The 72,089-nt window shown below is 38.2% G+C and overlaps 1 pseudogene across 1 annotated transcript; it reads right to left on the bottom strand.

The window, feature by feature from the left end:
• Positions 1–29,396: 29,396 nt before the first annotated feature.
• On the bottom strand, positions 29,397–45,820 carry LOC308422030 (small ribosomal subunit protein uS15-like; annotated as a pseudogene). Its single transcript has 3 exons — positions 45,728–45,820; positions 45,063–45,150; positions 29,397–29,899 (listed from the first exon to the last, which is right to left on the bottom strand). The product of its transcript is annotated as a small ribosomal subunit protein uS15-like (transcript).
• Between the last annotated feature and the right edge of the window lie 26,269 nt (positions 45,821–72,089).

Raw genomic sequence — 72,089 nt, forward strand, 5'->3', positions numbered from 1 at the left:
GACTGCACAGGAACATTCACAGAAGCAAATGGATGAGCTTTGGGGCTTTCCTATTTGTTTAATCAGTGGATGATCTACAGGCCTAACACTGACATCATCAGGACTTGTAAATATAAATAAGGCTCCTTGATCTTCCCTTAATAATTATACCTGTGCTTAGTAGTAAGAAAGGCACTATATCAGAGGTGTCATAGACTAAAAATAAAAGTCATACTTATTTCCTATCTGTAATGAACTTGCACATAGTTGTAAGGAGGAAAAAATAACTTTTCTAAATGCATCATCCACCCATTTTTCATTCAGCATTCACTTACTCAGCACAATGTTTATTAGCATATCTCAAACATAGTATCAGGGTTTTGTTATGCCTTCTTTGGTTCTTTTGTATTTTCTCCGACCTTCCAGTTTCCTTTTCTTTTTCTTATTTTAATCTCTTCTTTTTCCTTTTTCACCTTTATCACTCTCACTATCTTAATCAGCCCTGCAAATTAATTAAAATGTGAAATTTCTTTTAGCATGGAAAATAATATTTTACATATATTTATTATTATAAATAAAATAGTAATAAATAAAATGGAAACAAGCACTTGGAAGTCAGGTTCTATCTTTGCGAAGGTCTGAGCTTCATTAGAATAAATTATCCATCATGAAATACAAGTGACTGATAAAGTCACTCCTGTTTTGAATGGCTGTAGGGAGCATGAAAGGAAGAGTAAAATGAAAACATAAAGAAGCCCTTGGGCAAAGAAAGGCTTAGGGAAAACTACTATATAGAGGAAAAGCCCAGAGCTGCAGAAGTCTCCAGCTTTGTCTGGAACTGCAGTGTCTGTACAGTACAGCTGCAGAGCACAGGCATTTGTATGAGGATGATAGCGGGTCTCACATGAATTATGGAGACTTAACAAAATGGCAGCACAAGCTGACTTCCCACAACAAGATCGTGTCCCATGAGTATTCAAGAAGTTTGAAATTCAATGAGTAGAGACAAATTCTCAACAAGAGATGATAAGAAAATGAAACTGAGACTCCCAAAGGCATGCTACGATGTATGCATGCTGATCCTCAGGCTTTTGGAGACCCTAGCAAACTTCAGTCATTCCTGGAATACTTTCACCTGCCCTCTAAAGATCACAGTGCAGTATTTTCAGACAGTTTGCTTGAAATGATTGCCCAGGTCTTGACCTCTTCTCCCTCATTTCTGTCAGTCGAAATACTATACATCCTTCCAGCCTTAATTTAAGTGTCACAGATAATCTCTCCCAATTCAAAAGGTCTATAGAGATGTTTCTGTATCAAATACAGCATTAATATATTTTGCTTTATGTCACTAGTAAACATGTGCTTCTATATTTGTGGGTCTGAAAGAGATGGGTGGTGTGACAGGGCTAGAGAACATGCATTTAAAGACAAACCAATAGGCTTAAGCCAGTGTGGCACAAGGCTGTTTCCAGCTTTTAGAAGGCTGAGGCATGAGAACCTTGAGTTCAAGGCCAGACTAGGGTATGTACTAAGATTCCAACTGAAAATAAAAGTATCCACAATAATAAAAGGAAAAGAACGAAGAAACTTTTGGCTAGGATGATTTTGTATCAGCATATATTGATATGAATATGAAATATACATGTCATATTCAAAGTTCTACAGAAAGTAAGTAAAGAAATCTATCTTACTCTCACCATCTCTGAGTAGAGAACAGAATTGATTTTTGTGTCTAGCCGAAACAATGTTTTCTGTACATTTTTCTCATCCACAGGCAAGCCAGGCTAGTAGGTGAAGAAAGAGTAGGCCAACAGAATCTAACAATGGTACATTAGTTTACACTTATTAGTTTTGGTCTAGGCAGTAGTAGGTATCTAAAACCTAACCAACTCTTTACCATCCATCTCAGCATATAAAATTAGGTGAGAAGGATTTGGGGATATAATGCTAGCATAGAGCTGCTGGTATGTGTCCACTACAGGAAAAAATGTAGTCCAACAGAAAAAGTCAAAAGAGATAGAGAAGAGAGATTTCTTAACTTACCATTCTAATCCCAAACAGTTCCTTTGATGAGAAAAAGTATCCTTCCTTATCTTTTGTGATGAATTTTTAAAATATTGAACAACTTTATTTTAAAAAACAAAGATAAATGTACAGATTTTAAGCATTTTTGCATAAAGGATATGAATACATTTTGTCAGTACTTGATTTTTTTTTAAAGGTTTTATAGTATACATTAAAATCTTACTAGTTGCAATGAGCATAAAGTACATGTAAAACAGGATGTAACCAGGAATTAGTAAAAGTTTTCTTAGTGTGTAAAGATTAAGCATAATGGTTTTTCATTTTCTTTCTTTTTTCTTTTTGCCTTTGTATTTCTTGAACTTCATATAGTCTGTGAGTTGTTTCTGGGGTGTTCAGAGTTTTCTGGGGTTAGTATCCAATTATCAGTGACTGTATATTATGTCTGTTCTTTTGTGACTGGGTTACCTCACTCAGGATGATATTCTCTAGATGCATCCATTTTCTTAAAAATTTCATAAAGTCATTATTTCTGATAGCTGAGTAGTTCTCCATTGTGTAAATATACCACAATGTTTGTATCCATTCATCTTCTGTAGGACATCTGCATTCTTTCCAGCTTCTGGCTATTATAAATAGGGCTGCTATGAACATTGTGGTGCATGTGTCTTTGCTGTATGTTGGAGCTTCACTGAGGTATATGCCCAAGAAGTGGAATAACCGGGTCTTAAGTTAGTACTATGTCCAATTTTCTGAGGAATCACCAGACTGATTTCCAGAGTGGTTGTACCAGTTTACAATCCCAGCAATAGTGGAGAAGTGTACCTCTTTCTCTGCATCCACACCAGTATCTGCTGTCATTTGAATTTTTGATCTTGGCCAATCTGGTTGGTGTGAGGTGGAATCTCAGTGTTGTTTTGATTTGCATTTCCCTGATGGCTAATGATGTCGAGCACTTCCTTAGATGCTTCTCAGCCATTCGATATTCCTCAATTGAAAACTTTGTGTTTAGTCTCTGAACCCCATTTTTAATAGGGTTGTTTGGTTCTCTGGTGTCTAACTTCTTGAGTTCTTTGTATACCTTAGATATTAGGCATCTATCAGCTGTGGAGTTGGTAAAGATCTTTTCCCAATCTGTTTGCTGCCATTTTGTTTTCTTGACAGTGTTTTTAGCCTTATAGAAACTTTACAATCTCATTAAGTCTCATTTGTCAATATTTGACCTTAGAGTATGAGCAATTGGTGCTCTGTTCAGGAATTTTTCTCCTGTGGCTATGTGTTCAAAGGTTTTCACTACTTTCTCTTCTAATAGTTTCAGTGTACCTGATTTAATGTGGAGATCTTTGATCCACATGCTCTTGAGCTTTGTACAAGGAGATAAGAAAGGGTGTATTTTCATTCTTCTGCATGCTGAGTGCCAGTTAGACCAACACAATTTGTTTAAGAGACTGTCCTTTTTCCATTGAATGTTTTCAGCTCCTTTGGCAAAAATGAAGGGCTCATTTCTGGATCTTCTATTCTATTCCATTGATCCACGTGCCTATCTCTGTACCAGTACCATGCAGTTTTTAGCACAATTGCCTTGTAATATAGACTGAGGTCAGGAATGGTGATTCCCGCAGATGTTTTCTTGTTGTTGAGGATGGATTTCACTATTCTAGGTCTTTTGTTATTCCAAATGAAATTGCACATTGCTCTTTACAACTCTATGAAGAATTGGGTTGGAATTTTGATGGGGATTGCATTGAATCTGTAGATTGATTTTGGTAAGATGGCTATTTTTACAATGTTGATCCTTCCATGAGCATGGGAGATCTTTCCATTTTCTGAGATCTTCCTTGATTTCCTTCTTTAGAGATTTGAAGTTCTTGTCATACAGGTCCTTCACTTGCTTAGTTAGAGTCACACCAAGGTATTTCATATTGTTTGTGACTATTGTGAAGGGTATCTTTTCCCTAATTTCTTTGTCTGCATGTTTGGCCTTTGAGTATAGGAAGGCTACTGATTTGTTTAGGTAATTTTATATCCAGCCACTTTGCTGAACTTGTTTATCAACTGTAGAAGTTCTCTGGTGGAATTTTTGGGGTCACTTATATACACTATCATGTCATCTGCAAACAGTGATGTTTTTACTTCTTCCTTTCCAATTTGTATCCCTTTGATTTCCTTTTGCTATCTAATTGCTCTGGCCAGGACTTCCAGTACTATGTTGAATAGGGGAGAGTGGGCAGCCTTGTCGAGTCCCTGATTTTAGTGGGATTGCTTCACGTTTCCCACCATTAAGTTTGATGTTGGCTATTGGTTTGCTGTATATTGCTTTTATTATGTTTAGGTATGAACTTTGGATTCCTGTTGTTTCCAAGACTTTTAACATGAAGGGGTATTGAATTTTGTCAAATGGTTTCTCAGCATCTAGTGAGATGACCATGTGATTTTGTTCTTTGAGTTTGTTTATATGGTGGATTACATTGATGGATTTCCTTATATTAAACCATCCTTGCATCCCAGGGATGAAGCCTACTTGATCATGGTGAATGATCGGTTAGATGTGTTCTTGGATTCGGTTTATAAGGGTTTTGTTGAGTATTTTTTGCTCAATGTTCATAGGTGAGATTGGTCTGAAGTTTTCTTTCCTTGTAGGGTCTTTGTGTAATTTAGGAACAAGGGTTATTGTGGCCTCAAAAAAAATGAGTTAGGTAGTGTTTTGTCTGATTCTATTTTATGGAATAGTTTGGAGAGTATTGGTATTATGTCTTCAATTATTGTCTGATAGAAATCTGCAATGAACCCATTGCGACCTGGCTTTTTTGGTTGCATACAATACCATAACACCTAAAGAAATAGATGACTTCCTGTATTGTTTTGATGGTTTACCTGGTCCTGGTTTAACTTTAGTATCTGGTATATGTCTAGGAATTCATCCATTTCCTCCAGATTTTCCAGCTTTGTTGAGTATAGGCTTTTGTTGTAGGATCTGATAATTTCTTGTTCAGTTGTTATTTTTCCACTTTCCTTTCTGATTTTGTTAATTTGGTTGCTCTTTCTTCGCCCTCTAGTTAGTCTGGCTAAGGTTTTATCAATCTTGTTAATTTTCTCAAAGAACCAGCTCTTGTTTTTGTTGATTCTTTGATTGGTTCTTTTTGTTTCTATTTGGTCAGTTTTAGCTCTGTGCTTGATTATTTCTTGTGGTCTACACCTCTTGGGCGAATCTGCTTCCTTTTGTCCTAGATCTTTCAACTGTGCTGTCAAGTTTCTCCTGTATACTCTCTTCATTTTCTTTTGGATGCACTCAGAGCTATGAGTTTTCCTTTCAGTACTGCTTTCATTGCATCCCATAGGTTTGGGTATATCGTGTTTTCATTTTCATTGAATTCTAGAGAATCCCTAATTTTTTTTCTTTATTTCTTCTTTGACCTTCCTATCCTTTAATAGAGCATTGTTTAGTTTCCATGTATATGTGGGCTTTTTGTTGTCTTTGTTGTTATTAAAGACCAGCTGTAGAACATGGTGATCTGAGAGGATGCATGGGAGTATTTCAATCTTCATATATCTATTGAGTCTTGTTTTGTGACCGATTATATGATCAATTTTGGAGAAGATGCCAAGGGGTGCTGAGAAGAAGGTGTATTCTTTTTTTTTAAGGATGATATGTTCTGTAGCTATGTATTAATTCCAATTGGTTCATAACCTCTGCTAGTTTTACTGTGTCCTGGTTCAGTTTTTGTTTCCATGATCTGTCCATTGATGAGAGTTCAGTGTTCAGGTCTCTCACTATTATTGTGTGGGGTGAATGTATGTTTTGAGCTTTAGTAGGGTTTCTTTTATGAATAAGTGTGCTCTTGTATTTGGAGCTTATATGTTAAGGATTGAGAGTTCCTCCTGACAAATTATCCCTTTAATGAGTAAAAAGTGTCCTTCCTTGTCTTTTTTGATAACTTATGGTTGAAAATCTACTTTACTCGATTTTAGAATGGCCACTCCAGCTTGCTTTTTCAGGGTGTTTGCTTGGAAGGTTTATTCCCAACCTTTTACTCTGAGATAGTGTCTGTCTTTGTCTCTGAGATTAGTTTCCTATAAGCAGCAAAATGCTGGATTCTGTTTATGTATCCAGTCTGATAGCCTAAATCTTTTGATTGGGGAATTGAGTCCAATTATGTTAACTGATATTAAGGAATAGTGGTTGCTGTTTCCTGCTATTTTTGCTTTTAGAGGTAGAATTGTGCCTGAGTGTCATTCTTCTTTTAGTTTTCTTGCTTAGGTATTTTCTTGTTTTTACTAGGATGTAGTTCCCCTCATTATTGAGTTTTCCACCTATAATTCGTTGTAGTACTGAGTTTGTGGTCAGATATTGTGTAAATTTAGTTCTGTCTTATAATATCTTGGTCTGTCCATCTATGATGATTGAGAGTTTTGCTGGGTATAGCATCTTGAGCTAACACTTGTGTTCTCTTGGGGTCCGCATGATGTCTGTTCAGGATCTTCTAGCTTTCATAGTCTCTGTTGAGAAGTTGGGTGTGATTCTGATTGGTCTACCTTTATATGTTACATGACCTTTTCCTTTACTGCTTTTAATATTCTTTCTTCGCTTTGGGCACTTGGTGTTTTGACTATTATGTGTCGGGAGGAATTTCATTTTTGGTCCAATGTATTTGGAGTTCTGTAGGCTTGTTTTATGCTCATAGTCATCTAACTCTTAAGGGTAGGGAAGTTTTTTCTATGATTTTTTTGAAGATATTTACTGTGCCTCTTAGTTGATATTCTTTGCCCTCTTCTATTTCTATTATCCTTAGGTTTGGTCTTCTCATTGTGTCCTGGATCTCCTGGATATTTTGGGTTAGGAGCTTTTTGGCTTTTGCATCTTCTCCGACTGTTTTGTGTATGTTTTCCATTTTGTCTTCATCCCCTTAGATTCTCTCTTCCATCTGTTGTAGTCTGTTGGAGATGCTTGCATCTGTGACTACTGATTTCTTTTTTAGGTTTTCTACCTCAGTGTTGTCTCTTTTAGTGTTTTCTTTATTGTTTCTTTTTTTATTTTAAATTCCATTTTCAATTCCTTTATCTCTTTAGTTCTGCTTTCCTCTACTTCTTTGATTTATTTGAGTATTTTTCTTGTTTCCTCTTTAAAAGCTTCTATTTCTTTATGCTTTTCCTCCCTGTTTTGTTTACGAGTGTCTATTATCATCTTGAGGTATAATTTGGGGCCTGAGTTTTCTGGAGTGTTTGGCATCCTGCTGTTTGCTTTGATGGGAGAGCTGGGTTCTGGTGTTGCCTGGTCCTCTTGGTTTCCATTGGGTAATTTCTTTTGCTTTTTCCTTGCCATCTTGTTGTCTGTGATTATACATGGTCTTGTTGTCAGTGATTGGTTCCTGTCTCTCCCGTGTACCTGGCCTATGTCCCTGGATCTCTGCTGTTCCTGCTGGCAGATGGCCTGAGTGTTTGTTGTGCATGCATGGGCCCTCCACTTGCAAACTGAGTCTGTATGGCAGAGTTCCTGCTACCATAAACCACTGGGTGGGGTGTGCCTTCTGAGCACTTGCCCCAGACCTCTCTGCACCCTTCTACTCGCAGTGCCGTCTCACCAGGCCTGTGTCCCTGGATCTCCCTCTATTTCTGTTTTTAATTCCTTTACCTGTTTGATTGTGCTTTCCTGTAGCTCTTTAAGTGATTTTTGTTTTTGTTTTTGTGTTTGTGTGTGTGTGTGTGTGTGTGTGTGTGTGTGTGTGTGTGTTTCTTCTTTTAGGACTTCAACTTGTTTGTGTGTATTCTCCTGGCTTTCTTATACTTCTTTAAGTGTATTTATGCACTTTTGAGGATCTCCACCATCATCATGAAGTATGATTTTAAGTCTAAATCTCATTTTTCTGGTGAGTTGGGATATCCACTATTTGCTGTCATGGGAGAACTGAGTTCTGATGTTGCCAGGTAGTCTAGGTTTCCACTTCTTAGATTCTTGTGCTTGCCTCTTGACATCTTGCTATTGGTGGTGCTAGGTGATCTTGTCTCTGACTGGAGCTTGTCTCTCCTGTGGGTCTGTGGGCCCGTGGTCCCTGGAGGAAGATTGCTCCTGTGTATTCATCTCTCTGGGTAGGCTGTGAGTTCCTATGGAGGTGCCCAGTACTGATGCAACGGCAGAGCTCTGTCCTTGGGCCCGAAGTGTCTGTTCTCAGGCTGCACTGCTACTTGGGCTCTGAGAGTTCTGGGCAGCATCTCTGGGATAGTCAGTGGAAAGGGAGTGTGGACTCACCCCTGGGCTCAGCAGTGAGAGCCCTCCTGAAGGTCTTCTGGGCTTCCAACAACATGCAGGCAGGCTGCCAGTCCTGGTGAAACTCGAATTCATTGTTTTTAATAGCTCTGTATTACTACATTGTTTAAATGTACCACATTTTCTGTGTCCATTCCTCTGCTGAAGGAGACATCAGTTTTTTTTTTTGTTTTTTTTTTTTTTTTTTTTTTGTTTTTTGTTTTTTGTTTTTCCAGCTTCTGGCCATTATAAATAATGCTGCAATGAACATAGTGGAGCATGTGTTTTTGTTATGTTTCAAAACATCTTTTCAGTATATGCCCAGAAGTGGTATAGCTGGGTCCTCAGGTAGTACTGTGCCCAATTTTCTGAGGAACCACCAAACTGATTTCCAGAGTGGTTGTACCAGCTTGCAGCCCCACTCAAAATGGAGCCTCCTTCTCAATATCCTTGTCAGTGTCTGCTACTACCTGGGCTTTTGGTCTCAGCCATTTCAACCAGTGTGAGGTGGAAACACAAGGTATTTTTTGATTTGCATTTTCCTGATGACTAAGAATGTTGAACATTTCTGTAGGTGCTTCTTGGCCATTTGATATTCTCCAGCTGAGAATTCTCTGTTTATCTCTGTCCTCATTTTAATAAGGTTATTTGGTTCTCTGGAGTTTAACTTCTTGAGTTTTTTGTATATATTGGATATTAGCACTTTATCAAGTGGTCAGCCCTAAAAGTATGATGATATATATGCACATGTATATGTGTATGCACACATGTATGTGTATATATATATATGTATATGTGTGTGTGTGTGTTTGTGTGTGTATTAAGAAGATTGTATTTATATAGGCAGTTGATTTTGTGTTTGTTTGTGTGTGTGTGTAACAGTAATAAGGCAAAAGAGGCCACAAACTTGAGAAACAGTGGTTATAAGGAGGAAAAGGAAGAAATGACATAATTATGTTTTAATTTAAAAAAATAAAAATAATTGCAAATCATGAAAAGTCAAAAAAACTATAAAAAGAAAAAAGAATAAGAAGAAAATTCGAAAGAGTTGGTGTATCTGTCTCCCAACAAGGTAATTGGCGCAGTCATCATCATATCTGCAAACACAGGCAAATCTAGAATTGTTTTTATTATCTCTTTTCTACTAACTTGCAAAATCAAAATTCAAGACAATTTTTAGATAGTAAGCAATACGAAATTAGTGGCTGGTAAATAGGGATCATCGCTTAACCTTGGCTTAGAATCAAATATTGAAATGAATTATAAAAAGATACTTATTGCAGAAAAGAGATATTGACAGACCTACAGAACTACTGTCATAGCATAAGTGAGCAACAGAAGGTGTTGGAGCAGAAATTGACGAAATGGAGCTGAAGAAGATCATTTTATGGGTTAAGGGGACAGTCACCAAGCCTGGCAACCAGGTTGAAGCTGGGATCCACTGGTGACGGGGAGAACTGATTTCCTCTAGGATAAATGTGTGCCCCTACACACATAAAGGCAAGAACACACTCACACAAGGTAAACAATGACAATAATAATTTTAAAAGAATATTTTTAAATGTCCTCCATACACTACATTTAAAAGTACTGGTTGTAAGCTTCTGGAGGTGTTCTAAGAGGGATTTGGGAAATATGATGAGTCTGCTCCCTACACCAACTCCTGCTTCCAGATCAGTCAATCAGAGGGTTGTGTTGTTCCCGGCCTCTGGTGCCATTCCTCAGAAGATGTCCAGGAGCCTGTGGTGCCCAGCCACGGCTGGCCTGAATGACTCCCAGTCCTTCTTCTATCTTGAGAATCTGTTTTTCTTCTGTTTAAACAAGCTTCTCCAAGAGATGGGAGGTATCTGTTTCCTGACTCTGTCTCGCTGAAAATGTGCATGGATGTGAGCCTGCAAAAATTTGCGAATTTCCTCTCTCTGATCCATGAGACAAGGAAGAATAAATTCTCTAAGCAGAGAGAGGTGAGTTGCTTAATGGAGAAGATTTGTGGTAGAAGATACCCAGAAGTTACTAGATACAACTTAAAGTCTGGCTTTAAAAAAAATGCATATTTTTTATTCACATTGCATATGTTATCCCCTTTCCAGTTTCCGGCCCATCCTCCCTATCCCTTCCCACTTGCCCCCCTTCTATGAGGGTGTTTACCCACCCACCCACCCCTGCCTGCCTCCCCGCCCTGACATTCCCCTTGTCTTATTCTCCAGGAACAGCCATCAACCCTGAGGATTTTATTCCCATCCTCAGATGGCATTAATGCTTTGAAAGCCAACACAGGTCAAACACCTTCCTCCCACTCTCTAAGAGAATCCCAGAGCCCCTGAAACACCCACGCATTAGAGCGCTAAGCTTCTTCCTGAAACGGTTGTTCTCCAGCATGGCTAATAAACAGGCACACACAGGCCTCAGAAACCCGTTTAATACGCGTCATCTGTGACTTAGAAACTGGCTGCAAAAACAGTGAGGCGAGTAAAACATGCAGTTGTTTCCAAGAGCCTGCATACCAAATGCTGGGAGTAGATGCCTGGGATCTCTTGGCAAAAGCCATTTCCAGAGTTTGCTGTGGTCTGAGGCCAGCGCTTTAATAAGCATTTAGAAGAGCCATTATTACTAAGGAGAACTACTAGGCAGCTGCCTGACTGGATTTTGCCCCAAGAGGGATGGATCAGGAGGTTGTATGAAAGATACCAGGGTACCTACGTGGGGTCTTTATCAAAGCTGACTACACTTAAATTCTGAAAATCACTCTTGATCAGAGAATCATGATTTGCAGTGCAGATGGCTCACTGGGCCATAAGACCAGGTCCTACAGCAAGCCTTCCTGAGTATAAGGCACATAGGGCTCAGCCCTCTTGATGCTGTGAGCACAGCATCTGCCTTGTGTTTACTTTGTATGTCATGGTGACCCTATGCAGGTACCCTGGTATCTGACTTTCACACACCTGGAAAGTAGAAGGATCACAGGGAAAACTGTCTCCTTCAATGAAAGAAATAAATGAATATGTGGCCCTTGCATGTCTCCATTGGCTGGCTGGGATTGCACTAATCCCTGCACCTGCTGCGTGTCTGTGTCACTGGATAGTCCACAGACAGTGCTAACATATGACTTATACTTCTTTTTGCCTCATTCCTATCGGGGTCTTATGTCAGACCCTAGCCTTTTAGTCTGCTCAGATTAAAAATGACTGGCCTTTCTGTATGATGTCTAGAGACCTAACAATTAAAGCTGTGTAGTGATGTAACTTGAAAATTATATGCAAAAACCATCCTTAGAAATTTAATTGGGAACACATTCTGTGAGTGACTGAGCATTGAGCTGTAAGGACACTTCCATGCTGAAAGGATGCAATGGTCCACAGTTCCAGGAAAGCTCACTGAGCTAAATACAGAGACAAATAGGTCAGGGCATCATTTAAAGGGGAAGGAGAGAACAATCTGGAAATACAAGTCAATTTGAAGGCAGATAGGAAAGAGGAAGAATAGAGGAGAGTTTATATAGAGGCAATATCTGTCCTCTTAAAGGTTTGTTAGCACTGATGGAGGCCTCAGAGATGGCTTGTTGGGAAAAAGCTGGTCCATGAACTCTGTAAACTACAGGCAAAATTTTTAGGTGCATATAGATTTTTAGAATGAGAATTTGTAATGTCTCTTGTTTCTAACAGAAGTTTCCAAAATATTAAAAATTAAGATTTGATTAAAAGTCAGAATTTACTAAAACCTATTGATGATGATGACAGCTCTAGATTGAAAATCGGCTGGAGAAGGGTTCAGGTATGAGTAGATATTTTCAGTAGGAGAATGGGCAGCAGCATAGACAAAAATGAGCTTTTCATGCACCTTTGTTAGTGTCAGGCCATTTCTACAGTTTGCTATAGTAGAAACTTCAGCTGATTCTCTAAAACCCAATACCCTTAGTATGATATCATCTTTTGGCATGCTTTTGTATTTTCTTCTAGAATATCTTTAGCAGTGTATATTTTTTGGATATAATCAGAGAACAATCAGTCTCAGAATTAACTCCTGATGGCCCACGAATAAAGGTGCTCTGCACAACCATCCAGAATCCCTAACACATTTGCCTCAATCCCCAGGGCAGCCAGACAAGTCATATGATTGGCCAGACTATGTAGGAAAGATATGTTGGTGTTTCCTGCTGGGCCAGAGGGAGTCAGTACAGACCATAAAAGTTTCACCATCACCCTTTAAACTTACAAGAGAGCCAGCTTCCAGGAGCATGACGGAGTTGAATATTAATTACTTGCTGGATTTTATGCCTAATAAAACCACATGTGTCTTTCAGCTGTGGTTTGGAAACATTTTCACCCTGGATGTTATCTGTGAAAATTGGCTAGGATTACATCACTAGACTGCTGGTTTATACATGCTCCTCTCTCATGTCAGCAGAGAAGGAGTTCGAGAGATTGCCACAGATAGTTTGACAGACACATTGGAGGCCAAGTGAGCTCTGGCCTCTGTCTATACAACATGGAGAGCTGCACCTGACATCTTGAGAGCTTGGAACTGGCATTATAATAAGCAAAAGTTCAGCACTAGGTTACTCAATACGACTGAGTAGGAGGTTCAAATTAGCCTGGGGATAGAACAAGGTCAGGGGTAGGTCAGAAAAGAAGCATGAAGAAAAGCGAGGGTCTGAAAATGATAAATAAAGGAAGTGGGAATTATTTTTAAAGTGATTGTGTTGAGGAAAGAAAAAAAAAAAAAAAAAAACAATGGGTTGAAGAAAAAAACCAACCCACCAAACAAGCAAAGAAGCCCAGTGTGTTAAGTAATGACTCTCTGGCTATTACACAAGGAGAAATAGTGCAGCTACCTGACAATATACAGCCACGGTGCTGCTGCCTCTCATATCACCACAGGTTAAGGAATAAGTTTTACCACGTGGGTACCTGAAAGATCCAAATGTAGCACCAGTGGTGTTTCCATGAGGTTTGCTGCAAAGAAATCCTTGTGTGTGAAGATGCTATATCAGATAGGAGTAAAGAGAAAGAAAAATGAGAAACCAAGTATATACAGAATTTCAAGTAGACTAATGAAATACACAAAATTATGGAGAAAGTCAAACATAATACAAAATAAGCGTTTTAATTAAAATGTCAATGAGGACTTTGATTCCAAGGGTATTTGAAAATATCCATATGCCTATGGAAACTGTCTAATTTGTAAGCTTCATATTTATACTCACACAAAAGAGCTTCATTGGTGTTACCATACACCGAGTATTATGCTCATTTCAGATGCAACAGTTGCCAAGGTAAACAACAAGACATAAAAAAATAACAGTACCTGATATGAAATATGTCATTTGAATTGGTCATAGATGTCCCCGAGATTTTCAGAACAAGCCAGCCTATGGCTCTTTCCTTTTGATTGCTCATAAGAACTTGATGGTAAACCACTATTGCTGACAGCACCATATATATCAGTTACAGGACATGGAAAAATTGAGTCAATACTGACCAGAAAGTTGATGCTGGATACTCCTCCTAGTACTAGAAAGTACTATGCAGGCTGATGAGATTAGGAGGGGGAAGTAATCAGCAATCTTACCTAAGTTGGAACCTTTTGAACTACAGTAATAAATGGCATAGGAAACCAAATACATCAGAGTAATGGTGGCATAAATATTATAGGGGTAACCAGCTACATTCTGATTGGATTTAAGAACCACTGCACAGGAGGGAACATCTGCCTGTACTGTAAGACTGACCAAGAACCCTTGGCTAGGTAGTCACAGGCTCCAAATTTGAGACTAAATGTTATTCTGCTCAATAAAATAGTATCAAATTGTCCTCTAAACTCATATAGGTTTATCAGTTGGTGAATTCAGCTCCTAGGACTCACCATAAATATTTTTTTTGTGCCATGGATAGAAAATAACACAAACTCAAACTGCTCAGAAGACCAAGTGAATGTGGCATGCTAAACTACAACTGGGCCAGGAACACCAGACCTCTCTCCCTGACTTGGGGACCATAGTAGAATTGGGGACAGAGAGGTTTTAAAAACAAAAGGAGGATCAGAACAAATCAATGCCATCTAGAAAACAAACAAACAAACCCTCTCCCCAAGAAAAAAACAAAAACAGGACCCAAGATTCCAGAGTTCACGAGGTTGCCTGCACAAAAGATACACAAGATTAAGCTATCAATAATCTAGCACCAAGTGGCAAAGGATTCAGGAGCCTCCACTCTGGGGAGTTACTGACAGTTGAGGGATTCTGGAAGAAGGACATTGGGTTCTTTTTCAGGGTGTGGCTTCTGGGAGGTTGAATCCACTCCAGTGGATCGCCCCACACAGAGAAATCTATGAACAGCACAAATTGAAATAAATAGCTCATTAATTTCTTAAAGGACACAAAATTGAGAGGGTAGGGAAATGGGGGTGGATCTGAAGGAGTTGGAAGTAAATAATATCAAAGCATATTGTACAAAATTTTAAGATAAAAAAATATTTTTTAAAAGTTTGTTACTTATTAGGACTTCAGATAAGAATTGGCAGAAAAATTATAGAGAGGATATTTCTTTCAATTTTATAGGTTGCTTAATTCACAAGAGAAGAAGGTAGGTCAAGAGTGAAAGTATACTGCTAAGACAATTTGAGGGTTTTTCTTTTCATGAGAAAGACTTGAACATGTTTATAAACCAAAGAAAATGATGTGGTTGCTCAGGATATAGTGAAAGCAATGAGAAATAGTTATACGTGATTTTTCTGAGTTCATGAAGAAGCAGAGAGAACCACAGATAGATAGTTCAAGAATAACATATTCCAAGTTGAGCATTCCAAAGGCAACTCAGTATTCAAAAATGATGTAGGATGTAAGGTCACCATATGAAGGGAAGAAAATATATATGGAACAGACTCGAGAAAAATGTGAAGATTTTATGTGATTGTTTTGCAGATGGAAAGTGAGGAAATCAAAGACAAATGGAGAAGTGTCAAGAAGTATCATGAGGAGACCAGGAAATTGTAGCCATTCCACGGTCTAGACTTACAGTGCTCCTGTCAGCTTTGCAAGTTTAGCAGCAGACTGGGTGTTTGAAATGCTGCTGCTGACCACCCAAACATAAAATTCACTTCTAAAGAAACAAGGAGCTGAGTCTTCTTTCTGAAAACTAATGAAAATGAAGCATGGTTGGCAGTATCTTTAATAGCATGAGTTTTGAAGCCAAATATTTCCAAGTTTGAGTTTCAGTTCAGCCACCGATTACATGTAAGATCTGAAATGAGGCCTGGCATCTTGTGTCTTATAGAGTCTAATGCTGGCCAGATGCTTTAATAAAGAGTCAGGATGGGTATAACTAAAATATATTCTATGCATGTGTGACAATTTTGAGTAATAAAAGTATGTTTGATGAAAGGTTAAAACCCATTTCCACAGAAGAACAGTGACAGTAACATCTTAAAAAATACAGCTTCAGAGGCAGCTAGAATCATCAAGCCCAAGGTTGGCTTCTGGCAGGTCTCTCCGAACCTGTTTCCCACTGGACAAATAAATCAGTACCCTCAGATACAGTTAACTGTACATGCTAGCATTTCCCAGGCACTGCCTGGCCTTCTCAGAAGCATGGATAGATGTTGGCTTTCTTCCACCAAGAACTCTTTGAGGTTGACTGTTTGCAGTGGTATTCGCTTAGAAATATTTTTCTGCCTGGCAGATTACTTTCATCTTGGAACTCTGGTGCCTCATTTGAAGGCCACAGGATAAGCTAAGTAATCTCCCATCTAGGGAAATTCGCTTGCTTAGAATGGACAGTCTTTTACAGCACAATGTTGATGCAAGCCAACTTGGGTTATGTTAAGTTGATGTAACTTCAAAGGTACATATACTCCCCAGTGCTCTTCTATTATAACTGAGGTCCTGAAGCTATAGACTCGTCTTCTGATCCCCTTTCACATTTCTCCGATGATGATTTTGTCATTTTTATTAGCATTGAAAAACTAAATTATGGAGAAATTTAGTTAGATCATGGGCTGGAAGTGGGAAATGCAGATTGAAATGCTACAAACATGGGACTAAGGCAAATGAACATAAGAGACTGGGGAGGTAAGAGTCACACACCGGAAGCATGTCACTTAGGAGAATCTGGCTGAATACATTTTTCATTTGTGCTGTCTGAGTTTTGAACTTATAAATAAAGTAGGTAAAAATATTTGTCAAAACCCATGTTTCCCATATGCAGCCAGTAAACCCACACACTATTGCTGATGACAAGCAGTGCTTACTGGCAGGAACCAGATATGCATGCCTTCTCAGAGGCTCTGCCAGAGCCATACTGATACAGAGGGGGATGCTTATAGATAATCATCGGATTGAACATGGGGACCCCAATGAAAGAGCTATAGAAAGGACTGAAGGAGCTGAAAGGGTCTGCCACCTCATAGGAAGAACAAAATTATCAACTAACCAAAACCACCACAGCTCCCAGAGATTAAAATACCAACCAATGAGTTTAAATGGAGAGACCCATGGCTCCAGGTGCATATGTAGTAGAGGATAGCACTGTCTGGCATCATTTGGAGGAGAGGCCTTTGGTCCATCGAAGGCTTGTTTTCCCAGTGTATGGGAATGCCAAGGTGCTAATGTGGGAGAGGGGGGTTAGGAGAGGGAGCACCAATTTCATATGGAATAACAAAAGACCTAGAATAGCGAAATCCATCCTCAACAACAAAAAAACATCTGCGGGAATCACTATCCCTGACCTCAAGCTATATTACAAGGCAATTGTGCTGAAAACTGCATGGTACTGGTACAGAAATAGGCAAGTGGATCAATGGAATAGAATAGAAGATCCAGAAATGAGCCCTCATGTATATGGTCACCTGATTTTTGACAAAGGAGCAGTAAACATTCAATGGAAAAAGGACAGCCTATTCAACAAATGGTGCTGGTCCAACTGGCACTCAACATGCAAAAGAATGAAAATAGACCCATTCTTATGTCCTTGTACAAAGCTCAAATGTAAGTGGATTAAAGATCTCCACATTAAACCAGATACACTGGAACTATTAGATGAGAATGTAGGGAAAACCTTAGAACACATAGGCACAGGAGAAAATTTCCTGAACAAAACACCAATTTTTCAAGCTCTAAGGTCAAAGATTAACAAATGGGACTTAATGAGATTGCAAAGTTTCTGTAAGGCTAAGGACATCGTCAAGAAAACAAAACGGCAACCAACAGAATGGGAAAAGATCTTTACCAACACCACATCAGATAGAGGCCTAATATCCAAGGTGTACAAGGAACTCAAAAAGCTAGACACCAGAGAATCAAATAACCCTATTAAAAAAATGGGGTACAGAGCTAAACAAATCATTTTCAGTTGAGGAACACCGAATGGCCGAAAAACATCTGAGGAAGTGCTTGACATCCTTAGCCATCAGGGAAATGCAAATCAAAACAACCCTAAGATTCCACCTCACACCAGTCAGATTGGCCAAGATTCAAAACTCAGATGACAGCAGATGCTGGCGAGGCTGCGGAGAAATAGGAACACTTCTCCACTGTTGGTGGGGTTGCAAGCTAATACAACCACTCTGGAAATCTGTCTGGCGATACCTCAGAAAATTGGATATAGTACTACCTGAAGACCCAGCTATTCCACTTCTGGGCATATACCCCAGAGACACTTTAATACACAACAAAGATATATGCACCACAATGTTCATAGCAGCTCTATTTATAATAGCCAGAAGCTGGAAGGAACCCAGATGTCCTTCAGAAGATGAATGGATACAAAAATTGTGGTACATATACACAATGGAATACTACTCAGCCACCAGAAACAATGACTTAACCAAATTCTTAAGAAAATGGCTGCATCTAGAGAAGATCATCCTGAGTGAAATAACCCAGTCACAAAAGAACAGACATAATATGCAGTCACTGATATTGGGATGCTAACCCCAGAGGCTTGCACTCCCCCAGAAACAACTCACAGACTGTATGAAGTCTAAGAAATAAAGAAAACAAAAAATATACATATATTCACAAAACAAGAAGACTTTGACTATTTCCATGTTGCATTTTGTTTTGCATGTACTTTACGCTTATTGCAACTAGTACGTTTTCAATGCATACTGTCAAGCCCTTGAAAAAAATCAAGTACTGACTAAAAAACATATTCACATGGTTTTATGTAAAATTTATTTTAATGTCTGAAAAAACAGTACTGACAAAAATGTATAATTTTAAGCAAAAAATGTTTAAAATCTTTACATTTATCTTTGTTTTGCAAAATAAAGTCATTTAAAAAAAAAAAAAGGAGAGGGAGCACCTTCAGGGAGGCAATGGGAAGAGGAGGGGGGATGGGATTGGGAGAAAGGGAATAACATCTGAAATAAGTATAGAGAATATCCAATTTAAAAAACAAAACAAAACAAAACAAAAAAACAGGTTTATTGTTCCTGGGTCTCACTTAGCGGTAAAAGTAGAAATCAGAAGTATTTGAGAAGTGACTTTATTTGCAACTTCTCTGGGAATATTTAATCTCCAAGATATTTTTACTGTTAGGGTTTTTATAACTTTAATGGGCATGTACAGAACAATAAAACTCCTTAACTATTAGATCTGAACTCTCCAAGTCTTATTTTCATTTGGTTTATTATGAAACATGGTCTATGCACAGGAACACAAAATATATTTACACTTTTGTTAAACCTGGGAATGATCAAACTATTTTTTGTATGTAAAACCGTGTTAATTTCATAAATAAAATATTGAGACAGTAATCAGAACAAAACAGTATGAGATAAACTCATAGCTTTCTGTTTCTATAAAATAAAAAAGTAAAGTTACACATCTCAAACACACAATGACTCAGACACAGTATTTCTATTCCAAAAGGAATGATAAGAATTTTATTAAGAATTTTTACATCTATGTTCATCAGTGATAATATTTTGTAATTTCTTTTTATGGTGTCTTTATCTGTTTTTTATATTAAGGTAGCACTGACTTTGTAAAAGTAGCTTTGACACCTTCCCTTTCTATATCATGAAATTATTTGAATAGTTCTTTCTATGGATACAACTTGTTTTGTGGCTTGTTTTTCTTTAGTTGGGAGACTTTTATTTTTATCATGAATTGAATCTCATTTCTGGTTATAGGTCTTCTAAACCTACTTTTGTCATCTATTTCTCTAAAGTTTCATGACCTTAAAATAGAGTACATGTTCTTGAGACATGTCCATATATTGACTATATTTCAAATGTTTATAATTTCATCTCTAATTTTAAAAATTTTTTCTTATTTACTCTCCTTTCCCCGGCTAATTTGGCTGAGGGATTGTTTAGTTTGCTTGTCTTTTCCAATAACCAGCTTGTCAGATTTCATTGATGTGAGGAAATATCATGACCAAGTTTCAGAGGTTCAGTCCCTTATCACCATGGCAGGAAGCATGTTAATATGCAGGGAGACATGGTGTTGGAAGAGCCAAGAGTTCTACATTTTTATATGAAGGGAGACAGAACCAGAATGTCTTCTGCAGGCAGCCAGGAGAAGGGTCTCTTTTTACATTGAGTGGAGCTTTATTTAGCATAGAGACTGCAGTGCCCACCCCTACTCTGATACCCTTCCTCCAACAAGGCTATAACCCCTAATAATGCCACTTCCTATGGACCAAGTTTATTCAAATCACCACACGTAATTTTTTTTGATTCATCATTTAAATTGTTTTATTTATTTCTATTTCATCATTTTCTGCCCTGAGTATGATTAGTTTTTCCCAACTATTCTTTTAGGGATGGTATGCTATTATTTTTCCAAGGTCATGAGGTATATGACTGATTAGTTTCTTTGCCATCTCTCAAATTGGTTGATACAGGTTCTTAGGGATGTAAACTTTCCTTAGAACTAACTTCTTTTTGCCCCGTAGATTTTTAATACGATGTATCATTTTCATTAAATTATATGATTGTTTTTCATTTCTTTTTTATTTTATCACTGATCCATATAGTTCAATAGTTTGTTGTTAAACCTCTATGAGATTTGTGTACTCTCAGTAGGTTTTCTTGCACTCCATATCTATCTTTATTCCAATGTCATTAGATAGAATACAGATTATTTCAATTTGTTAAACCTTACTTTGTATACTAAAATGCCATCAATTTTAGGGAAAGCTTTATGAACTCCTGAGAGAGCATGTATTCCTTAGTGTTCAACTTGGCAGTGCAATAGATTCCCATTATGTCTAATTTTATTTATTTTTGTCATATGTCCAGTGTTTCTCTGTTTAAAGTTTTTGTTCAAATGACTTGTCTATTGATGAGAATGGGATGTTGAAATCACTTTCTATCACTATGTTGGGAACAACTGGTAGCTGTACAATGAAAATAAGTGGGCCTGTTTTCAACATTTGTGTGTTTACAATTGTAATGTCACCTGATGGAATGTCCAAAAAAATGAGGATGACATTTCTCATCTCTTCTTTCTTTTTTGTTTTGAAGTCTGCTTTGTCAGATATTTTAATAGCTAAGCTTCCTTGCTTGCTTCTTAGTTATATTTGCCTAGAATGCTTCTTCACACCTTTTCTCCTGTGCTTGTGTTTATCTTTGGTGGTAAAATGTACTTCATAGAGGCAGCAAAACGGTAGATTCTGTTTTCTTTTTTTCTTACATTTTTTTTTAAAAGAGAGATACATGTACAGATTTTTAAGAGCATTTTGGAATAAAACTATATGAATAGTAAATCCCCAGAGTAAAGGATTGCCTTTTTCTGGTGCCTTAGTCCTGCTCATATTACATCCATTTAAATATTTTTTATTAACCTTTACTAAATGATCCAAGTTCTTTACTTTGTCTCTGAACTTTAAGACTCTACTTTCTTCATTATCTGTTTCACTGGGAAAGCTTTTCACTTTGATCTTAAGTTGTCTTGTTGGGTTTTTTATTTCAGTATCATTTCAGTATGTTCTTCAAAAAGTCCATCTTATTATTAAATTCTACTTTCAGATTTTCATTCAGTTACCTAAGTCATTCAGCACTTGGGTTTTTTCTCCCTAATTGTGTTTCTGTCTTATTTGAGTTGTTTGAACATTGCTGTAATCATTCTTTTAAATTATTTGTCTGGAATCTTTTCCAGATAAATCTCACTCTGAGGCATGACTATGGAATTATTTTCTGCAAAAGACATACCCTTTTTTTCCCTCATGTTTTACTTCTGCATTTGGACTTGTATGTGTGGAGTTGGTTTGTTGATTTAAAATTTTTATTTCTCCTTTTCATTGTTTTAAATTTTTTATTTCCTTTCTTCTCTTAGTGTGTATGTTTACAACATACAGGAGAGAACTGAGTCATAGTAGGGTTAAGGTTTTGTTTTCCTCTTCGAGGCTGATATTTGGTGCCTGAGACTCTATCTGTAATTTTTCTATAGGGCTCAAGTACTGTTCTATGTTGGTTAAAGCACTGCCTGGGTTTTCAGTTTATGCTGAGAATAATAGAATACCATGTATTCCTGTGGGCATCACCTGGGTCAGATATGGTTCACACCTAGAGTCAAAAACTTCTGCTGATGCTACCACAAGATGGGAAATACTCCATGTATGTGTAGGTCTTTACCCTGCATCAGATCTCATTCTGCATCTTGGTCTAAACCTTTGTTTGCCTGGTCTGCAAATTGTGGTACTGTTTGTATGCTGTATGCCCAACTTTGGTGTGCTAGCTTGGATAGTAATGACTTCCATAGACTCGTGTTTAAATCTTGGCCTATGGGAAATTGCCCTATTAGGAGATGTGGCCTTGTTGGAGTAGGTGTGGCCCCATTGGAGGAAGTACGTACCTGTGAGGATGGGCTTTGATGTCACAAAAGCTCAAATCTGTTCTTTCCCTGCTGCTTCCAAATCCAAATGTAAAACTCTTAGTCCCTTCTTCTGTACCATGTCTGCCTGCATGTTGCCACGTTTCTTGCCATAATGATAGTGAACTAGAACTCTGAATTGTAAACGAGTCTCGATTAAATATTTTCCTTTCTAACATTTGCCATGATCATGACATCTCATTGTAGCAATAGAAACTCTAATTAAAATACTTGGGTCAGCAGACACTATTGTTGATGCCAAGAAGTGCTTGCTGATAGGAACCTGATACCGTTGTCTCCTGAAAGGCTCTGTCAGATCCTGACCAATACAGATACAGACGCTCAAAGCCAACTGATCATAGACCCCAATAAAAGAGTTAAGGGAAGGAATGAAGGAGCTGAAGGGGCCTTATCTGGCATCAGTGGGAAGGGAAGCTCTTGGTCCTATGAAGGCTTCATGCCCCAGTGTAGAGGAATGCTAGGGCAGTGAGGTGGGTGGGGGAGCACTTGCATAGGAATGAGGTAAGGGGGCTGGTATATGGGGGATTGCAGAAGGGAAACTGGGAAAGAGGATAACATTTGAAATGAAAATAAACAAAATATCCAATCAAAAAAAAATACTCAGATCAGTTATACTCTCCACTCAGCCTCTGATGAAGCCACTGCCAGTACTTTTATTTTAATACTTTTTCTTACTTACAGTTAGCTTAAGTAATTTCTTTTCCTTTATGAAATAATCTTCTTATATATTTAAAAACCCTTAACACAGACTTGGACAAAGTTATGCCTCTGGTAAACAAATTGAATGGTGGCAAAAAAGCAGAATCATCTAGCAAAAATCAAAACATTTTCTATGCATCACTAACAAACACGAAGAAATAGATAATAGGTATTTTCATTTGCAATAACCTCAAAAAAAAATAAAATCTGAAACAAATCTAACCAAAGAAATGAAGTACCTCTTCAATGAAAATTTTAGAATTCTGAAGAAAGATATATTGGAGGAAAGAGGGTAGAAAAGCACTATGTTAATTGATTGGTAGATTTAAGATTTCAAAAATGACCATTCTTCTAAGTACCATTAACAGATTCAGTGCAATCCCAATAAAAAATACCCATCTCATTCTGCAGAGAAATAAAAAAATATTGTAAAATTCATATGGAACCACAAAAAAAAAAAAAAAAAAAAAAAACACTGAATAGCCAAAACAATCCTGTTCAAAAGAAACAATGCTTGAGGGATTTCATATCTCAAGATGTATTACAGAGCCAAAGTAATATGCATGTATACAGACAGATAGAAACTCATACACACACACAGACACACACACACACAAAGAAGGGAGAAAGGGGGAGAAGGAGAGGGAGAGAAATACAAATACAGACACATACATGGTGGCACAGGCATGAAAACAGTCATGCAGACCAATAAAACACAAGTCAAGATCCACACATGAGTACCCGAAACTTGAAATTCTTAACAGTTAAAAAAGATCTTATATATATAAGCTGGAGAAAAGAAAGTCTCTCCAACACATGGTGTTGGGAAAACTGGACATCTATATGTAAAAGAATGAAATTAGATATGCACAAAATCTAACTCCAAATGCATCAAAGACATGGAATGAAACCAAAAGCACTGAGAATTCTAAGAGAAAATAAAAACAGTATCTTGAATTGTATAATTGGGGATAGAATTCCAGGAATATGATTTTATTTGCCTAAGAATTCATGACAGCAATAGACAACTTGGACTTCATAAAACTGCAATGTTTCTGCAGAGCTAAAAAAAAAAGATTAACAACTGAGTAAAAAAGTCTTATGACTTGAAGAGATCATTTTCATTCATATATATAACAGAAGATCAATACTCAAAATATATTTAAAACTCCTTAAAAACAGATCGTTAAAAAAAACAGAAGACCAATCTAAAACATTGTTTTGGGGCCTGAATGTAGACTTATCAAAAGGAGGAAAAAATGACAAAGATTTTTTTTTAAATGTTTATCTTCTCAAGCAATTAGGGACATGGAAATCAAATAATTTTGAGATTTCCCCTTCCTGCAGTCAGGATGACCAAGATCAGCAAAATAATGAACAGCAAATGCTGCAGGTGGGGCAAAGGGCTCTCGTTTACTGTTGGTGGGATTTTGTGTTGGTGCAGCCACCATGTAATCGGTACGAGGAATTTTTCAAAAATCTAAAAGTAAATCCACCATTTGACCCAGTTATGCTATTCCTTACCATATGTCCACAAAATCCAACATCCTAGCCCATAGATACTTGCTAAGCAATTCATGGCTACTCAGTTCATAACAGCTAAGAAGTGGAAAACACTACATGTCCTTCAACTGGTGAATGGATAATGAAAATATGGTGCATACACACGGTGGGATGTGATTCAACTCTACAGAAAAATGAAATCATGAACTTCATAGGAAAGTGGATGGAACTAGAGATAATACTGTAGAGTGAAGCATCCCAGACCTAGAAAGACAAACATTTCTCATATAAGGCTCCAGACTCTAAATCTTCAGATATGGGTTCAAATCCTGGAGTAATTGAGGAACTCAGGAACTTAAAGGGTGACCGTTGGTGGGATAGAAGGCAGGAGGATCAATAAAAGGAAGACTAGCAAAGAATAAGAGATCTGGTCAAGGAAATAAAAACATGGAGGGCATAATTAGGAGTGAGGGAAAGGAAAGTATAGAAGAAAGAAAAGGGGTAAAAATAACATTATGAATGTCACAAAAATTTATAAGGAATGGTTATGAACTACTCATGTTAAAAGCCTATACCTCACATAAGTCTGTGGGTAAATACACATATATAGTTTAAATAAAATTTTCTCGTCTAGGATGACAACACTCCTTTCTAGAGTAAAAGACTCCATCACGAAAATGAAAAGCCCTGACTGAGTTGAATTTTAGGGTGGTTCAAGAGACTCACAAAATGTTCCAGATACTGCTATTGCCTTTGGTCGCCTTCCACAGTGGAAGTCAAACACCTATTGCTGAAGACATTATTCACTTCAAAAACAGGGCCAAGAGGTCACTAAGCTACAGTGGATCTGAATCCCTCCTCTCTGTCCTACCTTCCATGCTACAAGAAGGCACCATGCAAGGAAGGAAGACTTACCAAGTATTGATACCTAGAAACCACAACAACATCCAGCATGCCATGGTAACTCTAAGGGTGCAGTAGTGGCACACACATTTTGGTGGTAACCAACAGCTCTCTAACTGGACTTATGACCTGCTCATCAAGAGGGAAATCATGTCTGACATTGGAAACCTAGCCAACTAACCAAGGCTGGTGAAATTATAGATGTTGAATTAGAACATACAACCACCACTTCAGTACATCAGCACGATCCCAATCTACATTCTAAATATGTGCCCTTATACACAGAGATGAATGTAGTCTTAACCCCTCATCAAAGCACCTTCTCTTTGCCACAGACAAAAGACCATTACAGAAAATATTTGTGGGGTGCAGTTCATATGAACACATCTGCAGAACAAGCCCTATAGCTAAGGTTCAGGGAAAAGACTGCAAGAGCCAGAGAGTCAAAAAGTTTAGTGTCTAGTAATGTATAAGGCTACATTTAGAAAATATTACCTATGTGGCTCCCTAAATACAAGTGAAGAAGAGTAAGAATAGACAAGCCAACTATATGGGAGAAAGACCATGATGCCTCAAACCTAAACACACACACACACACACACACACACCCCTCACACACACACACAAATAAATAAACAAACTAACTAACTAACTAACTCATGGGTGACTAAATAATATTGAGAGTGGGGAAAATACTTTCATCAGGGAAAAACATACTAATTGTCTATCTGATACTAAAGGTCAGTCCTTAAAACATACATGTAAGTAACATTACACAGACTGAGATGTTTATATTTAAGCAATTTATATGTATGTGTATATGTATGTATATTTGTATAAACATATATATGCATTAGCAAAAATAATGAAAAGGGGGCAATAAATTTGAATGAGAACAAGGGAGTATATGGGAATGTTTGAAAGGAGAAGGTCAATGGGGGAAATAATATAATTATAATTTCAATAATAAAAATTAATTAAAAAATTTTAAATATAGGACCATTTTCTACTGTCAAGTTGAGGCAGTATGTCTCATGTAAGTTGGTGCATGAACTTCTCTATGCACTTGAGATAGCATATCCACATGTAAAATGAGCCACAAATAAACTTTTTTATAAATTTCAGGCAGCAGAGGCATCTTTCTTACCTCAGACCAGAATTTGAAAGCAAGTCATTTCTCTTTTCTATCTATTTAGTTCTTTTTGCTATTCTGGAAAGGAATGAGTCACATCAACCTCATACTAATGCTCCACAGAGTTTTGCTGTTCAGGCTTTATGGAAGATTTCTTTTAATCTGGTTGTACAACTTGGAAAAACTTAGACTAATCTAGGAAGACAGAATATTAATTGAAAAAAATGTTGACTCCATTAGACTCCTATAGGCAAGGTTGTGGAGAATTGTCTTCCGGCATGATGTCTAAGTTGCTCAGGAAACACAAGCAATTCGGGTTGTTAGGATTTGTACTCTTTCCCTGGACAAAGTGTTTACTTATAGTTAAAATGAGAATTTTTCTAATAAGGGAAGCAGCTGTTAACCATCTTGATTCATTTCGGATGTGGCTGGGGAAATTCAACAAGCTTCAAATTCGGGAAGAGGGTGCAAGCTTAAGAGTTTTCCTTATACTCTTTGGAATCACATTCAATCCATGTTGTGTTTTCTGAGAGATTAGAGACAGAATGCAAAGTACAAAACACAGTATGAACCACTGTTCTCTCCCCCAAACATAAAAATCATCAACTGTCTGCCTACATACAGTATGCTATGAATTTATATTTGTGCCAAGCGAATGCTTTTAAAGGGCACTTTTATTCAAACATCTTGAAGCTCTGGAAACTGGGATGAATGGGAATGAAGACCATTCATCGTCTTTTTCTCCTTTGTATCCACCATTGCCTGCCTATAAAACCACCCTGATCTAAACCTGAAGGATGCTAGAGAAAAAGTGCAGTCCCCACCCTTTACCGAGGAGTTAGAGCTGTGTCTTTTTGGAGTGTGGGAAAGTGGAGAATGGTTACCTTTTCAGGATGCACCAGTGGATGCATATATGGGCAGTCCTAACTGGACTTAGTTTTAATAAAATAAAATTAAAAAGAACATGAAGTGGGGGGAAGCACTGTAGGGGGACATGGTAGGGTGCTAAAAAGGAACAGTAGGAGAGATGTGATATTTCTTGTTTATATGTACATGTATGAAATTCTCATGAATGAAGAAAAGATTTAGAACCCACAATTTTCTTTAAAACGAAAACACACATTTCTCAAACAGAAAAGATCGTGCTTCGTGAGTAAGACTCCTGTGAGATGCTTTGTGAAGCTTATTCTTGCCCGGAGTAAAATGAAACTAGTAACCATCGGTCCCAGTGCAGACGGACGGATGAACACGCTGCTTTAGTCCATAGGGGAGAGGCCCAAACATTTGACTCTAGTGTTCTCCACTGGAGCCTTTTGCTAAATCTGACCACAGCTGTCTTTTAAGGCCAGATGTTAGCTGTAAAATTCAGTGAGTTTAATATACCGTGCAACCTCTGTGTGTTTTTAGCCAGACTCAAGCCTACAGCATCTGTGCATTAGCCTTACATAGCTCCAGTGGCTGCACTGAGATGCCTATTATCCTCCTGAGGTTTGGCAGTGGCTCAGATTTCCTCTAAGCCTGTGTACAATCACTTCATTTAGAAGTGATCTGCTTCTATTGAACTGAAGGTACCTCAGAAATGCATTTGATACTGGCCGTTCTTGAAAGTAATTGGATGAGGTCAAATACCTGCCCTTGCTTATCACTGTTAAGCTGCCCAACCCTAGTTAATTGTGGCCTCGCGGAACGTTTCCCTGGAAGGTTGTCTTGCCCAGGCTTGGCATGCCTCACCAGCGTGTGGAGCCTGTAGACTGGGGTAGTCTGGCTCAGCTCTCTGCCTCCTCCGGTGCGTTTTCTGGTCTGTTAATTAGAGATCCTGGGCTGTTCAAACGCCTGACTGTAACTCCTCGGGGCGAGTCTGCAAGGCCGGGGAGCAGTGATGTAATGGAAAGAGCACAGAGCTTGAAAACCGGAAAGACCCGGGTTTCAATCAAGCAACCCCACTCAGTTCCCCGAATGCCCATTGACTCCAGTTTCAGCCTGCTCCTCGACTGTAAGGCCGTCGTTTTCAAGCAGCTTCAAGGACTGCAACTGTTTGAGTGTTTCATTCTAAAGCGTTATGTACTTTTAATAAAATTATAATCAAAAAGCACAAGCATTCATGCAGTAAGTACTAAATTTTGGTTTTCCCTGACTTTCCTGGTTCAGATGCATTACGTCCCTTGCAAATGTTAAATTGTAAGTTAAGCCTTTATTTACAAAGTCCTATTTCAGACTTTATGATAAACTATAACATGTTTCATGTGCCAGCCAATCAGTCAGCACCCTACTGGTAAACACCCCCCTTCCCAGCAGTTCTCTCTCTCTCTCTCTCTCTCTCTCTCTCTCTCTCTCTCTCTCTCTCTCTCTCTCTCTCTCTCTCTCTCTCTCTCTCTCTCTCTCTCTCTCACCATATATGTTGCCCAGCAGTGCAGAAACGGACACTGGTTTAGGATACTAGACTTTCAGATCCGTGATATCATTTCTGTAGAGATTTATTAAGGACTGATGGTATTGTTGAAGAGGGAAATGACACAGGTATAGGAACAGATGATCCGGCACATATGAAATTTGGAAATCCTTCACCATGACTAGAAAGATCATGCAGAAAACAGGCCGACAGACTGGGACGAGCAGAGGCAAGGACTTTACCTTAGACGCAGATGTATTTGGACTTTGTCCAGGAAGAAACCAATAAACCCAATGGAAGTTTTTAAAAAAGAAGTGAGCTATTCGGAAACTTGTGCGTGTACCTTTAGTATCTACGCAGGTGGGACAGTATTCTCGCTTTCTCCGATTATATGATTAAATAATACCAGCTTCATTTTAGGATCCAATAGTTCAAATATAACTGGTTAGGCTATGACTGGTCTTTGCTCTAACAAGTGTGACTCTGTGAGGCGTTAACATACTTGAACTGAGTTTTATTGATATGGTTCCTTTCTAGCTAAAGCTCCCTGTGAGGGGGGACCTCATTTGTATGAGTATCTTCTCCAGAAACACTTTTTGGAGACCCAGTAAGGTTTTGTGTTTGGAGTTTTTATTTTGTTTTTTCGTAGGAGAAATGTACTATCATTAGAAACTCTACTTTTCTTTTTAACTCAAAGTGATTTTATTGCTTGTATACACAACGGCACTTTTGCCGCTAGAGCAGAGGCTGTGGACGACTCATACTACCAGTTGGGTGGAAGCACCCGCTTAGTCCAACTGGTGAATTCTGCGCTCTGTCAGAATCCGGCGGAATTTAGCATCCTTATCCTTTCTGCTCCTCTTGAGATGCTTTCGGACAGCAACTGCTTTCTTAACCAAATGGTAGAGATCCTCAGGGAGATCAGGGGCAAGGCCTTTGGACTTAAGGATTCTCAAGATTTTATTTCCAGTAACAAAATGGACCTGTGCCACGCCATGTGAGTCCCTCAGGAGCACACTTATCTGGGAGTCCTGCCTTTCTTGGCCAGCTTGAAAATTTGTTCCTTCACGTCCTCGGACGTCAACTACAGTCATGGGGGGATGCTATGGTAGGACAGCGCCGACTGGGACAGGCCCTTCACGGGGGAGGGTCGTGCATGGGACCCACGATGGCGAAGGAACAGATCGTCAGGGCCTTAGGATATATGCCCCATGTGTACAAGATCTCATACCAATGGTTATTTGTAAATTTTTATTTATTCTTTCAAAGGACTCTTCATTGAGGCTGTGTACTCGGGGTGCTTAAACACTTTAAAAGTCTGTCAGTTTCTTTCATGAAACAACTAAGAAAATAATATAACTATGGCTGTGGAGAATCTGAGGTTAGCCTGATTCTTCATTGTTCTTTGGATCTGACTTTTATGTTTAGACTGTCTAAATAACTGATCTCAGAGCTTAATTGGGGTATTGTCCACGTGCAATAAACAGCACATATATAGTTATAGCACATGGTTTGGTTTTAAATATATACAAATCTTCATGAAATGTCGTTATGAAATCATCGGCACAGAGAGCACAAAAATATCTACCACCTTGTAGCACAGGCGTATGTCGAATGTTTATGGCTGAAGTCTGCTCCCGTATCCAATCTCTCTTCCCAGGACACAGCTCTGCTTCTTGTCACTTCATGCTAGCTTATATTTTCTGGAGTTATACATAAATGAAATCACATCCTGCATATGCTTTCTGTTGGAGGAGAGGGAAGCCTGGCTTTCTTCACGTTGCATCATTATTTTGAAATGTATGCACGTTGCGTATGTAATTATATCCTTTCATTGCATTACTGAAGTAGTCTACTATATGAATATATCAGGATTTAGCTATATATAAACCTGCTAACAACATTTGCATTATTTATGGCTTTTGACAATTACAAATAAGATACAATGAATATTTGTGCCTATGAACTGACAAGTTGAAATGTATTAAGATAAGAACTTTCGGCCTTTGCAAAAACTGTCTAGAGAATGAAATATGAAACACACTGGGGAAAAGCCACATACAAATCACATGTCTGATTAAGACCCAGAATCAAGAAAATCTAAAGAACTCTGAAAAACTCAGAAGTAGGGAGAAAAGTTCAAACTAAAAAAGAAATGGGCAAAATATTTAATCAGATACACTCTTCAAGCTTAGATATTCCTTCCTAATTTCATTTAGGCTAGAGCAGGCAGCAACATCTGAATTCACATCTTTTCTGTGACGGAGATGTAGGCATTTGAGAATTCAGTCTGATGTCTCAAGATTTGTAAGATTTTCTGGTTTGGTTCTTTGAAACTGAAAGTTCAAGCTCTGTTTAAACTCCAAAACTTATCATATCTAATTTGTTGAGTAGATCTCCCTAATTTCAGGCATCTTTCTTGAGTCATATACTGGCTCATACTTTGGTAAGATAAATGTGGAGTTTCTAGCTACCATCAGAACTGTCTGTCGGTGCAACTTTAACTTCTTCAGTCCTTTATCTTCTACAATTGGGCCTCCAATAAATTTATTTCTACCAACTCAGCTCTAGGGAAACAATGGAGTCTCTTTGGGGTCCCCTATCTGCATCCTGGAAATACTCTTCAGGTAACCGCAGGGCTCATGGTATTTCTTATCATCTCTTGACAGATACTTGAAAGTAGATTGTGCCTACTGCCATGAAATCTTTATTTCAGGAATCAGCCATACTTTTTCTTTTTTTCAGACAGACAGATAATGACTTTGTGGACATAGAATTTGTTATTAACTGCTGTACAATGTACAATCCTCAGTAACTGTGTTTTACTGCTGAAACATTTTTGATGGAAGTTAATCTTCAAGACACCCCTCTGAAATGGACACTACATTGACCTTCAGAGAGGCCATCCATAGATAATCCTGGAGGAATTATGAAGTAACTGGGAAGGAAATCCAAACTCTGGCAATCCTAGTTTCACTCTGAAATGCCTACATCATATACAACACATTGAGTCTTTGAAAATGAGACTCTTTAATCAAAACTTTAAGGTCATATTTTCTATTCCCAAAGTTGAGTCTATATTGGATGCAATGATTCTCTTCAAAATGTTTTTCTCCAATAAAGGAGTGTATGTATCCATTATTTGAATGTTTTATTAAGGTATATCTCCCTTTCATACCCTGCATCATCTTTGAAACAAATGGACTTTAGTGATGGACTGACTCAATGCCATATTTTCTTATTAAGCGACAAACAGTTAAATTTAACAGCTTTGCTGTTGAGATATTTCATTAGAAACACAAATACATTAATGACCCTGAGTTTAAAATAATTCAGAAATTTTAAATACTACTTAAAGAGTAAGAGATATGTTAACTGTTCATTGTATTTATATGATGTTTTGTGTATGCTCCAAAATGCTATGTAGTAAAAAACCATCCATATCTAAGCAAAATGAGCTCCTTTAGTAAAAGTTAAGATTCTAAAATTAAAAGACATTGTGTCAGTGTGTGATTGGCAGCACATTTCTCCTTTTCGTGTTAACATGTTAACAAAAGTACATCATATGGTGAACATTTATCTAAATGTTTTAATATTATCTTATGAACTAACCATTTTATTTAAAATTATATTTAACAGTTAATTTTGGTCAGAGATTCTGCTTATTGTAGCACATTATATCGACATGTCTAATATTGCTGCTTTGTGTCCAGCTTCATTTTTTAAACTCTACGGTTATTTTCTAGATCATTTTATTATTCTTGCTCTTCTTTCAGCTTTCACTGAAATTTGCTTGCATTTCTTCCACAGCCCTCTTCTGTCCTGAGCCTGTTCCATCACACTCTTCAGCAGCTCACTTGGATCACATAAGGAAGTCTTTCCAGTCTCAGGACCCAGCTTGGATCAGCTCAGCCTAGGTAACCCAGTCCATCCTGCCTTACGACTTGCAACTCTTTTTCCGACAAGTCAACTAATACGAAGCCATAACTTGTAACCCAGATCAACTCAAGTAGGAACTCCTTCCTGCCCCATCGCTTGTTCCTCTTTCCAATCCTGAGAGGCTGCTCAAATTGAACTCATGCACACATTTTGGCTCAATATGAACTAAGCAGTTCCTCCATGACAACCGCTTTTCTTTGACCACTAGATCAGCTCCACAGAGGATATTGAAAGAAATACTTGGCACAGAAGAGGATAAAATCACCAACACTATAATGAGAAAATAATGACGAGAAATCTTCAGATGCTTATTAATACATCACACAATCATGGAAATGGCAGAATTATATCTTACATCTACTTTAGATATTCATGATCTTAGCTCCCTAATAAAAAGACACTGACTTAACAGATTGAATTAGAATATAGAATTATTTTGTGTCTCCAAGAAGCATACTATATTATAAGGGTAAACACCTCTTGGGACACAGATTCTAAGCAAATGGAACTAGGAAACAATCTGGTATGGCTAGTCTACTATTTGAGAAAATAGATATCAACAATACAAAAAGAGGCCACTTTATATTCATGAAGGAAACAATCCATCAAGACAGGATTATGCAACAAACACAGATGTATTTAATTTAATAAAACAAAAACTACTAGATCTCAAGGTACAAATTAATTCAACAGGATAATTATGGGGTTCTCGAATATTCCATTTTTGTTGGTTACTTTTTTGCCAACTTGACTAAATCTAGAGTTTTCACAGAAGAGGGAATGACAAATTGAGAGAAGATTGGCCTGTAGTCAAGTATGAGGCATTTTCTCAATCAACACTTGATGTGAGAGGGTCCAGTCCTCTGTTATTGGTGCAGTCCCCAAGTAGGTGGTCTTTAGTGTTATAAAATAATCAGTCTGATCAAGTTGTAAGGATGAAACAACAACTAAGAACATAAGACAACAAAAATAACATCAGAATGACTGTAATCTACACATTTTTCCATGATAACTCTAAATATCAATGGCTTCAATTCTCTGATCAAAAGTCATAGACTAGAAATGGGAGTTATTTCAATTTTTTCTGTAGTTGTTTAGATTTATGTCCTATTTTAAAGAACCTTCCATGGGATGCTGAGTAGAATGTATATTGTTTGTCATTTGGGCGAAATATTCTGTAGATATATGTTAGGCCATTTGATATAAAATATCATTTTATTCTGAGATTTCTCTTTTTACTTTTTATCCAGTTGACCTATCTATTGTAGTAAATGAATGTAAATCACCTATTATTTGGGGGGGGGGGGGTGTAGCTTTAGTTCCAATTCCATGATTTCATAAAATTTGGTGCTTCAGAGTTTGTGAATATGTTTGTGACCTCAGTTTCTTTAAAACACACAATTATTCTTGGAGGGTGTTTTTGTCCTCCTCCAAGTTATAGTGGATAGGAGTGAGTTTACATCAGACTATTCATTACAGATTGTTATTTATTTACATGCATTAATGAAAAAACATGGTTTTGCTTCATGTTGCTTGTCCTCCACATGAAGTTTTTCTGACACCTGCAGCTTGCCCATCACATGTGGCTTTCCCTTATGACTGTATACTTTATTCATGTGACTCCTTTTAGCCCTCAGAGTATAAATTGTCTGATGCTCTGAATAAACTTGGCTATTGCAAGAGACTTTAGTCTACCTTCTTTATCAGCTCTATTCTACCAGTGTTCCGCTGCCTCTAGAGTAGTAAACAAATGGCTCCCAATCAGGGACCTGAATTTGGTATGAAATAAGAGAGTGAGGATAGTAACAGAAGGTGAGAATCATGAGGTAGAAACCTGGGGAAATTTTTCCTTATGTTAAACTTGTACGTAATTTTAAAAATCATTATTGTTATAAAAGCAAAAGAACAAGTATTAAAATCATAACTATTAGATTGCTTGTAACTTGTTTAGAAATGGAGTCCTGGTTTCTGAAATAAGGAACTCTAGACAAAGTATGTAACATTGTCTGAAACAATATTAAAAAGCCATATAGATAAAGAAGAAAGACCACTGTTCAATTTTTGGTTACCTGGGATTTAATTTAGATTCAAAATGCTTAAGAAAGGGAAGGAGGGTGTTAATCATGCAGAAAAAAATGGCAAACACCTTGAATAAATATAATCTTGATGATCAAAACTTAAAATTGGTAAAACAAGGAAAAAAGGTTTTTTTTTTCTCATTCAGATAAAATTGGAAGTTGAAACAGTGTCACAGAAAATTATGCTAGTAACAACTCCTTCAGCTTCCTTACTGGAGCCTTCTTTAGATACGTATCCTCCATTGCCTGAAAATGACCATGAAGCATAGGATGAGGTATATAATAATTTAATTTTAAATCCTCTCTACTTCCTGATGCACATTTAGGAGAGCCTATGAAAATGTTAGATTTACAACCTAGGGAAGCTAGGTGTGGTGTTTTGAATAGGTTTGCCCTCCTCATAGACTCTTGTGTTCGAATGCTTAACCCATAAGGAATGGCATGATTAGGGGCTGTGGCTTTGTTCTGGTAGGTGCAGCCTTGTTGGAGGAAGTATGTCACTATAGGAAAGGGTTTTGAGGTCTCTTATGCCTAAGCTCTGCCCAGTGTGAAGTCAAAGTCTCCTCCTGGCTGACTGTGGAAAATAGTCCCCTTCTGCTCCCTGCAGATCAAGGCATAGAACTCTTGGCTCCTCCAACATTAATGACTGCTTGCACACTGTCATGCTCCTTACCAGGATGATGATGGACCAAACCTCTGGAGCTGCAAGCCACCCCAATTAAATGTTTTCTTTTATAAAAGTTGCTTCGGGCATGATGTCTTTTCACAGCAATAAAACCCTAAGACACCTTTGTATGTTAGGAAAAGGGAATTTTTCTTCCTGACCTAATGATGCTTTTGGTATTTCAAGTTTTATTTCAGCAAAAGTAAAATGCTTCCCCATCTGGCCAGTGCCTTCTGCCAGGGCAGATCATCAGCCTATCCACTCTTCTGAAGACCCCACAGTCTGAAGGCCTCCCAGGAGATCTGCTGTACCCAGCGCAACAAACCCTATAGTCTGAAGGCCTCCCGGGGAATCTGTTGCAGCCAGAGAAACAGGTCTCCCAGGAAACCTGCAGCAACCCAGGGACACAGGGAGCAAGCTCCAGACAGAGAAACCCAGGCCGGTTAATACCAGAGATAACCAGATGGTGAGAGGCAAGTGTAAGACCATAAGCAATAGAAGCCAATCTACTTTGGTACCATCAGAATCCAGTTCTTCCACCACAGCAAGTCCTTGATACCCCAACACACCTGAACACCATGATGCCGACCTAAACTCTTATCTCATGAAGATAATAGAGTCCTTTAAGGAGTATACAAATAGTTCAGTGAAAGAAATACATGAAAACACAAAGTAAAAGATAGAAACCCTTAAATAGGAAACAAATAAATCCCTTAAAGGAATCCAGTAAAACACAATCAAATAGGTGAAGGGATTGAACAAAGTGGCCTAAGACCTAATAATGGAAGTAGAAGAAATAAAGAGATCATATGGAGGCAACCCTGGACATGGAAAAGCTAGGAAAGAGGTCAGGAGCTACAAGAAACAAAAAGGAAAATGTCCATGGATTGGACATAGATAAAACAAATATTTATTTTAAATTCTTGTGCTTCCTATGAACCTACTACTCCATATTATCATTATTATCTTTTGGTGTTTTGGTTGCAACAATACTGCACAATGGTTGCCATGTGATTTTCATTTAATTGCTAAAACAGTGCTTAGCCCTTCCCAGTTTCTTCAATGGTAAATGTGGCTTACAGATGAAACTCCTAAATTCCTTAACTTTATCTTCAGTCCCGAGTCTATATCTGTCCCAGTAGATTTTCAGTCAACTTCATTATACTCTAAATCTTCCTGAGTGTGCCAGTCCCAGATGTTCATTGGAACCTGCATCCTAGACTGCTCCAAAGTGGCCTGGGCTTCCAAACTCCAGGCAGTCCTCAAGAGCCTCTGCAGTTATTGTACCAGACACCCCTCAGCATGAGCTCCTCTTCCTTTTCCTGGCATTTTTAGATGTTCCAGCCTTCCTAAACTCTGACAACACCAATGTCAGAAGAAAATAATTATAGAAGAGATAACTTATTTATCATCAACAAAAGCCCAAATAATCCCCAAATATAAATGGAAATGTAAACACCACATACCAAAATCTTTGGAACTTAATGAATGTAGTCCTAAGAGGAACATTTGTATCTCTAAATGCTCACATCAATAAGTTTGGGAGATCTGAAGTAAATAATTTAATGATGCACATTATGATCTTGAAAAAATGAGAAGAAAACAATCCTAAAAGTAGTAGATGAGGAATGAGGGAAGACCCAAGCTAATAAAATCAAAGAAAAAGAAGACAGAACAGCTATACAGCCTGAATCAATGCCTCAGAAGTTAGAGCACTCTCTGCTCTTCTAGAGGACCCAAGTTTGTTCAGTTCTCAAGCCCAGTGCCTCACAAAAGCCTATAACTCCAGATCCAAGGCATCTGATTCTTTCTGGCTCCAAAAAAACCAGAATACTTGTGGTATATATTCACATAAGCATAAATATATATGAACATAATTTTTAAAAATATTTTTAGAAGGGATCCTAATGAAATCCAAAAATCATTAGTATCTTAAGAACCTATATTCCAATAAATTAAAAAATAATCTAAAAATGAATAATATTTTAGATGCTACTAAGCCTACTATAAATGAACCAACATAAAATAATAATTTCAACACTTACAACCAAAACTAAATTTGAATCAGTAGTAAAATTCTCTTACAGAAACAATAAAAACAAAACAGAATTAGATGACTTCACTGATCTATCCTACCTTCAAAGAAAATTTATACCAATATTGTTCAAATTACTTTTCAAAATATGAAAGAAGCACTGGTTCTAAACTTTTTTAAAGCCCGTTTTATTCTAAAATCATGTAACGATCAGAGAAAAGGAAATTAAGGACAAATCTCCCTGGTGAATATAGATATAAAAGTTCTCAATAAAACACTTTAAACCTAAATTTAAAATCCATATTTTTAAAAATCATAGATCATAACCTGGTTGGTTTCCTACTAGGAAATGCAGAGCTGGCTTAACACACACAGATCCATAAACAGAATTTAGCATATACATATGCTTAAGGAAGGAAATCACAGGATCATTTCAATTAATACGGAAAATGACTTTGACAGCATCTGACATTTCTTAACGATAAAAAAATCAAAGAGAGAATAGGAATGGAAGGAATATTCCTTGACGTGATAATTACTATTCATTACAAACTTATACTGAACACTTTTCTAAATTAAAACAAGCTGAAAGCATTGGACCTTAGGTCAGGAATATGACAAAGATGTCACTCTCTCCATTTTATTCAATGCAGTTCTTGAAGTCTTAGCTAGAGCAAAGACCCAAGGAAACCAAAGCTATACCAATAAAAAAAAAAGTCAGTCTATTGCTTTTTGGAACTGGTATGATCTTATATATAAAATACCTAATGATTCCATCAAAAATCTCTTAGCCCTGAGAAACATTTTCAGCAAAGTAGCAGGATCCAAAATTAGCACAGAGAAATCAGTAGTGTTTCTATGTTCCACTGTCAAATATACTGAAAAAGAAATAGATGAAACCGTGGCTATCAAAACTAACATACCTAGGAATAGCCAGGAGTATGAACTACTACTACATGAAAAATTTAAGAAATTGAAAGTAGATATTAAAAAAACACTAGAAGATGAAAAACTTCTCGTGCTTATGAATTTACACAATCAATATGATAAAAATGACCATTTTTCTAAAGGAAATCTATAAAAGTCTCAATCAAAATCCTCAAGAATTTTTTCACAGACAAAAACAAAATAGAACTTTAATTTTTTTCACAACCTGTTTTTAATGATGGTTCTTAAATGCTTTAACCTCCCTTTGGGCTTACCACCCACCAGAGGTAGTAAGAAAGAAAGGATACTGAGGTAGTGGACCTATTTAAACAGCTTCTTAGGATTGCAAGCTAGTACAACCAGTCTGGAAATAAGTTTGGCAGTTCTTCAGAAAAATATACTTGTAGACCCAACTATACCACTCCTGGGCACATACTAAAAAGAAGCCCCAACATATAACAAGGACACATGCTCCACTATGTTCGTAGCAGCTTTATTTACAGTAGCCAGAAGCTGGAAAGAACCCAGCTGTCCTTCAACAGAGGTACTGATACATAAAATGTGGTACATTTACTCAGCTATTAAAAACAGTGACTTCAGGAAATTCTTAGGAAATGGATGGAACTAGAAAATATCTTCCTGAGTGAGGTAGCCCAGTCAGTGAAGAACACAAATGGTATGCACTCACTGATTAGTGGGGATTAGCACAAAAGCTTGGAATAATCAAGATACAATTCACAAACCTTATGAAGCTCAAGAAGAAGGAAGACCAAAATGTGGATGTTTCAGTCCTTTATAAAGGTAGAAACAAAATATGGGAGGAAATACAGGGACAAAGAGTGGAGCAGAGACTGAAGGAAAGGCCATCTAGAGACTGTCCCACCTGGAGATCCATCCCATATGCAGCCACCAAACCCAGTCACTGCTGCTGATGCTAAGAAGGGCTTGCTGACAGGAGCCTGATATGGATATCTCCTGAAAAGCTGTGCCAGAGCCATACTTATTCAGATTAAGATGCTTGCAGCTAGCCATCAGACTGAGGGATCCCAGTGAAGTTAGAGAAAGGACTGAAGTAACTGAATGGGTTTGCCTCCTCATAGAAAGAACAACAATATCAACCAACCAGAACCCCCAGAGTTCCCAGAGACTAAACAAATGAGAATACGTTGGCGGCCTTTGGCTCCAGCCACATATGTTGCAGAGGATGGGCATTATTTGGCATCATAGGAGGATAAGCCCTTGGTCCTGTGAAGGCTTGTTTTCTCACTGTATGGGTATGCCAGGGTGTTAAGATGGGAGTATGTGGGTGGGAGGGGGAGCATCTTATAAAACAAGGGTGATGGGAAATGGGAGAGGAGGAAACTGGGAAAGGAGATAACATTTGAAATGTAGATACATAAAATATCCAATAAGAAAAAAATAGGTTCTCGGGAGCAACTCCTGTCTGCATTGTCTGATAACAGGCAGTTCAGTTCAGTTCACAGGTCTGTAGCAGGATCTTAATCCACTTGAAAATACTTCACAGATACATCAGCAGTCCAGTTTAGTAGAGATGGGATAGCAAACATGAATCAGCAATGATGGCACTATCTATCAGTGAGCCAGGCCTCACCCTGGGCATAAGTCAGTAGGAATGACCAGAAGAAAAGCCAGAAGTTCTCAGCTGTGCATCTCAGGGAAGCAAAGATCAGTGAAGACGCCAGACCAGCAAGCATTGCCTAGCTAGCTCTATAGGCAAGCCTTGCTCAGCAAGCACAACATGGCATCAGTTTGGTGCCAGACTCTGGATGAACTTTCCTTCAATCTCTGCTTCATTCTTATCCATCCATTTCCTTTAGACAGTAACAATTCTGGGTCAAAAACATTGAAAATGGGTAGGTGGCCCCGTCTCTCAAATGTCTACCAATTGATGGGTCTCTCATCCTATCCTCCTGCCTGTAACAAATCTTTATCTGACTGCAGAAACATTTACACATCATGTTTTGTTGGGTTTTGTCAACTTTATACAAATTAAAGTCACTTTGAAAGAGAGAACCCCAACCAAGAAATTGTGTCCATTGGATTGATCTATTGGGCATTTTATTGATTAGTGATTGATTGGAGCACCCAGTCCACTGTTGGAGGTGATGCCATCCATAAGCAGGAAGTCCTGACTTGTAGCAAAAGCAAGCAGAGCAATCTTTGAAGAACAAGCCCTTAAGCAGCATTCCTCCATAGTTCCTGCTTCTGATCTTGCTTGAGTGACTGCCAGAGTTTCCTGGGAAAAGATCTTTAGCAACCTGATATCTAATAGAGAGCTAGTATCCATTATATACAAAGAACTCAGAAAGTTAGGCAGGAGAGAATCAAATAATCCTATTTTTAAAATGGGGTATAGAGCTAAACAAAGAATTCTCAACTGAGGAATATTAAATGGCTGAGAAGCACCTAAAGAAATTTCCAACACCCCTAGTTATCAGGAAAATGCAAATCAAAACCACCCTGAGATTCCACCTCACACCAGTCAGAATAGCTAGGATCAAAAATTCAGGTGACATCAGATGCTCTTGAGGGTGTGGAGAAGGAGGAACACTCCTCCACTGTTGGTGGTATTGTAAACTGGTACAACCACTCTGGAAATCAGTCTTGTGGATCCTCAGAAAATTAGACATAGTACCTGAAGACCCAGCTATACCACTCCTGGGCATATACCCCAAAGAAGCTCCAACATCTAACAAAAGCATATGCTCAACACTTTTCATAGCAGCCTTATTTATAATAGTCAGAAGCTGGAAAGAACCCAGATGTCTTTCAACAGAGGAATAAATACAGAACTTGTGGTGCATTTACACAGTGGAGTACTACTCAGCTCACAAAAACAATGATTTCATGAGATTCCTAGGCAAATGGATGGATCTTGAAGCTATCATCCTGAGTGAGGTAACCCAGTCACAAAAGAACATTCATGGTATGTACTCACTTATAAGCTCAGAATACCCAAGAAAACATCCACAGAACTTATAAAGATCAAAGAGAAGAAAGGCCAGAAAGTAGATACCTCATTCTTAGAAGGAAGAACAACACATTCATGGGGAGACATAAAGGGACAAATAGAGGAGCAGGGATTGGAGAAAAGATCATCCAGAGACTGCCTCACTAGGGGATCCATCCCACATGCAGCCACTAAACCCAACCCAAGCACTATTGCTGATGCCAAGTAGTGCTTACTGGCAAGAACCTGATATGGATGCCTCTGAGAGGCTCTGCCAGAAATATACTGATACAGAGGAGGATGGTTGCAGCTAACCATCGGACTGAACACAGAGACCCCAATGAAGGAGCTAGAGAAAGGACTGAAGGAGCTGAAAAGGTCCGCAACCCCAGGGGAAAAACAAGATTGTCAACTAACCAAATCCACCACAGCTCCCAGGGACTAAATTACCAACCATTGAGTTCAAAGGGAGTGATCCATGGCTCCAGGTGCATATGTAGCAGAGAATGGCAGTCTCTGTCATCATTGGAGGAAAGGCCTTTCATCCAGTGAAGGCTTGCTCTTTTTCCAGTGTGGGGGAATGCCAAGGGGCTGAGGGGGGAGAGAGTTGTTGGGAGCAGGAGCACCTTCGTGGAAGCAATCAGAGGGGGAGGGGGGATGGGACTGGGGGAAGGGGATAGCATCTGAAATGTAAATACAGAGAATATTCAAAATAAATGGAGGAGAGGAGGAAAAGGAAGAGGAGGAGGAGAGAAGAAGAAGAAGAAGAAGAAGAAGAAGAAGAAGAAGAAGAAGAAGAAGAAGAAGAAGAAGAAGAAGAAGAAGAAGAAGAAGAAGAAGAAAACATAACATTTTGACTATCAATCTTGTCTCCACCTTTCCTATATATTTTGGGCAGAAACCTAATTACATGTCATTCACCCTTTGCATTTTGCAAACTGTGCTCTTGGCCCACTGGGTTTTAGAAGTTGCTTCCTAGAGCAGAGGTGCCTGCCCACAAAACTAACATGTTTTTCCTCTAGTTTCTACCCATCATTAGAACTTGGTGGCAGTCCTAAAAAGGAATGAAATGACCAAAACTTGGTAGTTAAAGAAGTCAAATGAACTCCATCAACTGGAGCATCTCATTTAACCATCCAAAGAAGCCTGGCCGCACACTGTAATTTAGATTGTTAGGAAGTCCCAGGAGGGGCCTTAGGAGGATGATTTAATCCAGCAGGATGTTTGCCTTACACTCCAAGTCTGCAAATCTTGGCAATCTATGGCTAAAAACTGTTACACATCTGCTTCCCTGGAGAGTGCTTGCACATATTCGGGGGATTCTCTGAGAGATGTGTGAAGTGCTTTGGGTGAAATAGGTAGGGTATTTCTCAGCTTCCTATGGTAATGCTCTCTAGCGACTGAATCTCCAGATTTTCCTGCTAGATGGGATCCTCTTACACTGCATACTTCTCTGGTATTCCCACTTAAGCCTACATCCTCTGGGAGAAACTGAACAGCTGGTCACCCTTCTGTATACAATTATTCTTCCAGAAAGCAAACACTTGGCTGATAGTATTTCTAATGCATCTTAGTATTCCTGGCACTGCCAGGATTCTTAGTGGAGGATGCCATTGCTTCCCATATCCCGGGACAATGAGGCTGATGAGTTGTTTGCCACATGTGTGTGAAATAAGAAATTTATCATCTTGAGAAATATTTTTATGGATATTGTTCGCAAGCTGACCATAGATCTGTTGCTGTCTGGGATGCTGGCTCCCCAGCTTGTAAACTGCCTAATGCAAGTGTCCTACCCCCACCCCTTCTCTGCCCTCTGCCACCGATTCCTCTCAGTCTGCTGAGTTGCTGGAGCTTCCCTCTCCAAGGGTTTGTAAGAGCTATGCAGTCTTGCGGTATCACATTTCACTAGCATGCCTGCCTGTCTTGAAGGCTTCCTGCAACAGTAGCTTTCAAATCCTTAGATCGCTCAGTTCCCAGTATGTTCCAACGAACAGACTTTTCTTGAATTACTTTGACTAAACAATAGTTCCATACTGAACAATCGTAAGTATCAGTCATAATTCTTTCAACAGCTCTACTGTAATCATTCTCTTCTTTGTTCAGATAGTCTTCCTCACACTGGTGTATGTATTTAGATTACTCTTTGAAAATATAGCTGAACCACCATATTCTTTAGTCTGATGAATCAAAATGACCAGAACCTCATTTTTTTCTTTAATAAAGGAAATGCCATCAGCTAGATTCTGAATTGACAAATAGAAGATTATGCATTGCTTCAGTATCACTTGGTCTGGGGCAGAGAGAAAGAAAAAGCAGACTATTGGATCCACCCCAAAGACTTGATCTAGCGGGTCTTGGTGAAGTACAAGTTTTCCCTTTATAGTAAATTTCACCTGACCCTATGGTTCTAGACTGTATTTGGTGATGACATTTTTACAGAATCCCCAAATTTGGCATTTGGTATACATATAATTATTTTTAGATGGGAAAGGAGTCTGGGTGTCAGAGGTGATTCATTCATAGTGAACTCATCTGAGTAATCTGATGTCTAGTAGAGAGCTGAGATGGTCGCCGTGGTTTAGGATTAGTTATGTTACCAAAATATCAGAATGGGAACCCTACAAAACCCCAAGTGAAACAAAAACAAATGTAGTTAAAGTAGAGGTAAAAGGCAGAAAGAGGAGAAAGTAAGCTGGAAGCACACAGGGTCTATCTGGGCGCAGTGCTGCTGCAGGGGTTAGCTTTTTTCAACTTGACACATTAGAGTCATCTGGAAAGGAACATCAATTAAGAAAACTCCGTAAGCTAGGCATGTAGGCAAGTCTGTGGAGCATTTTCTTGATTAATGATTGAAGTGGGGTGGAGCAGATACTTCAAATGATGCTACACTTGGGAAATTGGCCCAGGGTTAGACACGAAAGTATCTTATTTAGGGTTTCTATTTATGTAATATAATTCCATGACCAAAATCAACTTGGGGATGAAATAGTTTGTTTTACCTCACATCTCATTGACTATCATCCAGATAAATCAGGGCCGAATCTCATGGCAGAAGCTTGGAGACAGGAGTTGGTAACTGATGCAGTTACCAATGATAGAAGAGTACTGCCTTTGACTTGCTCCTTTTGGGATGTCTTCATCAGGACCATTTGCATAATGGTTTGACTTATATATATGTAGTTTTTGGACATATAGTGCTGAATAACCAGCTCTGATTAACAAGAGACCAGAACCACTGAAAGTGAAACTTTCACTTTACAGGGACAATCAGTATCTGATTGGTTGTCTGAGGCTGAAAAACAAGCTGTAAGCAATATGAAATCAATAGCGCTGGGGCAAAATCTTTTGTGATTTACCTCCTTGGGGTCAGCAAAAAAAAAAGGAAAAAGAAAGAAAATGAAAAAAAAAAAAAGGTCTGACAGAGATGAAAGCTTCATCTCAAGCTAGGCAGTGCCAAACTTAGTAAATTTGTAAATGTTTCCTACATATTACTGGTTTTGACAGCATGACAGCTACAGGGATAGGGGCACACTGTGAGAGGCAAAGAGAGGCCACTGGTACGATCAGCCTCGGCTGCAGTGGAAAACTCAGGGCTGAAGGAGGAATGGAGAAGAGTAGAGGCTTGGCATCAAGAGGAAGAACTGGAATCCTTAAATTTGGACCAGGTGGTCACTCATGAAGTTAAAGCCTCAGTTGTAGTGGAGATCCCATAATTTGAAAAGATTATGGAGAGAAAAACTTACCCCTGATATTGCATGGCAAGACTGGAGTCCCTGAAGAGATCATTATTGGTGAAGGCATAATCTCTGTTGTGGTAAAATCCCTAGCCTTCTAGAGCAAAAACAACCATGTGTGAGTTTCAGACATTGCACACTGAGTTTTCAACACTGTTGTATTTGTTTTGGTCTGTTTTCTTAGCAAATAGTCATTCGTAATAATATAAATTTGGGGATTTGATCTCAATAATATAAATTATATACAGTAAGATAACAGGGCTTTTGAATTGATCCACTACAAACTTTCCGAGAGAAGTACTTGGTTCTGGGAACTACCACTTTTATTTAAGAATAAATGTGCCAACCAATTAGAGATAAATTCTCTCATTGTCCTACCAACTCCAAAGATGTTCTGATTTCCAATTACTTTAATTCCATCGGATACTTTTTTTTAAAGTTTTAAAATATTTTAATTTATCTCCAAAAGTTCATCGCACTACAGTGTGGTTAGGTTCTTCCTTTTGGACATCTCAGAAACTCAGGGGAAATTGCATTAGAGTAATAGTCACGGACCATCAAAATCTGCAAGGGTTTTCTGTCTCTAATTTTATTCCATAGATTTCTTTTCTTTTCTCATATTTCAACCCCCACCAAGTTCCAATGATTGATACTTATGTCCAATTAAGTTTCACCAAATAGGCTTCCCACTCTTCACTTTTGTCTGTCATGTTGGCCACCAAAGTCCCTAACACCAAAAGCTCGGCAAAGTCAACACTGCATGGCATGGTACACAAGGAGATACCTTCTAGGTTTTATTGTGTTTATCACAGAAAGGTGGGAAATTTTAATGAGATAATTGAGAATAGTTCGTTCCTGATTTTATGATGGTAAGGGAATAAATTTGATGGAGGTGGAATTGTAAAACAATTCAAATAACTGAGGCAAAGCTATACTCAGCAATGAATTTTCTCCCTGATTAAAGCATTTCGTTTTGTAATTATATCTTCCTCAGATTGAATCACACAAAGATGTTCCCCAGATCTTGTGACAGTGGGTTTCTAGATACCTACTCCTGCCTAAACATACCCAAGGTTCCCTCAAACTTAAAAAATCAAAGGAAGAAAAGATGGTATCAGGTATATCATGCTTATCTGAAGTGATGAATATTTATGCAATTATTGACCTCACCTTATATTAGATAAATGGAAAAACATTTCCTATAAAAATGTCTAATAGTACATGTTTGGACTTTAGTCCAAAGTTACCAAACACTTCTATTGTAGCCTCTAGGGACCCACAGACAGTATGAAAATATGTGGACATATCTGTGTTCCAGTAAGACCTTTTTCCTAAAAACAGGCCAGGTTTCCTCAGCAGGCTCTATTGTACCAGCCTCTGTTCTATGTGATATCAATATTTTGAGTTTTTCCTAAAGTGTAAATGAAAAGCTTGCAGTTCATTTTTCTAAAGCACATGTTGAAAACAACACATTTGTTTGGGATTTTGTTGCTGTTGTTTTGTGTCTTCCATTTAGATATCAATGATTTATATTTAGGAGCTGCTGAAATGTGCCTTTCTGGCCTCACATAGCAATGAACTTGCAAGCTATTGATATAAAGAGTTTGGAAACTGTTTATTTAATGCAGTCATTCTGCCAAAGCTAAGTAGGTGTTTCTCAGCTTCCCTCACAAACACCAAAATTAAACATAGGTTTAACTCTATATCCTGCACACAGGAAGAGATAGGAAAGTCACCTGCTTCTTTCAGTTTTCCTTTAGTGCCTAGCAGTTCCTTCAGCCCAGTCATTCCTGAGTATAGTTTAGACCAAGAAATTTTCAGCTCTTCTTCCAGTAGGTAGCCAAAACGTCGCTATATAAAGTTCTTCAAGTGTAGCCTTTTGCTCTCCTTTTCCTTTCCACTCCTAGCTTTAGTCCTTGGTAATTATCTAAAAATCTATACATATGCATAATCAACTTAATAAAATGAAAGTGATGAAGAAGTGAAAATACACACACAACTGTAGCATGTAAGTGGGGCTCAGGATTGAAGACATAGTTCATCTTCCTTATTAACATGCAATAAAGCATGCGATGTGCAGTATGAGTCTGACACCATTTTTTGATTTTTTGCATTCTTCCATGTCTGAATACTTGGTCCACAGCTGATGACACTGTTTGAGAAACATTAGTAGGTATGGCCTTGTTGGAAAAGGTGTGTCACTGGGGACAAGCTTTAGAGTTTCAAAAGACGTACATGATAACCAGTTTCTCCCTTTCTCTGCCTTGGTTTACTTTACATGTGATTTCTCAGCTACCACACAGTTCCTTCATGCCCAGCCTTCTGCTCCCATACCCCCTAGCCTCATGACAGTTATGGAATCTAAACCCTCTAAAACCATAACCCATAAAAAAAAGCTTTTTTAAAGTAACATTGGTCATGGTGGTTTTTTTTTCCCCCACAGCATTAGAAAAGTAACTAGGACATTAAGGTATCTAATAAAAGCTAGGAGTAAGTTTATTTTCACAAGAACATTTTATTTTTACTTAATAAGACTACTGTAAAATTGAGAACAAAAGAAGTGAAATTTATGATCAGGATCTTCATAGAAAAATTATACCAAAAGGTAAAATATTTCTTTTTAGTTTTTTCCAAATATCTATTTAAAGGGAAATGGGTTTATAAGTACTTCAATTATTCACAAGAGTTATCATCACAATTCTGCAGATTCCTCTTGTCTGGGGAATATGCTAGGAATTTCCTCTTCACAAGATCCTAACCCTGTACATAGCCTGCCTGAGCTTGCTCACCTGTAAACACCCTCCCTAAAGTGGATAGGCAGGTTCACACACACACAAGCACCTTCAGATCTGTTTACCTTACTTTCTTTGCACCCCTGAAAGTAGAAACACCATCTCCATACCTTGTGAAATACAGAAAAGCCACAGTGAGTGTGACTTTTATCCAGAATCTAAACACATGGGGAGACCCACTAGCACCGATCACCTTCACCTACAAATCTATACTCTTTTTCCCCTCTAAGGAATTCAACCCCATAGGAAGAACAACAATATCAACCAACCAGATACTCCAGAGCTCCCAGAGACTTAACCATCAACCAAAGAGTATGCATGAAAGGACCCATGGCTCCAGCCACATATGTAGCAGAAGATTGCCTTATCTGGCAAAAATGGGAGGGGGGCCCTTGGTTCTTCGGAAGCTCGATACCCCAGTATAGGGGACTGCTAGGGCAGTGAGTTGAGAGGGAGTAGGGGGTGGGAGGCGCACTCTCATAGAGGCATGGGGAGGCATTGTGTTGTAGGTATATATATGCACAACCTGCTAAATACATTTAGTATTACCTGCATTGGATATATTTTAGGGATAACCACTCAGTATTGAACAACCAATTAGGGGAGTCATCCCTCGGGAGGACTAACTTGCATACTTTCAGCAGTCTTCAGTTGTTTGCAGAGATTCAACTGGAGGTGGGACGCCTGGAAATTTTCCCTCATCAACAGTAGCATATCAACTGCTGGTGTCATTGTTGAGGTCTTGCGTAAACAATCACATTGTTGCAATTCCATGCATCTAGCTTCTTTGTCATATCCAGATAACACAATCTTGCATCAGACACCTCGGTCATCTATGACTTAGATTCTGTTAACTCTTCCATTGGATTCCCTGAGTCTTAGGCATAGGGGTTGTGTTGTGGTATATCATTAGGGCAGTGCACTACAGAGGCAGTTCTTGTTTTTGGTATTATCTGCATAGAACTACTAGTTTTGGCTTCCTGTAATGGTCTGTCTCTGAGAGAGAGAGAGAGAGAGAGAGAGAGAGAGAGAGAGAGAGAGAGAGAGAGAGAGAGAGAGAGAGAGAGAGAGAGAGAGAGATTCTTTGATCAGGATGAGAGCTACACTTGTGAGTACAAACACTGTTGCTGATGCCAAGAAGTGCTTACTGACAGGAGCCTGGTATAGCTGTCCCCTGAGAGGCTCTGCCAGAGCCTGACCAATACAGATGCAGATGTACATACACAGCCAATCATTGGGCTGATCACGGGGACTCTAATGGAGAAGTTAGGGCAAGAACTGTAAGTACTGAAGGGGCTTGCAACTCTGTAGGAAGAACAACAATATCAACCAATCAGACCCCCCAAAGCTCCTAGGGAGTAAACCACCAACCAAAGAGTACGCACAGATATGAGCAGAGGATTGCTTAGTGGGCATTACCTTGGTCCTGTGGATGCTTGACCCATGGTAGGAGAATGCTGGGGTGCTCAGGCAGGAGTGGTTGGGTCAGTGGGAGAGAACCCTCATAGAGGCAGGGGGAGGGCAGAAGAGATAGGGGACTTGTAGAGAGGAAACTGGGAAGGGGATAACATTTGAAATGTAAATGAATAAAAACATGTGTTTAGAATACTGTTAAGAATTATATTGGCTTAGGAAAGTATTCATAGTAGTTTCTCGTCTAAAATCCATGTCTTAGGGTTAGTAATGTGGCAAGTTAGGGAGGAAAGTGTTGGTTTGGCTTACACTTCCATACCATCATTCATTATTGAAGGAAGTGAGGATAAGAATTTAAAGAGGGAAAAACCTAGGAGGACCAGGCATGATTTCCCTCCTGTTCAGTGTGCTCCAAGTCCAGTTAGAGAATTGCTGGTTACCACTAAAAGTACCACTATAGCATCTTTCCATGAACCTTGCAGGATGTATAATAATTGTCCTTTATCACAGCTCTCTTCTGTCCACAGCTTCCACTGCCCTTTGCAATGATCTGAACATTAGTCCTCAGAGATTTAGACTTAAATCCTACAGGACTGTGTAGTCAAAGGACTGTGTCCACAAAGTTCATGGTATTTTCAAAAATCTCCAAATTCCCCTTGGTTTGCCTGGTCTGGAACTACTCCTCTAGTTGGTGTGCCCCAAGTTATCCGGAGTGATGTAAAGATTGCCAGTTGACTAAGGGAGCAAGATTTTATTCAATGTATGTGCTTGGTACCGTTTGAGCTATTGTCTTCACTTATGAGTAGAGTAGTTATTTTGTCATATTTTTATTTTGCTATAAAATGTATAATGATGGGAACCATAAAAAATGAGTCATATTTGAACTGTAATTCTTGTGACTTTAAAAACCCAGATCACATGGCAATACCACATAACTGTGCGCAACATTGAAAAGAAGCAGAAAAGGAGCCTGCCCTACACAGGAAGTGAATATACACATGAAGAAAAGCTAGATATTGGAGAGGGACCAGGCTCAGCTTTGAAAACAACAAATTCTCTTGGGAACTAATCCAATCCCCATGATCTGACCCAAAACCAAGAGACTGCAGTAACTCACACGTCATGTTACAACTCCATGATTAGTTACTGGTTGCTGGGCGTTTTATCTCTTCAATCCTACCCACCCACCCCACAGAAAGTTTCTGGCACATAATTCTTTAGTGAACAATTCATAGCCAAACCACAGCACATACTTCTGCACAAGTTCCTTCCACTTTCTGCATTCTAAAAGACTTTTTCCTAAGACACATATTCTTATGTACTACAATTTACAACAGTATGCAACCGGAAACTAATAAGACCCTTCTAGTTTTGGGAAGAACATTATTTTTTATTTTTTGACCTTCACAGTGCTTTAGCATGTAAGTATTAATGAATATAAGAAAGAATAAGGAGTATCAGTAAATACATTAATAATAGAATCAGCCGGAAAGAATCTTTGTTCTGGCTTTAATGTCTTAGATCTTGCTCAGTCATTTTTTGCTGATTTCATTTATTTACTCCCATTTCCTCAGAACCTTATGGAAAAAATCATTTTCTAATTTCTGGAAAAGGCATTTCATTAGACATTAATGCGTACTATTTTAATAGATTATCTTCTTTTAGACAATATTTGCATTTTGAAAGGTATTTCAGTGTCTTCATCAGAATATTGAACAATATTTTAATTTTAATAATCCTGTCAAAACTTTGTAAGACATTAAATTTTAAAGGAAGCCACCCACACTGAGTGCTATTCTAATTTATAGTTCATTTAAAAAGTAGAAAAAAATTAACCTATGCTGGAAAAAAAGATTCAAAATTTAAATCCTACATACAATTGATGGTACCTAAGGAGTGAAAGATCTGCTTGGAAACAGTGTCCACAACTCAGTTAACTGTCCAGATTATTTTATTGGATATTTTACTTATTTACATTTCAAATGTTATCCCTTTGCCAGGTTTCCACACTGGAAACCCCCTATCCTATCCCCCCTCCCCCTGCTTTTATAAGGGTGCTCCCCCACCCACCTACCCACTCCTGCCTTCTCATCCTCGAATTTCCCTATACGGGGGCATTGAGCTTTCCCAGAATGAAGGGCTTCTCCTCCCACTGACGCTCGGCAAGGCCATCCTCTGCTACATATGCCGTGGGAGCTGTGGGTCCTTCCATGTGTACACTTTGGCTGGTGGTTTAGTTTCTGGGAGATCTGAGAGTTCTGGATGGTTGGTATTATTGTTTTTTGTTTTTTTGTTTTGTTTTTTTGTTTTTTTGTTTTTTTGTTTTTTTTTTTTTTTGGTTTTTGGTTTTGTTTGTTTGGTTTTTAAATTGCAAAGCCCTTCAGCTCCTACAATTTTTTTTCTAACTCCTCCATTGCTCAGTACAATGGTTGGCTGTGAACAAAAGGCTCTGGAAGAACCTCTCAAGAGACAGCTATATCAGGCTTCTGTCAGCGAGTACTTCTTGGCATCCACAATAGTGTCTGAGTTTAGTGTCTGTATATGGAATAAATCCCCAGGTGGGGCAGTCTCTGGATGGCCTTTCCTTCAATTTCTGCTCCATATTTTGTCTTCAAATTTCCTCTTGTGAATATTTTGTTCCCCTTTTTAAGAAGGGCTGAAAAATCCAGAACTTGATCTTTCTTCTTCTTGAGCTTCATGTGGTCTGTGAATTGTATCTTAGGTATTCTGAGCATTTAGGCTAATATACACTAACAGTGAGTATTCTTTTGTGTGTTATTTTGAGAGTAGGTTACCTCACTCAGGATATTTTCTAACTCCATCTATTTGCCTAAAAAGTTCATGAAGTCACAGTTTTTAATAGAAGAGTACGATTCCATTGTGTAAATGTACAATGTTTGCTCTATCCATTCCTCCATTGAAGGGTATCTGGGGTATTTTCCAGCTTCTGGTTATTATAAATGAAGCTGCTATGAACATAGTGGAGCATGTGTCCTTGTTATATGATGGAGCAGTTTTTGGATATATTCCAAAGAGTGGTATCTTCTGAGGAACCACCAGACTGATTTTTACAATGGTTGTACCAGCTCCTAATCCTACCAACAGTGGAGGAATGTTCCTCTTCACATTCCTGCCAGCATCTGCTGTCACCTGAGTTTTTGATCTTAGCCATTCTAACTGGTCAGGTGGAATCTCAGGTTTCTTTTAATTTGTATTTCCCTGATGACTAAGGATGTTGAACATTTCTTTAGGTGCTTTTCAGCCATTCAATAATCCTCAGGTGAAAATTTATTGTTTAGCTCTGTACCCCATTTTAATAAGGTTATTTGATTTTTCTGGAGTCTAACTTTTTGAGTTCTTTGTAAATATTGGATATGAGCCCGCTATCAGATGTAAAATTGATAAAGACACTTTCTTAATCTGTTGGGTTTTATTCTGTCTTATTAACAGCGACCTTTGCCTTACAGAGTATTCAATTTTATGAGGTGCCATTTGTTTGTTGTTGATCTTCTAGCATAAGCCATTTGTGTTCTGTTCAGGAAAACTTCCTCTGTGCCCATGTGTTGAAGGTCCTTCCCCATTTTCTCATCCATTAGATTTAGTGTTTATATTTTATCCACTTGGACTTGAGCTTTGTACGAGGAGATAAGAATGAATCAATTTGCATTCTTCTGCATGCTGACCTCCAGTTGAACCAGCACCATTTGATGAAAATACTGTCCTTTTTTTCACTGGATGGTTTTGGCTTCTTTGTCAAGAATCAAGTGATCATAGGTATATTGGTTCATTTCTGGGTTTTCAATTATATTCTATTGAAATTAATGCTATGCAGTTTTTATCACTGTTGCTCTGTAATACAGGTTGAGTTCCAGAATGGTTAATTCCCCCAAATGTTCTTTTATTGTTTAGAACAATTTTTGTTATCCTGTTTTTTTTTTTATTTTGTTATTCCAAATGAATGTGCAAATTTCTCTTTCTAACTTTATGAAGATTGAGTTGGAATTTTGAAGGAGATTGCACTGAATCTGTATATTGCTTTCAGCTATATAGTCATAATTACTATATTAATCCTCTAATCCATGAGGATGGGAGATCTTTCCAATTTCTGGGATCTTTTTCGATTCCTTTCCTCAAAGACTTGAAGTTTTTGTTATACAAATCTTTCAGTTGCTTGGTTAGAGTCATACTAAGGTATTTTATATTATTTATGACTATTGTGAAGAGTGTCCTTTCCCTAATTTCTTTCTCATCCTATTTATCCTTTGAGCATAAAAGGTTAATGATTTGTTTAAGTTAATTTTATATTCAGCCACTTTGCTAAAGTTGTTTATCAGTTGTAGGAGTTCCCTGGTGGAATTTTTGGGGTCACTAAAGTATACATACTATTGTATCATCTACAAATAGTGATAGTTTGACTTATTCCTTTTGAATTTGTATCTCTTTGACCTCGTTTTGTTGTTTAATTGCTTTAGGTAGGATTTCATGTACAATATTGAATAGACAGTGAGTGTGCAGTCTTGTCTTCTACCTAATTTTAATGTGATTACTTCAAGTTTTTTTCCATTTGGTTTGATGTTAGCTACTGGCTTGCTTTATATGACTTTTACTATGTTTAGGTATAGGCCTTGAATTCCTGATCTTTCCAAGTCCTTTAAAATGTAGGTGTGTTGTATTTTGTCAAGTGCTTTCTCAGTAACTAATTAGATAATCATGTGGGTTTTTTTTCTTTGAGTTTCTTTATGTGGTAGACCAAATTGGTGGATTTCCATATAATGAACCATCCCTGAATCTCTGGGATCAGGCATATTTGATAGGTAGAACTAGAATGGGTGCAGCTAACCATCAAAATGAGCATGGCAACCCCAATGGAGGACCTAGAGAAAGGACTGGAGGAGTCAAAAGAGTTTACAACCCCATGGGAAGAACAGCAATATCAACCAACCAAACCCTCCAGAGCTCCCAGGAACTAAAACACCAACTACTGAGTACACATGGAGAGATTCAATGGCTCCAGGTGAATATGTAGCATAGGATGGCATGGTCTGGCATCAGTGGAAGGAGAGGTATTTGGTCCAATGAAGGCTCGTTTTCCCAGTGTAGGGAAATGCCAAGGCACTGAGGTGGGAGTGTGAAGTTGAGAGTGGGAGCCTCCTCATGGAAGCAGTGGGGAGTGTGGGAAAAGGGGATAATATTTGAAATGTAAATATAGAGAATTTCAAAGAAATATGGTTTAAAAAAAAAAGAATGGCTATTCCAGTTTGTTTCTTGGGACCATTTGCTTGGAATTTATTTTCAATCCTTTTACTCTGAGGTAGTGTTTTTCTTTGCCCCTGAAATGCATTTCTTCTATGCAGCAAAATGCTGGTCCTGTTCATATATCCAGTTTGTTAGTTTATGTCTTTTCATTAGGAAATTGAGTCCATTGATGTTAAGAGATGTTAAGAAAACTGGATTGTTGCTTCCTGTTATTTTTGTTGGTAGAGGTGGAATTATTTTTGCATAAGTATCTTCTTTTGAGTTTGTTGAACAAAGATTACTTTCTTACTTTTTCTAGGACGTAGTTTTCCTCCTTGTATTGGAGTTCTCCATCTATTAGCCTTTGTAGGGCTGGATTTATGGAAAGATGGTATGTAAATTTTGTTTTGTCATGGAATATCTCGGTTTCTCCATCTGTGTTTCTTTTTTAAATTGGATATTCTTTATATCTACATTTCAGATATCATCTCCTTTCTTCCAATTCCATTCACCCACCCTCTCTCATTACCTCCATGAAGATGCTTCCTCTCCCAACAACCCTTTCCCCCCTTAGCACCTTAGCATTCCCCTACACTGGGAAAATGAGCCTTCACTGGACCAAAGGCCTTTCTTCCCATTGATGCCAGAGAATGCCATCCTCTGCTGCATATGCACCTGGATCCATAGGTCTCTCTATGTGAACTCATTGGTTTGTGTTTTAGTCCCTGGGACCTGTGGTGGGTTTGGTTAGTTGATAATTTTGTTTTTCCCATGAGGTTGCGGACCCTTTCAGCTCCTTCAGTCCTTTCTCTAGCTTCTTCATTGGGGTCTCCGTGTTCAGTCCGATGGTTAGCTGCAACCATCCTCCTCTGTATCAGTATGTCTCAGGTAGAGCCTCTGAGGAGGCATCCATATCAGGTTCCTGCCAGTAAGGACTACATGGCATCAGCAACAGTGTGTGGGCTTTGTGGCTACATATGGGATGGATCCCCAGGTAAGGCAGTCTCTGGATGATGTTTTCTTCAATCCCTGCTCCTCTATTTGACCTATTATTTCTTCCCATGAGTATTTTCCTGGGTATAGTAGTCTGATCTGGCATTCGTGTTCTCTTAGGGTTTGTATGACATCTGCCTAGGATCTCTGGCTTTTAGAATATCTATTAGGTCTGCCTTTACATGTTACTCAACCATTTTCCCTTATTGCTTTTAATATTTTCTTTGTTTTGCACATTTTATGTTTTGATTATTATGTGACAGAAGGAGTTTCTTCTCTGATCTATCCAGCCTATTTGGAGTTCTGTAGCTTCATATATGTTCATGGGCATTTCTTTCTTTAGGTTACAGAAGTTTTCTTCTATCATTTTATTGAAGATATTTACTGGCCCTTTAAGTTGGGAATCTTTATTCTCTTCTATACCTATTATTCTTAGGTTTTGTCTTCTCATTGTGTCCTGGATTTACTGGATATTTTGGTTTAGAAATGCTTTGTGTTTTGCATTTTTTGATAGTTGGGTCAATGTTTTCTATGATAACTTCTGTTCCTGAGATTCTCTTTGTCTATCTCTTGAATTCTGTTGGTAATGCTTGCATCTATGACTCCTGATCTATCTCCTAGGTTTTCTATCTCCAGGGTTGTCTCCCTTTGTGATTTCTTTATTAGTTTTGTTTCCATCTTCAGGTCCTGGATGATTTTCTGCAATTTCTTCACCTGTTTGGTTGTGTTTTCCTATAATTCTTTAAGTGATTTCTGCATTTCCTCTTTAAGGGCTTCTAACTGTTTACCTATGTTATCCTGTATTTATTTAAGGGGGTTATTCATGTTCTTTCTAAAGTCCTTTATCATCATAATGAGATATGATTTTAAATCAGAATCTTGCTTTTCTGGTTTGGGTTACCTAGGGAGATATTATCTAGGGTTATCCAGGAGAACTGGATTCTGATGATGCCAAGTAGCCTTGGTTTCTGTTGCTTAGGTTCTTGCACTTGTCTCTTGCCACCTGGTTATCTCTGATGTTAGTTGGTCTTGATGTCTCTGGCTGGAGTCTGTCTCTCCTGTAAACCTATGAGTCTGTGATCTCAGGTGTGTCAGCACTGCTGGGAGACCAATTTTCGCAGGCAGGATTTGGGTATGGAAAGCTGTGCCACTCCAAAGTACAGATGGGGACCATAAGGATTCTGTCCCCAGTTGCTCCACAGTTTAAGAGCCCTGTGGTCTCCTGGAAGGTTCCTCATTGGCCAGTTATTGGAGCAAGGTGTTTGTCTCACCTGTGACCTTAGAAATACAACACTCCTGCGAGACAAGCTTTCTCTGGGCAGGAATTCTTTACCTCTGTTCTACAGGAAGTAATTATAAGAAGACCATCGTGCCAGTCTGAAATGGAAACTTCTAGTTTCTTTGGAAAGTCAGCTATGTCAAATGATGTTTTGCTGGGGCACAAAGGTGAAAGGGTCAGTTCACCAATCTCTCCCATTGGGCCTTTGAAGAACAGCCAAGCTCTCACTGGGTGCCCTCATCATATTTGCTTGCACACCACACCTGCTCCATGGTTCTCAAGGAAAGAACCTAGCCAGGTGCAGTGATATATTCCACGAAGAAGTGGGTACCAATCCTGATGAAGGTCATCACAGGAACAAAGGAGGAGTGCCTCACTGAAAAGGAACTGGACAGGCATCAACTGTCCAGATTTTTAACTTTTAGCATTAGCATTGATTTGTACTTTAAAGGAAATTTAAATGAGGCTTTGCCTTAGGAAATTCTATTAGAAGTTGATATACATTATTTTTTTGACTCACTGGGCTTTGTAAAAGCTTTAATGAGACACATGATATATATGACATATTTACTGAGAAATGATAGAAGTTTTTAGTTACTCATGTTATTTTATTTTCTTGTGGCTATGACAAGATTACTTGACAAAAAAGAAACTTAAAAATGAAAGTGTTGTGTGGTGGTTTTGATAGGTATGACCCCCATAGACTCATGCATTTAAATGCTTGGCTTATGGGGAGTGGCACTATTAGGAAGTGTGGCATTGTTAGATTGTATGTAGTCTTACTGGAGAAAATGTGTAACTACAAGAGTGGGCTTTGAGGTTCTATACTCAAGCTCCTCCCAGTGTAGAAAACAGTCTCCTCTACTGCATGTGGATTAAGACATAGAACTCCTAGCCCCTTCACTAGCACCATGTCTGCCTATACACTGCCAGGCCTCCTGCCATGATGATAATGGACTAACCTCTGAACTTTAAGGCATCAGCAATGAAACGACTGCCTTTATAAGAGTTGCCTTGGTCATGGTATCTCTTCACAGTAATGAAACCCTAAGTAGAATAGGTTGTTTTGGCCTTACGATTTTAGAAGGGATAACTTTCATCAGGTCAGGGAAGGTGTGTAGAAAGGAGCATAGGGCATCATGTTACAGTCTAGAAAAAGAGAGATGGCAAGAACTGGAGCCAAACTAAAACATTAATCTCCTCCAGTAACTGTCTTCCTTCAGCAGGTTCATAGCTATCCAAAACACCCAGAGTTAGTGATGAACCAATGGAGGATATTCCACATTTAAACAACAGTTGTCACCGTAATGAAACTAGAAACATCATTGTTTGTTGATCAGAGGAGGGACACGCAGAAGGGCTGAGGGCAACAAACAAGAGGGAGCACTGAACTATTTGAGAGTAGGTTTACTTTATGATTGTCTCATTTTGTGTACAGAATCTTGAGGCTCTTTTTAAAGGCAATGGAGGCTCACTTCATTTCTCAGCATAGGGGAAGATCACAGATGGTATCCTTAATGTATCATTTAATGACCAAAAAGCAGATGTGTCTTCCAGTCTGAGATTTCAGCCCCAATAGCATACTATTTTAAAGAAGGAAATAGAGTCTATTTTACCACAATTAATATGGAGCAAGCTATTTGCTTTCCAAGGAGGACTATTTGCCTAAACAAATGTAAACTATTGCTCATTTATTTTCTGACTTGGAGCTACTTACTTCCTGAATGTACTCATTGGAATCTGGCATATTAAAACTCCGTAATTTTGGTTAGAATTGGACATTTCTTTAATCATCTTTCATTTTATATCAACAATTTTGATTGATACTATACATTTAATTTTAAAAGTCCCATTTTCTAACATTCCAGTAAACTATCTGCTAAAGTACCAGAAAAAAATATATAAACAGCCACATACAACAGAGGAAACAAGAACTTATAAACAGTCAAGGCCAGAATTAGAAATTTCACTAATTCCAATGCTAACATAAGTGGCTTAAAGTAAGGGAAGATGTATCAGGAGACTATCCAAGGTCAGGATGCTATGGCATCATGATAAAAAGATGAGTGTGCTCTACCATATGCAACTCAAGGGCCTGGGGGAAGGAAAACTAGCTCCAGCTGGAGACTTTGAGGGAAAGCAAAATATGTGCAGCACCAGCAACAGGTTTTGACTAAGAAGAGTGTTTGGCAGATAAACTACACAGTAAGGTAGTGAACACATGAACACTTTGCAGAGTTTTGCTCTGGTTCTGCCGTAAAATTGGTACAAGGACAGAGTATTTCATTCATATCTATTTTTCATATATATATAATCATATAATAGATATGTGGTATACACACAAACATATGTGTATATAACTTATAAGATTCATGGGAATTTTCCTGGGCATACACCAAGAGAATTCTAATCCAGATACAGCAGAAGTACCTGTGTTTCCATGTTTACTGCGACATTGCACAATAGTTATTATGACTCAGTCAAGAAGTTCACGAGCAGATAAACAAAATGCGGTATACCCATACAAATTAGTCTTATTCTCCAGTAAGAAAGACTATGTAACAATGACAGAATTTTTATCAAGAGCTTCGGCGAGATTCTGGGGTAAAGCACGTACCTTGCTGATCATGTGTGACTTGCTGATTATGTGTGACAGCTCACTTTCGCAGGAGCCAATTCTTTCAATCCAGATGACTTACAACCCTGAGATAAAGAGATCAGTGCATTTTCTCCATCCTCATGAAGCCTTCTTCTTCCTATTCCACCCATATTATGAAGTAATACCACCATCAATATTATATTCACAGCAGCTGAGTGTCTCTGAGCTGTTTTGTAGATCCTGGTGTACATTCTTTCCCCCGGCTCCTAATGGTTCTTACATATGAAACAGAAAGGGGGAAATCTGTTCTGCTCTGAGACCTTGATCTATAGGAAATAGATTGTCTTTTCTGCTCAATCTTTGGGCTTGAGGAGAGAAGCATCATAAAATAGAATACTTACATGAGGATGAGTCTGAATTGTATTTGAGGATATTAAGGTTAAGTTGAGAAAATTAATTCACGTGTCCAGTTTGGTCCACAGGATCATGCTTTAAATATGAGAACAAGCAACGGAATCAAATTATATGGACCAGGGCCTTCAAAGAAGGGAGGGCATGAATGAGCCTAGTGTAGGGAATAGAACTTTGAGTTCCATTAGAACACAACCATGGATCCTTTCTCCCTGCATATTGTTTTAATATTTCCATGACTATATTCATTTTAACTAAATTTTGAAGGGAAAACGGGACAAAACTGAAACACACCAAACAACTCTAGTTGGTTTTAATGTTTTGTTTCTCTGTTTAGGTTTTGTTTCAGAGCACCTAAGAGATTACTCAACACATACTAGCTACAAAAGTCTTGGCAGAAAAGAAAATTTACATGAAAATTTCTTGATGAATTCTCAGAACAGAGGTTTATAATAAATAAAGATAAATTGAATAACTGAAATAAAAATCATAAAATTTGTGATTTCCACCAAATAAAAAAATTGAAAAGTAACTAATAATTGTATCATTCTTTTTTTTTTTTTTCTTTTTATGGTCTTGGTACATAGCTCACAGTGACCTGAAGCTCGCCATCCTCCTGCCTGTCTCATCCATGGCAGGAATGCATGGCCATGCTTTCTGTACATTCAACTCCTCTCACAGACCTGCTTCCCAACTAAGGAAAAGAACCCCAATGTGTGCATGACGGACCTGACCCCCATTGATGCTTGAACATGTATTAAAAAGCATCTGAGAGGTAAGACTTTATTAACCCTTGCTGTTCTAGCCTATGTGGAAAGAAAGAGTCTCAAGAACTTGGTTGGAATCCTATCAGATCTAAATAAGAGTGAGCATAGTTGTGTAGGTTTGCATTCCTGCCATGGATGAGACAGGAAGGAGGATGGTAGGGTGACTACCTTAAAACTGGGTTGTCATAACACAAGATCATCACGCAAACATTTCTATTTCGATACCATTTATCCTTCTCTTTCTGCCCAGGGCCCTGGTGCCCTGCCCTTGAATTTACAGGATTATGAGATAAAGCAAGTCTATTTTCTTAAGGTGCCACCATCCTGTTACAGGAAGAAAAAAAAACTAAGATAATGAATTTGAACATACTAGTATTGTCTGAGAATCCTCGATGAAGCAATCGCTTTCATTTTCTATGGCCTCGGTTTATGGTACTTTGCGTTTAATATTCTGAGTCCTCACGGTGCAGGAAACACCTTCTGGCCTCACCTTTTGAACAGGGGCATCCGAAAATCCCCAGACAGCTTTGCAGATGGGAGCATAGCCACCAGCTGTGCTTTATTTCATTCAGACACACTATCCGGGACGCTGCAGAAGATTTGCCAGCACTGCTCCTGGAGGTCCGGAGTTTAAAAGTCTTTTCGCTCTTAGATAAGAGGTGAAGTGAGCAAAGCAGAACACATTTTTGCTCCTTTTGAAATCAAGGACAAAAGGTAAAGAAAATGCTTTTACAGTTCTGTTTAGGCATGCGGGTTTGTTAGAGGAAAGTTGTTTAAAGCCTGCGTCTGCTCAATCCAAATCCCTGTTTAGATAGCACAGACCTATCTCCCTGATCCAGCTACTCCCAGGCTGCATTAGACTCCCCCTCCGTTCCTGTCTTGAGGTCAGGAAGTGAGTCTCTTGAACTCATGCTATTTTGACAGAGAGCTTAAGGATACCTTAACCCAGCAGTGCTGGATGAAGATGAGAGGACCCCGGGTCCAGTGTGCCAGCCCTGGCCTGTTTAGCTCAGCTCCCTAATTGAGAAGCTCCTCACAAGCCTCCAAGGAGCTGCTATGTCCTAGACTTGGTAGTAGATTTTTCTTTTCTCATCTGAATAATAAGATTTTCCAGGTCACCAAAGCCAGGGAGGCTTGGGAAAGAAAGCCTTCTTTGTTAGACAAAGCAAGTTGTATTTAGACTTTCTGTCTTTGAGTTTAGGTAAATGACCCAAAAACAGCATCAAATGATTGTGACTATCGAGGGATTGGCATGGAAAAAAAAAGCACCCTGTGAACCCTGAGAAGCTAAGAAGACAGCTTTTAGTTCAAATCCCTTCTTTGAAAGATGTAGAGTTGGGGGCTTTGTTACAAAGAATTTCAGAGAAATACCTCAGAGCCAAAGGCAGCAACAGACTCTATAAAGTCTGAGAATTTTAAATGCACTTGTTTTTCTAGCCTTGATACCAGATTCATTTTTTATACAAACTCCAGTAGCTACCATTGTCATGTAAGCAGAATTCAGTGAGGTTTCCTTTTCCATTTTAGGAACATGCTCCAATCTGTATCAGTAAAGACTTCCAAAGGGAAGCCAGACATTTTTAGTAACTAGAAAAGTGTATTTCTACATAAATGTAGCATAATTTCAATTTCTAACAAACATAGCAATATAGTATATAATGTTACGTACAGTTACCAGATATAACTGGAAATGTTTTTCCTCTGTGCCATAGTGAGACCTGCCAAACCATGGCAACCAGGAAGAAATAACCTTAAATGATTAGCTGTCTAATAGGCTTTGAGATTTGAACATCAGTGTGTTTGATCTCTTGGGTAGAAAGGAGCCTGAGTTAAGAGGTAGAGTGTAAACAAGGCATAAGGCATGCCTGTTGAACAGAGACAGTAACTACCACACCCCTACAAAAAGCTGTTTGGCACTAGTGAAAGGCTTATGCCATGACCCTTATATCATAAGAAGCTGGAATTTCATATTTATATACAGTGTCTTCTAGTATAATATATATGTATATATATATAAATAGTATAAGAATGGCATCCTACTGTTATTTAAATCCAAAGTGCCTCCTTCTTCCAGGGTCCTGCCAGTGTACCCTACTACACAGACAGGCTTGTGTTTTATGCAGGCTGCTTCTGAGAATTTTTTGTGCAGTTGTAGAAAATTTGGGAGGTGCAATAGTGACACAAACATCTTAAAACTAACTAACCTCTTTCTGATTAGATTTATATCCTACTCCACAGAGTGAAATTTATACATGGCAGCATTGTCAGGCCAAGAACCCATGGCTCGACAAATCATAGACTCTAATGGAGAACCTGCTGCTATTATTTTGATAAATAGACACAGTATTAATAAACTAACCTATAGTGACTTCTTTGTGACATCTATAGATGAATGCATTTTTCAGCCCTCACCAGAGAAGGTTCTATTTGCAGGAGATGTTGAATAACACAAAGAACCACTGACCTAGGTGAGGAGAGTAAGGGATGCTCATCCTATAGGGACATTTATGCCACACGCCCTCCTCTCAAGGCTCAGGGACCATGGTAGGATTGTGGCTGAAAAACTGAAAGAGCCGGAGGTAGTGAATGAAAACAAGAATGCAGTATCCTTCAGACACAACAGGGAAGCTTCACATAAGAGCTCATGGTGGTTACAACAGCATGTAAGTAGACGCTCAAGACATACCAAACCTCAGCATAGATTGGGACCTAAATGTGAGTTTCCACCCGAACTGAGGAGTGATGGGCAGTCAATAGCTTCGGGAGGACAGTCAGTTTTCTGTAAGACTGGGAGCCACACATCCAATAATATGTGAGTAGCACACGTTAGAATTGATGGGTTAAAACAGAAGGAGGACAAAAATTCAGATCGATACGGAAGTGGGATGAACCTGGGAGGAGTTAAAGAAGAGGTAAATATGATCAAATATATGAAATTCTCAAGGAACCAATGAAAATATTATTTAAAATCTTCCTCAACTATTGTTTCCATGTCTTTTCATAATGTAAGTAGATGCTACAAACCCTTTGTCTGGAACATAGAAAAGTTTAACCAATTTCTAGCCAAGTAGTATCCAATAAAATAAAAACATTTTCAACCCTACTTCTCTAATAAAGTAGAAGGAGGATCCACTAGAATCTTCCTTTGAGATGGTGGCCAGAAGGGTCCAAGAGAATCCCAAAACAATACAGCCTAATGCTCTACTTGCCTCCCTGAAATCAAAGGCATCACTATATGGCTAAAGACACCATATAACTTGAACACTGAACTTGGAAGAATGGAGCTGAAATTGATGTAGAAGCCCGAGGACTAGCTCTCATAGGACCTAACGGTGCTTGGCAAGCTGTCAAGGTAAAAAGCAATTTCTAGTCCTACCCAGCTATAAACCTTATAGACTACCTCGTGCAGCATGACAAGATGTTCCCCAAGTTGGAATAATGGTGCTTACATTTGGGGGGATAGTCAATAACTGCCTAATTAGACTTAACGCTTTCTCAACAGGAGGGAATTTATGCCTGGCACTATTATCCTAATCAATGCAAGGTGAGTGAGAACCTACTACTTTTATTTTCCTAAACAGGTATAATTTCCAATTGCATTCTAAATACTTATTCTTATATTCACAGATAAGTTTAACTATCTATAGTTAAACTATCTATAATTAAAGTAGCTCCTTTCACAGTAGACAGGGACCATCACAGAAAGCTACAACTAGTTAAAATGAAGAGAATATCTGACTGTGGCATGTTGGAATACCCAACTCCAATGGACACATCTTCAATACAAGCCCTATATCTTAGCTCAGGGAACATTGTAGAAGAGAGAGAGAAAATGTTTTAAGAGCCAGAGTACCAGGACTTCTGCTATGATAGTGCCTTTTGGTTTTATGTAAACTTGACACAAGTTGGTGTTACTGGAGAAGAGAGATCCTTAATTGAAAAATGCCTCAATAGGGTCAGAACATAGGCAGGCCTATAAGACACTTTTTAACTTAGTTATTGTTATGGAGGGCCCAACCCATAGTGTATGGGGCCAGTTTTGGGCGGGAGGTTCAGGGTTCTATAAGACAAGCAGACTGAGCAACTCACAGAGAACAAGCAGCACCCTTTCATAACCTCTACTGTAACTCCTACCTTCAAGTTCCTGTCCTCTCTGAGTTCCTGCCCTGACTTTCTTCAGGGATGAACAGTGATATGGAAATGTAACGCAACTTTCCTCACCAACTTCTTCATTGGTCGCAGAGTCTCATTACAACAGTAGAAATCCTAAAAGAGATTTTGAGGAATATTCATCAAATTTTAACGACAGACAATAACGCCAGTTGGCATTCCAATGTGACTGAAAGAAATCTCACAAGGCTTCACCCTTAGAAAAAGAGTTATTGAGAAATGCTACAAAAGAGAGAGAATAAATTTTTCTCAGTGATGAGTGTTTCCATAAGTTATCCAGTCACAAATGGGTCATTCCTAAACATATATAAACATATGGGTAAAACTTATGGACTCATCAGGTGATATATATATGTGTGTGTGTGTATGTATACATAATAATTAAAGAAGAGGAGGTCTTGAATATGAGAGGGAATGAAAAAAATATGGGAGCAATTGGATTGGTAAGAGATTTAGTTGAAAATGATGTAAATAGATTAGTCATATATAAACTCAGCAAAACAATGTAAGAAGAATTCTTTTTTTATGAATGAAACAATGTTCCCATTATTAATCATTAATAAATACCTTGAAGACTTGCTTACAGGTTAATCTGATGGAGGAATTTTCTTTCTTGTTTTTTTTTAATAACTTTATTTTAAAGAACAGATATATGTACAAATTTTAAAAGCATATTTGCATAAAAGTATATGAATACATTTGTGTCAGTACTTGATTTTTTAAAGGTTTGATAGTATGCATTAAAATCTTACTAGTTACATGAAAACATAAAAACATAAAATGTACATGTAAAACAAGATGTAACCTGGAAATAGTCAGTTTTCTTGGTGTCTAAAGATTAAGCATAATGATTTTTCTTTTCTTTTCTTTTTTGGCCTTTGTTTTTCATGAACTTCATATAGTCTGTGAGTTGTTTCTGGGGTGTTCAGAGCTTTCTGGGGTTAGTATCCAATTATCAGTGACTGCATAGTATGTCTGTTCTTTTGTGACTGGGTTATCTCACTCAGGATGATATTCTCTAGATGCATCCATTTTCTTAAGAATTTCATAAAGTCATTTTTTTCTGATAGCTGAGTAGTACTCCATTGTATAAATATACCACAATTTTTGTATCCATTCATCTATTGAAGGACATCTGGGTTCTTTCCAGCTTCTGGCGATTATAAATAGGGCTGCTATGAACATTGTGATGCATGTGTCTTTGTTGAATGTTGGAGCTTCTGTGGGGTATATTCCCAGAAGTGGAATAACTGGGTCTTCAGGTAGGAATATGTCCAATTTTCTGAAGAATCACCAGACTTATTTTCAGAGTGGTTGGACCAGTTTACAACCCCAGCAATAGTGGAGAAGTGTTCCTCTTTCTCCACATCCTCGCCAGCATCTGCTGTCATCTGAAATTTTGATTGTAGCCATTCTGACTGGTGTGAGGTGGAATCTCAGAGTTGTTTTGAATTGCATTTCCCTAACAGCTAAGGATGTCAAGATCTTCCTTATATGCTTCTCAGCCATTCCATATTTCTCAATGGACAACTTTTTGTTTAGCTCTGTAACCCATTTTTAAGTAGGATTGTTTGATTCTCTGGTGTCTAACTTCTTGAGTTCTTTGTATACCTTGGATATTAGGCCTCTATCACATGTGGGATTGGTAAAGATCTTTTACCACTCTGTTGGTTGCCATTTTGTTTTCTTGACAGTGTCCTTGGCCTTACAGAAACTTTGCAATCTCATTAATTCCCATTTTGTCGATATTGGACCTTACAGCATGAGCCATTGGTGTTCTGTTCAGGAAATTTTCTCCTGTGCCTATGATTTCTAAGGTTTTCCGTAATTTCTCTTCTAATAGTTTCAGGGTACCTGGTTTAATGTGGAGATCTGTGATCCACTTTCAATTGAGCTTTGTACATGCAGATAAGAAAGGGTCTATTTTCATTCTTCTGCATGCTGAGAGCCAGTTGGACCAACACCATTTGTTGAAGTGGCTGTCCTTTTTCCATTGAATGTTTATAGCACCTTTTTCAAAAATCAAGTGACCATGTATGTGAGGACTCATTTCTGGATAGTCTCTTCTATTCCATTGATCCACACGCCTATCTCTGTACCAGTACCATGCAGTTTTTAGCACAATTGCCTTGTAATATAGGTTGAGGTTGGGGATGGTGATTCCTGCAGATGTTTTCTTATTGTTGAGGATGGATTTCACTATTCTAGGTCTTTGATTATTCCAGATAAAATTGCACATTGCTCTTTCCAACTCTATGAAGAACTGGGTTGGAATTTTGATGGGGATTGCATTGAATATGTAGATTGCTTTTGGTAAGATGGCCATTTTTACAATGTTGATCCTTCCAATCCATGAGCATGGGAGATTTTTTAATTTTTGGAGATCTTCCTCAATTTCCTCCTGCAGATATTTGAAGTTCTTGTCATACAGGTACTTCACTTGCTTAGTTAGAGTCACACCAAGGTATTTCATATTGTTTGTGACTATTATGAAGGGTATATTTTCCCTAATTTCTTTCTCTGCATGTTTGTCCTTTGAGTAGAGGAAGATTACTGATTTGTTTGAGCTAATTTTATATCCAGCAACTTTGCTGAACTTGTTTATCTGCTGTAGAAGTTCTCTGATGGAATTTTAGGGGTCACTTATGAACACTATCATGTAATCTTCAAACTGATTTTTTTTTACTTCTTCCTTTCCAAATTCTATCCCTTTGATTTCCTTTTGCTATCTAATTGATCTAGCCAGGATTTCCAGTACTATGTTGAATAGGTAGGGGGAGAATGGGCAGCCCTGTCTAGTCCCTGATTTTAGTGGAATTGCTTCAAGTTTCTCACCCTTAAGTTTGATGTTGGCTGTTGGTTTGCTGTATATTGCTTTTATTATGTTTAGTTGTAGGCCTTGGGTTCCTGTTCTTTCCAAGACTTTTAACATGAAGGGGTGTTGAATTTTGTCAAATGCTTTCTCAGCATCTAGTGAGATGACCATGTGTTTTTTTTTTCTTTGAGTTTGTTTATATGGTGGATTACGTTGATGGATTTCTGTATATTAAACCATCTCTATATCCCACGGATGAAGTCTACTTGATCATGGTGAATGATCGTTTTGATGTGTTCTTGGATTCATTTTGCAAGGATTTTGTTGAGTATTTTTGCATAAATGTTCATAAGTAAAATTGGTCTGAAGTTCTCCTTGTAGTGTCTTCATGTGCTTTAGGAATGAGAGTTATTGTGGCCTTGAAAAATGAGTTAGGTAGAGTTCCATCTGACTCTATTTTGTGGAATAATTTGGAGAGTGTTGGTATTAGGTGGTTAATAAATATCTGATAGAATTCTGCACTGAACCCATCCTGACCTTGGCTTTTTTTGGTTGGGACACTTTTGATGACTGCCTCTATTTCTTTAGGTGTTATGGGATTATTTAGATGGTTTACCTGGTCCTGGTTTAGCTTTAGTATCTCATATATGTCTAGGAATTCATCCATTTCCTTCACATTTCCCAGCTTTGTTGAGTATAAGCTTTTGTAGTAGGATCTGATGATTTCTTGAATTTCCTCAGTTTCAGTTGTTATGTCTCCAATTTCATTTCTGATTTTGTTAATTTTGATACTCTCTCTTTGCCTTCTAGTTAGTCTGGCTAAGGGTTTATCAATCTTGTTAATTTTCTCAAAGATCCAGGTCTTGGTTTTATTGATTCTTTAAATGGTTTTGTTTGTTTGTTTGTTTGTTTGTTTCTATTTGGTAACTTTCTGCTCTGAGTTTGATTAATTCCTGCCATCTACTCCTCTTGGTAGTACCTGCTTCATTTTGTTTTAGAGCTTTCAACTGTGCTGTCAAGTTGCTAGTGTATGCTTTCTCCAGTTTCTTTTTTGATGCGCTCAGGGCTGTGAGTTTTCCTCTCAATACTGCTTTCATTGCATCCCATAGGTTTGGGTATGTTGTATTTTCGTTTTCGTTGAATTCTAGAAAATCCTTAATTTCTTTCTTTATTTCTTCTTTGACCCTGCTATCCTTTAACAGAGCATTGTTTAGTTTCCATGTGTATATCGGCTTTTTGTTGTCTTTGTTTTTTTAAAGACCAGCCTTAGACCATGGTGATCTGATAGGATGCATGGGAGTATTTCAATATTCTTATATCTATTGAAACTTGTTTTGTGACCAAGTATATGGTCAATTTTGGAGAAGGTGCCGTGAGGTGCTGAGAAGAAGTTGTATTCTTTTGTTTTAGGATGAAATATTCTATAGATGTCTATTAATTCCAATTGGTTCATAACCTCTGCTAGTTTTACAGTGTCCTTGTTTAGTTTCTGTTTCCATGATCTGACCATTGATGAGAGTGGGGTGTTGAGGTCTCCCAATATTATTGTGTGCAATGCAGTGTCGTTTTTGAGCTTTAGTAGGGTTTCTTTTATGAATATGTGTGCTTTTGTATTTGGAACATATTTGTTAAGGATTGAGAGTTCCTCCTAACAAATTTCTCCTGTAATGAGTAAAAAGTGTCCTTCCTTATCTTTTTTTGATAACGTTTGGTTGGAAATCTACTTTATTCAATTTTAGAATGGCCACTCCAGCTTGCTTCTGGGGCTGTTTGCTTGGAAGTTGTTTTCCCAAACTTTTACTATGAGACATTGTCTGTCTTTGTCTCTGAGATGAGTTTCCTGTATGCAGCAAAATGCTGGATTCTGTTTATGTATCCAGTCTGATAGCATAAGTCTTTTTACTAAGGAATTTAGTCCGTTTTTGCTAACAAATATTAAGAAATAGTGGTTGCTGTTTCCTGCTATTTTTACTTTTGGAGGTAGAATTTTGCCTGTGTGTCTTTCTTCTTTTGGTTTTCTTGCTTAGGTATTTTCTCCTTTTTACTAGGATGTAGTTTTCCTTCTTGTATTGGGTTTTCCACCTATAATTCATTGTAGTGCTAGGTTTGTGGTCAGATATTGTGTAAATTTAGTTTTGTCCCAAGGGTAGGGAAGTTTTATTCTATGATTTTGTTTAAGATATATACTGTGCCTCTTAGTTGATATTCTTCACCCTCTTCTTTTTTCTTAAACTTTATTTTAAAAAAGAAAGATAAAAGAAAAAATTTTAAACATTTTTGCATAAATGTATACAAATACAATTGTGTCAGTGCTTGGCTTTTTTTTTTTTTTTTTTTTTTCCTTTTTTTTAAGGTTTGATACCCTGCATTAAGGTCTTACTAGTGACAATGAGCAAAAAGTACATGTAAAACAGGATGTAACCCGGAATTAGTCAATGTTTTCTTGGTGGCTTCACCCTCTTCTATTTCTATTATCCTTAGGTTTGGTCTTCTCATTGTGTCCTGGATCTCCTCGACATTTTGGATTAAGAGCCTTTTAGCTTTTTTATCTTCTCTGATTGTTTTGTCTATGTTTTCTATGTTGTCTTTGGTCCCTGATATTCTGTCTTCCATCTCTTGTAGTCTGTTGTAGATGCCTGTATCTGTGACTCCTGATTTCTTTTTTAGGTTTTCTACCTCCAGGGTTGTCTCTTTTAGTGTTTTCTTTATTGTTTCCTTTTCCATTTTAAATTCTTTCTTCAATTTCTTCATCTCTTTGTTTCTGTTTTCCTCTAGTTCTTTTACTTCCTTGAGTGTTTTTTTTTTTTTGTTTCCTCTTTAAAGGCTTCTAATTCTTTATGCTTTTCCTCCCGTTCTATTTTAAAGATTGCCATCATCATCTTGAGGTATGATTTCAGTTCTGACTCTTCTTTTTCTGGAGTGTTTGGCATTTTGCTGTTTGCTGTGATGGGAGATCTGTGTTCTGATGTTGCCAGGTTGTCTTTGTTTCCATTTCATAAGTTCTTTCGCTTTCCTCTTGCCCTCTTGTTGTCTGTGATTATAAGTGGTCTTGTTGCCAGTGATTGGTTCCCATCTCTCCTGTGTACATGGCTTGTGTCCCTCAATCCCAGCTGTTTTAGGTGGCAAATGGCTTGAGCATTTGGTCCGCACGCAGGGGATAATTCTTATCAACCTTTTTAAAGGATAGGAAAAGATAAGAAAATGCTTTCTCTTGCTTTTTCATAGATTAAAATGTGTTCTAATCTTGTTAGAACAAGATTTACACCAGAACATTCATGTTCATGTTCAAAAACTGAAAGCACTTAGCAGTTAAAATGTGTTCCAATTTCAGAAGCTAGAAAAGAAGCACAGAGAAGAAAGGGTTGTTGTTATTCTACTGATTCTACTAGATTTTAAACTCCAGTTTGTCTGCCTGGTGCCGTGTGTAGGAAACTTCCAGTTTTCTGCTGATTTTTTTTTTTTTCTGGGAAGTTGATGTTTTATCTACTTTGTTGATGTTTCTCATCCTTTCCTCCTTCTGCTGTAGACTTTCCTCTGCAATCATTTACTTATCGACTTCTTTATATCCTTTCAGAATTCTGAGCAGTTTATAGCCAAAGTCTGAAAACTTCCTGCAGCGTTTTGCCCATTTTGGTACCTTTGAGTTTAGCAGTTGAAGAACTAGATTTCCTGGTGTCACACTGCCTTGGCTTTTTCATTTTTCTGTTGCTTCTGCATAGTAATATGTATACCTTTTGGGTTTTTTTTTATCTCTTCCACTTTTACTTATAAACTGCATTAGTTACTTTTCTGTCTCTATGATTTAAAAAAAAAAAAAATGATGACCAGAATCAAGTTCTGGAAGAGTTTATTTTCAGACTACAGTTCCATGGACGTGAGTCCATTGCAGCAGGGAAGCCCCCAGCAACCAGATCATGGAAGCTGGCAGAAGAAGCAGAGAGTTCACAGCATCACCCAGAAGTAGAGATGACACATGCTTCCCATTTCCATCCCAGTGTCTGCCCCACCCCAGCAATGTACTTCCTTCAGAAGCTGCATCACCTGAACCTCTGAAAGGTATCACCAAGCAGGGACCACATAGTCCATATTGGGACATAGAGAAGACTCTCATTCAAACCACTACAGTGATCTTTTTATTGAGCAGTCTACTGCAAACGGCTCAGACACCAATACTAGCCAGAACAGAGAAAACACATTCTTATAAGAGAACCGAGCTGTGTGAAGGACAGGAACACTCTGAAACTTGGCTGTCGCACACACTCTTGCATCACCAGGAACTACAAAAGCAAGATCAATAAAACTACTCCAGAATGTGCTATACACCTAACAGTTATTTGAGGCCAGTGTGAAAATGTTTAGTGGGTGAGAAATAGTGTGAAGAATGCATCGAAGGAGGCAAAATAAAGAAGAATCCAGGTTACAGAAAGAAGTGTGACAGAAGAGGAGAAGGAGAGGAAAGAGGAGAAGAATGTTCAATGGAAGGGAGAAGAGAAAGTCAGAAAAAATAAAAAGGAAATTAAAATAAACAAATATAAAACTGCCTAATATTATGAAAACATACA

This window comes from Micromys minutus (assembly GCF_963924665.1).
Source record: "Micromys minutus genome assembly, chromosome: 6".
NCBI lineage: Eukaryota > Metazoa > Chordata > Mammalia > Rodentia > Muridae > Micromys > Micromys minutus.